Below are 69114 nucleotides of genomic sequence, written 5' to 3'. Positions count from 1 at the left end.
CTCCCTTACCGGTGCATACCACCAATCTTTGTTGGACAGATTGTGCCAATTGGATCTTTCTATCCAGGCCAAATTATGAGAATACGATTTGCCGTCTATTGATGAAGAATTGACACGCTTTGGCTAAATGGATCATAGTCTCATCCTCCATGATACCACAAAGCGAGCAAGATGAACTACCGGCCATCCCATGATGGTAATGCTTCAGTTTTATCAGTGAATTGAATTAGTGGGGGTGTGGCTTCTTCTGCCTTAGATGTTCAATTTATTCAAATTCTAACAACTATTTTTTTGTCTACTGTCTTACCCTTAATATGGCTTTATGTTTGTTTAATTGTAGACAATACTTCAGTTCATATTTTGGTCAATGAACTGGGAAGATACTTGTAAATCAATGAACCTTGCTGAGCTGCATGAACTGCTCTCCGGTTCATCCAATCCTTGTTTACAGTGGCTACAATCTCAACATTTGTAGGGTCAGATGCTGTTAAAAACAAGATCAGATGATACACCAGTTTGGAAGACAATCTGTGGGGTGGTGGAATCAGTGAGTGCTTCAACAAAGGTCTCAGTGGGTAATGGCCAGTCAGTTCAATTCTGGAGAGATCACTGGACTGAAGCAGGTTGCTTTCATACATCTTTCCGAATGCTCGCCACCTTTCCCACAAACATCAATTGCCCAGTATCTTCCCAGTTCATAAACAATATGTGGGCCATTGATTTACGCACAGTCCAATTCAGTATCCAGACAAGCTCAGCTTGAACTTCAATTCCTTATGGACACCTTAGCTGATCACCAACTTCAACATGAGAGACCAGATGAGAGGGCCTTCATCCTTACCTCCGCAGGAACCACAACAGCCGCGGCTTATAATCTGCACACATATCAGTATCACGGCACACTATAGAAACTGGCAGTCTTTATCTTTCTTTTTTTTTTATCAAGGGCTGCATGGCCCCCATTTCCATTACCAGAAATGACAATCAGAGTTCTTACAAATAAAAGGAAGAAGAGGTTAAAAAAAAAAGAGACAGCAAGAGAGAGGGCTAGGCATAGAGGGTCTGGGACAGACAGAGTGAACAGGCAATTACTGAAACAGACCACACCCTCAAAATCTATTCTATGAACCCTGAGCCAACCAAAACAAAACTACCCAAGTTGACAGATTACATTTTTGTGCCCAGATTGAAACAAAAGCAACCAGCGTCTGGTATGATCTTCAGTCCTCCAGTCTTCTGATTCCCGTCCCCCAGCCAAACTTGGGACAAACCAATCCCAAATACTTGCATAATTTTCATGTGGCTAGTCTTTAGTGACAGACTAAACACTAATGGAAACAGAGTCCACAAACAACGGTCATCGGACCCTCACTGCAGTTTCTGCCTGGGCAACTGAACCTGCAGATCTATACAAGCAAGCAACAATCAGCAAAAATATCCTACAATATGTTGACACCTTCAACCTGGCAGAAACATCTCAGGATCACCTTCAACCTGGCTTGTCTGTATGCTTTGCCGCCTGCTCCCACAATCTGTGGAAGGTGCGCAATAATATGGCTTTTCGACATGCAAATCTCAACATATTGAACCTTCTTCATATAAAAAAAACTCAGCACAAGTGCTGCTGGTAAGATACATGAGACCAAGTGGAGCATATCCCTTTACAATGTAAAACCACTGCTGGTACTAGATGTGGTAAGAGGATAATCATCTGGATAGGATCCACCAGAATTTTTCTCATTCTGTTTCAAGAACCAGCACTTCCACAGGACCTCAGTTTGCAGTTCAGTTTTGAAGGAATCATTATCTCTTGTTGCATTGGGGCCAACAAAGTTGTTGTAGATTCTTGAATATGCTACATGTTTTCCTTTTGTGCAGTCTTTAGTAAATGTAAATATAATGTAAGATGAACTTGCATTGTCAATATACATCCTGGTATCTGACATAATTTAAGGGAACTGCAGCTCTGTTCTGCAGCTAGCATGTTGGTTCTGTAATTCGATGCAAGAAAAATGCCAGGGTGCCGGTGGCACTCATGTTATAGGTGACATCGCTAGTGCAAATAAAAGGATATGGTCTGAATGTTTGTTCTATATTATCTGAAATCGTATCATATATTCATATGTCATCCATTGAGGTCGAAATGCCTGTGATGAGTGATGATGAGCCTTTTTGTTGGATGTATCACTGCAGTCAATAATTCAGTAGCAACGGTGCATGTTTTATAAGCATTGCTCATGGTGAATCTGAAAAATGCTCTTTTGGAGCATGTTGTCAATTTGTGAAGGATTACATCTATGCTGTGTCCTGAAGGGATCACATCATGTTGGTCGCTTATATCCATACAGTGTAGGAGAACAAAACCTGAGTTTCAGACTTTCAGTATAAACTAATGTACTCTGTTCTGAATTTGAATGACAGAGCTTTATTGAATGTGCACCACTCATTGTACATGGATGTTACTTACATTGAATTCATACCAATCAACAGCAATCTCAACTAATAAATCACATGTTACATTTAATTCAACTAATGAACTAATAAATACAGGTAATTCCAGGACAGATTCACAAAACTCCTAAACTTCTAGCCGCTGCACAGACTGCAGTACTGCACTACAGAGGAATAAGAACTGATCTCTTGCTAAGAGGACAATGTCAGCGTTGATCACTTGCTCTCTGCAGGGCGCTAGTCTGCTGGCATATCGGAAAACAGCTCGTCCATGTCGAAATCGAGGCAGTCATCCGTGGCGAAGTCAATGTAGCTAAGCACTTCATCAATGCTCTCTGGGAACTCTAGATCAGACAACACAATCGGCACCTCGCTGTCCATGACGCCCAAAGGTGAGGAGTTACTCTGCTTGTTAAGCACTGGAGCTGCGCCACCACCACCACCGGCACCGGCTTCCTCTGTCTGCGACAAGAACAGGTCAGGCATGTCCGACACACGCAGAGATCGCTGTAGCTCATCGTCATCGATTCTCCCGGGAAGATCAGCAAATAGCAGTGACGAATCGGCCATCACGTCGTAGGAGTTCTGGCCCTGCAGTGGTGGCACTAGAGCATCAGTAGGAGGAGCGGGCTGTGGTTGCGGGCAGCGCTCCTCGTCGAGCAGAGCGATCTCTTCTCTCTCTGCACCACCGGTGGCATCGGCTTCCTCTGCTGGCAGCGCGATCAGGTCGGAAAGTCCATGGAACACCCGCCAATAATCGTCGTCGATCACGCCGGAGGAGCCCTGCTCGGACAGCTCGGTGCCCTCGGTTTGCGACACAGACAGGTCATCGTCATCGATTCTGTCGGGAAGATCAGAAAACAGCAGTGACGAAATGGCCATCAGGTTGTAGGAGTTCTGCTTCACCAGAGCAGCAGTACGGGAAGCGGGCTGTGGTGGCGACCAGCGCTCCTCGTCGACTGCACCAGCAGTGGCATCAGCTTCTTCTGCTGGGGGAACGATCTGATCGGGAAGACAATGTGACACCAGCGAAGGTTCCCCGTCGATCACGCCATAGGAGCCCTGGTCGGTGCCGTCGGCTGCAGGAAGAGCCACGCCGCGCCGGGGAGCCGCGCGTTCTTGATCGCCGCCGTCTTCATCATCGTGGGAGTCCAGACACTGCGGCTCCCTCTTGCGCTTCTGAACCTGACGCGGTACAGCCGGAGCGGCGACGAGGCGAGGTCAGCCGACGACGTGACGGCGTACTCGTGCATAACCCAGCCCGAGCTGCCCTGTTCACCCTGGCGAAGAAGCTCAGCACATACTTGCGCCACGTGATCTCCAGGCCGCCGCCGCCGCTGCCGTCGACGCCGCCTCCACCGTCGCCTGGGACGACCAGCCGCTCGCCATCCACGGCCATCCGCTGCCCCTGCCAGAACCCTCCGCCCTCCACGGTTCGCTTCTGTCGCTTTCCCTTGCCATTCTTGGCGCGTGCCCCCGCGAAGAAGAAGGCCTCGTCGCCTCGGGTGTGATCCGCAAGAGGCGTCCATGGCGGCACGCTCAGGGGATCGGCATCCACGATGACGCCGTCGAGCGGGAGGGGCTTCTGCTGGATGCGACGGAGGAGGTAGCGGGAGACGAGCTCGTCGTCGCTGGGGTCGAACCTGAGGCCGGGAGGGAGCCCATCCGCGCCCGCCATCGTCGCCTGGAACTCCCGATCGCGCGCCGCGCCGCGCCGCCGCCTGGGGATTTCTAGGGTTTTGGGGGAAATCTTGGTCGAGAGGAGAGGAGAGGAGGATGCGCGCGTGGGATGTTTCCAGTAAGGTGGGATTTGAATTTATTGGGGGCGCTGACGTCAGCGTGAGACAGCGTCTGTCTCACGCGCGCTGCCGCGCGAGCAGCGGGCTTCTTTTTTGGGGATACTTTTGGGGATACTTGTTAGGAATTTGATTTAAACTGGTGCTGGTCATACGCCTTCTTATTTTTGAAGGAATTATTTGTAAAAGAAGAAAATTGATGGGCAAGTGCTGTTAAGTTTGAAGACAATCAAACTGAAGGGGCAATGTCCTTTTTTTTTTTTAATTCGGATGTTACTTATAGAGTAAATCTATTTATCAACAAGTGCCAATATCTTGAATTGCAGTCTCTGACCAATAACAGCTGCTGTATCAATGCTGATTGGGACCGAAGAAATTAATCAGGGAGGTAAATATGCAGAAATTGCGGAAAAGAAAAGAAACTGATCTTCAACTTGCAAATGCTTTCACTCACTGAAGTTTTGCAAAGCTGACTGCATGCCTTGAGATATTGATAGAGGGTCGCTATGTTATGGAGAAGATGTTAAGAGCATTTTGTCCATACTGAAGGTGCCTCTCTGATGCATGCCAATTCCTGAATCTTTGAAGGATTGTATCCATGATTACTAAACAGGACACTATTAGAGTTGCTTACAGTATTTTCAAACAGGACCCTGTTGTGCTACCGGGACACAATTGTTTTGTTTACTTCAGAGGACAGTAATAAAATGAGATAATCTATTATATGCCACTGACTTTATCACACGTCTACGATTTGCCACTGACTTTATCACGTTCTACAATATGCCATTGACTTTTGTTTAACTTCTACGATTTACCATCGCCGTCCGGATAGTCTTCGTTAGTACGGTACAAATTTGTCAAAATGACCAAAAATACCCCTGGGACAAAAACTTTCAAAATTTGGATAAAAATTCTGAAATGTCAGATTTTAAGTTTTTGGCCAAATTTTGGATGCTTACAAGCTTATGTTAATAATATGATATTTTGATAATTTTATCCAAATTTTGGAAATTTTTGTTCTAGGGGTATTTTGGTCATTTGAACAAAAATGAACAGTGCGAACGGAGGCTAACCGGACGACGATGGTAAATCGTAAAAGTTAAGCAAAGGTCGATGGCATATTGTAGAATGTGACAAAGTCAGTGATAAATTATAGACGTGTGACAAAGTCAGTGGCATATAATGGATTCTCTCTAATAAAATAGAAGGGAACAGACATACTGATATTGATGATTTTAGCAGATTCACATGGATCCAGATATCTCTTCAAGAATAGGTCTGATGTTGAGCATTGAGTGTACGTTCATTCAATTTCAGTTTCAAACATATGTTCAGAGATTTCTAAATAGTAAAATCTGCTCAATTCAGACTGATGGTTCGATGTTGACCTGAAGATTGCACAAATTCTTTCTGAAACTTGCACAGATTCACATCGTGTGTCAGTGTGTGTTGCCCATATACACATTGCATAGACTAGGCTAACTCTTCTAGCACATCTCTTCCTGTTCGCTTTTCGGATGAGGCCTTGCTAACTGCAACTTACCTTATCAGCAACGACTCCATCTTCAGACAACCAACCTGCACGTAAACCTGTATTGTGTGAGGAGCAGACAAAGACTGCAGAATAATGTGCGTTATCCGCTAAGAAGCCATGGATACAGTGTGGACTATGATGTGTTGACGAGGGAAACTGTTTTAATCATACAAGTTGGATATGTCACTTAAATGGTTATAAAATATTTGAAAAAAATTGGAAAGGTGTATTAACATATGATATAACACTCCACAAACATACAAGTTCAAATTCAACTTCTACATCTCGTAACGAAAAAAACAAATTGAACCGCAGCTAGTTAACGTATATTCATAGTCAAATTTGTTTTTTTCGTTGCGAGATGTAGAAGTTGAATTTTTACTTGCATGTTTGTGGAGTGATATATCACATATTAATACATCTTCTTAATTTTTTTTTAATTTTTTTTATAACCATTTGAGTGACATGCAAACAACGAGAGGATATCCCCTGGAGGCATCAAAATCCTCTTCCTGTTGACGACACCTTTAGTCCGGTTGTCAGACCTGCTACAGTGACTAATATTATCGCCAGCAGTAGTTTTGCATGGCTGATCTTTAGCCAAAATTTATGCTATAGTTTCTTCTTTTCTGCTGTGTGACCTTTGTGAAGATGTATATATGCAATAACCACCTGGTTTCATTGGTCCTGCTCACTCAACACACCTATGGAAACTAGATGAGTTGTATGGAAATAAACTGGATACTAAGTTGCAGGAGTTGGGCTTTACACAAACCAAAACTGAAACTTCTCTCTTTATCTTCCATCAATATGCTGTCACCACTTATATCCTTGTGACCTTGTCTATGTGAATCATATTGTTATTGTTACTTCATCTACAGAATATGCCCAGTTTCTGAAAAAAAATATGCAGAATCTGACACTGCACTAATTCAGCAAATTACAGCCATGTTTGGCTGTTTGCACTCAAGGCTACAGGGAAGCTGTCATATATTCTGGGCTTTGAAACAAATACGCAAACCTGGAGGTGGTGTGAACTGTGAACTTGACCCAAAAGAAGTATATACTCCTATACCAAATTATGAATGATCTGCTACAGAGGATTGGTATGCAATTTGCCAAACTGATTGCATTGCAGCTCCTATCATCATATGTCATGTTCAGACAAGTTATTAGCTAAGTATTGTGGACTTTGTGGTTTCAGACATTCAGGATCTGAGATATTAAAATACTCAGAATTACTCAGTTAATAAAAGTATTTCAGTGTTTACAAGTTACTGTACTGGTCGGCTACATAACTGATCTTGCTGATCTCTAAAGATTATAGCTTGTGCTAGGCTTACTATTCAGAGAAGGCAGCCTGTTCAAACGCTGACTGGGCTGGTATTTCTGATCACAGATTAACTCTTTGGCTTATTTTTTTTTTTACGAAACGCAGATTAATCAATGGACATGTAGTGCGCCTATGCCTTGGAACCAACTTGATTTCCTGCTGCTATAAAAAGAACCAACAGTCTCTCGATTAAATACAGTCTGAATACAAAGCTGTGGCCAAAGGATTCAGAAGAGCTGGCTCGGTATGGAAGTAAATTATGGCACAATCTTTTTATGAAATGAAACTCTGGGCACCATCAGTATTGTTGGGCATATTTCTTTTTGCATTCTTCTCCTGCAAAGTCTATTGTAAGTATCAGCAAAATATCAGCAAATGACTTTCTTTAAATTGTAATGTCAATGTTGATCTCGACCTCCATGAGGCTGCTTCGCTGCTACACGCCATGGTGATAAAAGCGTCCTTTCCAAAAATTTATTTCTCTAGTTGAGCCGAAACATGTTAAAAATAATACTGACCTTCGTTTCAAATTAGTTGTTGTTTTAATCTTGTCCTAAGTCAAATATTTGTACTTTTGACCATTAATTTCTAGAATTTGACATTACAACGCAATGGGCCGGACCGGCTCTTGCCAAGTTACAAGGAAGGGACTGCAGGGGCAAACAAAAAGGAAAAGATAAAACTAAAGCTGTTGCTCCTAGACAGAGGGAAAGATGCGAAAAGGAACCCCCTATCCTCCCAACAAATCCCCAAACAAAGCGGCACTAGCTAAAGACCAAAGATGGTCCTCTTGGAGGATGGACCCCAACACCACCTAGACCAGCGAAAGGGAAGAATCGAAAACCCTGACGTTCCACTCCTTCCAAAGCTGTCAGGATAGGAACAGAAAGTCGAAGCCCTTGTGAAGGTGCTCAGGCAAGTAGACCCTAGCATATGACCACCAGCCCTGAAGAGTGTCGCCACGGGAAGGAGCGAGCCCAGGCCAGGTAGACTTGGTGAGCGAACACACAATCGAGAAGGATGTGGTTCGGCGTTTCAAGTTTCTGCGCGCAAAAGGGGCAGGCCGAGTGGCTGTCAATGCCACGCTTCTGCAGAAGGTCTGCCATCCAGCAGCGTTGCTGGAATGCAAGCCAAAGTAACAACTTGCACTTGGCAGGGCCCTCAGCCTGCCACAGCAGTTCGGCGCAAGGAAAGGGGAGTTGCGCAGCAATAAAGCATGATAGGGCGAGCGGGCTGAGTAGCACTGGTTGCCCGTCCAACACCATACAAGACAGTCTCCAGTTCCCGGAGAGAGCTAGGTAGGAAGCACCCACATCCCAGACCATCAAGAATTGGGAGATGACAAGGACAATGAGGGCGCCACGGATGTCCCTTACCCAGTAGTTGTCGGCAAGGGTGGAGGCCACCGTGTGTAATCCCCTGAGACGTAGGGCACCGGAAGGAGATTCGGAGCCATGGAGTCTAGAAGTTTATATGGTCAAACATCATAAAATTTATGCTTTTAGATGCATCATGAAAAATATTTTCATAGGAGTAATATGTAATTTGCATGTCATAACAATGTATGAATTTCAAAATTGATTGTGAAAGATAGATATATTCAACTTTGGACATATGTAGAATCACAAGTAATTTGAACTGGATGGAGTAGTTGTAGTGTTTTAGCACATTACCACCAAAACAAAGTGTCATGTGGCCAGGGGACACACACAAAAACAAACAAACAAACATTTTTTTAAGTGTGTTATGGCAAATGACACAACACTATGATGTCTTATATCAAATTTTACCAGAATAAAATGATACTAGAATATAGATCTAACATAAAAACCGATAACATAACTGTAACTAAGAATTTGAGGGGGGGGGGGGGGGGGGGGGGGGGGAATGCTGTAGGAAACACGAAAAGCATGTCTAGTACGATAACATTAAGATAACTCGAAAATGGGTATGCTACACGCACAAAGATATATAATCTTATAACCCCTAATCCGTCATGGCTCCCACATAAACCGTATTCGTATTCGCTCCTGCTTGCAGTTTGGCCTTTCTGTCCTGCTGATAAAGCTTCACCAGATGCTCAGGAGTGCGGCAGATGCGCGACCAGTGCCCCCTGCACCCGCACCTGTAGCAAAGCTGCCCTGCATTCTTGTTCTTCTGGTGATGATCACCCGGCACGTTCTTGTTGAACTGGGGGTTCCCATTCGTGTTGAGCTGGGGGTTTCCATTGCCCTGCTCCTTGTTGCCCTTGCCAATCACCTTGCTCATGTTGCTAATATTGGTATTAGCAACGTTGTTGTTCTTGTTGCCTTGGCCTCGTCCGCCTCGCCTGTTTGCACCACCTTTCCGCTGCCCTTGCTGCTGGTTGCCGGCCGGATTTGGAGCAGCGCCGGCCGCTACGGGTTGCGGGCCGGTGCGACCGCCGCCGGAGTTTTGGTTGCTGTTCGTCGTCGTCGTCGTCGTCGTCGTCATGGCTGATGATTCACACTGGTTCGATGCAACCAATGGTGTGGAAACCGGTGTAGGGGCAGAGTGGGTGTTCGCCATGAGCTGCTGATTGTTCTGATCCGTCAGCGGGTCACCGGAGTTGGGGGGTTTGGCCATGCCGCACGGCGGCGGCGGCGGCGACAGGGGATTGCGGGCGTTGGCGCCGTCGTCAGCCATGAACAGATGATGCTGCTCCTGCTTCGTTTGCGGCAGGTTAGTGGCGGTCGGTGGTCGAAGTCGAACCCACTGCCGCTGCCGCTGCCGCCGGAGAACGGCTGGGTTGGTGGCGTTCGCCGCGTGCTGCAGAGGCGGCGCGTTCGCGGGTTTTGCAGCTGTCACGGGCTGCTGCTTCTGTTGCTCCGGGAGCAAGTGTTCTCCGGCGTTTGGTGCGTTGGCCATCAACTGCTTCTGCTGAGGAAGCAGGTCACCGGCGGCGGCGTCCGTGGGTTTGGCCACGGGCGGCGGCTGCTGCTGCTCCTGGAACGGGTGTTCTCCGGCGTTTCTTGCGTTGGCCGTGAAGTGCGGCTTCTGGGGCGGCAGGTCACCGGCGTTCATGGGATTAGCCACGCCCACGCGCTGCAGCCGCTGCCACGGCGGCCGCTTCTGGAGCTGGCCATCGCCCGCGTGTGGCGCGCTAGCTGTGAACTGCTGCCGCGATGGGTTCGTTACATTAGCCTCTCCCACGCGCGCCTGTGATGGCGGCGGCGGCGAGGAGCCTACGATCTGCGGCGTTGGCGAGGGGAACACGCCCACGCGCTGCTGTGGCGGCGAGGAGGAGGAGCCCGCGACCACCGGTGGCGACAAGGGGCACGTGAGATTAGCGTGCACGCGCTGCTGCCGCCATTGCAGCGGCAGGCGATCTCCGGTGTTCGGTGCGGCGGCCTTCCGCAAGTCACCCGTGTCCCGGGGTTTACCCATGTGCTGCTGCGGCCGGAAAGCGGCCGAGTGGCCGGCGTTCATGGCGTTAGCGGCGTGTTGCCGTAGCACAGGGTGGCTGCCGTTCGGGGCGCCGGCCGTGTGCTGCTGCTGGAGCACAGGGCAACTAGGGATCGGGGGTGACTGCGCTGTACCACTACCGTTTCGCGGGCACAAACCTTGGCCGCCGCCACCGCCGGCGCGCTTGCAGACGTCGGTTAGTCTCGGGGCGTCCATGCTCGCGCATGCCGCCGCCGTAAGACCCGTGGCGCCGGCCGGAGGAGATGGACTCACCTCCACGGGTTCCTCCTTGACCTGCACCTTTGACGGAGACGCCATCTTCGCCGCCGCCATCCCGCCGGGTCGAACGAACCCATCTTGCCCGACACCGGCACGCTCGCCGGCGGTATTCGACGCGCATGCCGCCGCCTCCACAGGCTCCTCCTTGACCTGCACCGTAGACGGAGGGGCCATCACCTCGTCCTCTCCCTGTTCCTGGACGTCCTCCATCTCGACGTCCTCGTCGTGGCTCGCGGCGGCGGCGGCGGGGGGCGCGGGGCGGGAAGCCTGGAGGGCCTGCAGCTGGCTGAAGCGGGCGTGGATGGAGGACTGGAGGGAGGAGAGGTGGGAGTCGAGGTCGGACCAGCGGAAGGGGAGGGGGATGGGCGAGTGGAGGACGAGGCTGTCGTAGGCCACGCGGAGGCGCTGCTTCTTGCCGTGCAGCGTCGCGATGGCGGCCTCCACCTGCGCCGTCGTCATCGCCGTCGGAGGGGGTTCAGGAAGGCACAGGGGCGTTGCCGTGGCGGTGGCGGTGGCGGCGGCGGCGAGCTGTTGCATAATCTCCATCGCGATCGATTCTTGCTGCGGCCGGTGGGAAGCCGACGCGGTTTATATATACGCACGCGGCCGCGAACAGTCCGAGGCGGATAGGATCAGGATTAGGGCACAATTCATCACGATTAGAATTGGAGTCGTTTGTGGTGGATTAGATTTGATTTGAAGGATCAGCTGCCTTGACTGGGCCTAGGCCTTTCTGGGCCGCTTCCCACGATTGGTCTGGCAGGCTACATTTCAGCCCGGATTTTGGATTGGAAAAAGTACATCACATTTCGTCATGGCGACTGCGTCTTTGATGCGGTGGGGAGGAGGGTCGGCGTGGCCGGCGGCTGGCGGGGGAGGAGCGCGGCGGAGAGGAGGTACATGCGACAGACGGCGTTGCCGATAGCTGCCGTCGCGCGGATGGCCGCGGCGGTCGTCTACCTTCCCTCCTCCTCCGTGTGCCGTGCGGCACCATTGCCGTGATCACGTGTCGTCATCGGGGTGAGGCGGCGACGCACGGTGGTGCGGGCAGCACGGCGGAGGGGAGGGCCGGCGCGGCCAACGGTTTGGCGGGGGAGGAGCGCGGCAGAGATGAGGGCCGATGCGGCGGCGGTGGCATCATCGATGCGGTGGGGAAGATGTCAGCGCGGCCGATGAGGAAGGAGCGCCGGAGATTGGCGTCGGCTTGATTGAGGTCGAGACTCCACACCTTAGCCGCCGGCGTCGGGTCGATGTCACCGCCAGATCGAGGTCGGTGTCGCCGCCGGAGGAGATGCCTCGACCAACGCAGTCGAATCCCCATAGCAGAAGCGCAGCCCCACCATTTCTGGTCAAGGGGGTGTTCACCTATGAGCAACTTACGGCGGCGATAGGAAACTTCGCGGAGCCATCCGAAACCTCTTTGTCGCGTCCCCAGTGTGCTCCACTTCCCGGCCGCGTGCCACATCCTCCTCAAGGGCCGCCCCACTTCGCCGACTTTCGCCCCAGGGCCGCCTCCATCGCCTTCCTCGCCCTCGGCCCTCTTTATCCTCTACGATGGCTTTTCCTTCGTCGGCCTCGTATCAGAGACAATCCGAAGCATGGTGGTGGGCGGGAGGCGCAAGATCGTGGACATGCTATGCCGCTGCCCTACCTTGCCGGCCACCGGCCGCGCCGCTCCCTGTTGCACGTCGTTTTCCCTTCAATCCCTGGTGGTCCTCTCTCCCTCGGTCAAAACACGCAAGCAACAAAGGAGAAAAGAGAAAAAAAGAGAAGAAAGAAAAGAAAAAGGGGGGGGGGAAGAGGAGAGGCTGACATGTGGGGTCCACGTGGGTCTGATGTTTACTCAGCTGCCACGTCGGAACCGGAGTTAAAACTACCTAAAGTGATTCGGTTTTGTAAGATTAGGGATGCCATATATTAGTTTTGTATTTGGAGGACGATTTTATAATCCGATGACAACATAAGGGACCTTCGATATACTTTTTCCCTTTGGATTAGCTCGGTTGGACCTGGCCCGTGGAATATTTAATTTGCTAAATTCTTGATATTTTGCAAATGAATTTTGACCACATTTACCTATACACATGCACATCCTACCCCTATGAACACATATAAAAGACCGTACTGTCATATTTTAAGATTAAGGAAGTCACCATCGGTGAGCACCTCCGACAAATTGTGCTAGAATATTTTAAGATTGACGAAATCACTATAGGTGCCTCCCTAACTACACTAGCTACTACTAGAAAAATAATTACCCGTAAATATAAGCACCCATATCAGGTGAAATGGTTTTCATCACAAGAAACCTAACCGGTTAAGCTAGCATAGTCTATTTGTAACATTAGCTTTTAGACTACTACTCCATGAATTAAAGTTGTATCCATGATTTGTTCAGTTGTCTACAGCTACCAATCAGGAACTCTAACCTAGCATAGTTGATTTTTGAGTAAATTGCACCAACGGTTTTTAAACTTGTAAGTGGGTTTCACCTAGTTCCATGAACTTACAAATCACGCATTGAGATCTTTTAACTTGATTTATTGTATCATTCAAGTCCAAAGACTTATTTGACCATGGTCTTGCCCACGTGGCATGCCATGTGGACAATGACATAGCAAAATTTTCCCTTTTCACCTTTTTTTCCTTCCCCTCCTTTATCTTCTTCCTCCTTCGTTCCCCTTCCTTTCTCATCTGCTCTACTGATGGCGACGGCGACCATTTGCCTCCAGCACACAACCACCGTCACCCGTTAGCCAGTGTCAGCACAAGAGGGCACACCACCTCCTGTTGCCGCAGCCGGGTCCGCCACTGAGACCGCTCGTGACAGCGGCCTTGCTCATCGGGAGCCAGTGGCGGGAGGAGCTCACCGGCCTACCGGAGAGGAGGGGAAGAGAGGATCCCCAGCTGCTTGAGGAGCCTCCTGAGCTCAGCCTCCTCCCAAGCCCCACCCTTCCGCTTGTCATCGTCGTGGGGGATCGCAGCCGACGAGGCCATGGCGCGGCCGTCCCCATCGATCCGCTATCTCCGCAGAGGAACACGGCTGCATTCCTATTCGCTCACATCACCAATCTCGGCCAGTGTCAGCAGCTTGGGATGCCCACGGCCTCCTCGATGGCCTCCATGGTGCGGGAAGAGGGGAGAGGAAGCCGGCGGTGAGGATCTCGAGGCCACGCTGCCGCTCCACCTCAAGAGGCTAGCCCGCCACGGCTCCATCTCGTCCTCATCGCTAGCCCCACACCTCGAACGAGCGCTGATGCCACTTGAGTAGATTTGAAGTGGGGGCCATCGGATTTGAAGAAGCAACGGCGATGGCAGCCTCCTTGACCACCGACACAGTCTCGTCAACAACGATGGGAGAGAGCAGGGAGCTCGCGGTTGTCATTGTCAGCTCCAGCCTCGAGCCTTCACTCCGCCGTCGGGCCAACCCCGCCACCGGTGGTGGCTAGCGCCATCTCTCTCGCTGCTGCTTGCCTGCCATCGCCGCTGATATATCCAGTGGTGGAGGAGTGGAGGAAGAAGAGAAAAGAATGGGGAAAGGGGATATTTTGCCGAGTCATCGTCCACGTGGCATGACACGCATGGGCAAGACCACGGTCAAACGAGGTTTTGGACCGGAATGATACAATAAACTAAGTTAGAGGATCTCAATGCGCGATTTTTAAGTTCATGGACCTAGGTGAAACATGCTTACAAGTTTAAGGACCGTTAGTGCAATTTACTCTTGATTTTTCTTCTATTATTTTCAAAGGTTAATTGGATCTATGGCATTATAAAATTGCAGGTTTGGAAAAATACCATTACTATTCATAAAATTGAATGCATGTCATTACAATTTAACATACCTTTGAGATGTACCATTGCTTACCCCTTCGTTGAAATTTCCATTTTCTGACTAAATTGCCCTCATCTTCTTCCTACATCATCTTCTTCTCCTTTCTCTCTCTCTCCTATCACCACGTTGTCTCGCACGGCATCAGGGCGTGTGACGGCAGTGCAGGCAATGTGCATCGCACCATCGTTGGCCACGGTGAACTCAACCTCCTCACCGGAGGGTGTTGGGTGGAGGGCGGCAGGCTAGGATCCAAAAGAGAGACGCGCGGGGAGAACGTGAAAGAGAAGCAATGACTGGAGTGAGTTGAGGTTCCTCGGCTCGAGCTGAACTCCAGGGCACCAGCAACGGGGCTGGTCTTCGAAGGGGATGTGCACCACGAGTCCACGATGACTCCGTCCCCTGGTCTCTCGATGACATTCCATCGGCTCCGTGCTAGTCAATGTTGTCGTCGCCCTCCATGGTTGCTCCTCCCATGGGATGACTCATCTTTAATGTCACCGTCGCCAGGGCACCATCTCCCACGGGTTCCTTCCCCGTTGTCATCCACCTCTGCCTCTCCACGGATCCCGTTGCCCTCCATCGGCCCTCATCACTCGAATCCTAGGCTACCTCGAAGACCGAATGTCGGGTCCCAAAACTAATGACTTGGATCCGAGTGAGATTAATGTATCAATCCCTGGATCAGTAAATATTGATACATACAATATAGCTGGTTCTTCATTGCATACGTTAAAGTTTACAATACTAAGGGTTTTACAATAATAGGTACTCACATAATTAAACATAAGTAAGACTATTACACAGCGGAAGTTTTTATACATTCTGACTAGGGAGGTATAACCTCTCGGGATTTTCTAAGTTATCAGGGTCATCATAGTAATAATCATAGGGGTCCTCCTCTTGACCCAAATCTGAAAAAGGGGTTATAAGAGAAGGGTGAGTATTCACAATACCCAGCAAGTTACCATGGAAACATGTTATGCATTGGTATAGAGTAGAGTTCTTTGCAAAAGGCAATAATAAACAATCTGGAAGTATTAAAGCAAGAGTTTGTAAATACGTAGACTTTAGGTTTCTAACCAGGGTACCATATGAGTCCCGGTACTCAATTCCGCGAGTACAGCTATTCGAATAGTTTCATAAATATTCTACTGCAGCAGATGTACGTTTTACCCGCAGTCCACGACTTGCCAATATTCATTAGCTTAGTCATGGCCCAGTATTAGGTTATTAACAATTGTGGTACCTGTTCCATGAACTTATATCCTCATACGCTCTGAATGTGACGTTAACAGCAGCAAGAGGAGTTCTGGCGTTCCCGGGGTATTTAAGGGGAATTGATCATATGACACCACGTCATCTCGATCAGGGTTTAGAATTAACATTATACTTATAATTATACTCGAGTATCACAAACCATTTACATGTACATGGTAATGGTGAAATTTTCCCTTCACAGCTATAGTTGCCTCCTGCTCGAGGACTTAAAAATAAAAATAAGAACCACTATATAGAGGTACCGCATTGCTAAATAACATAATAACTAGGTCTGTCCCCATTCTAGAAACTGCGGTCATACCCGTTCGTTTGACATAAGTACCTGGTAGTAACTATATCGATCGAGATAGTACTATCCACCCAGAAATCATCCAATTCTAACGTATTGTCCCAATCTAAGTGTAAGATATTTTAACTAGATTGTAAGCAAAATAAGCAATACTAAATTATCTGGGTTTCTATAATTAAATTATGCATATAAAATAGAGTGTTGAATAGAAGAGCTATAAATAAATAATTTGTAAAATACAGGCTTAAATGATCAAAAGGTAAATAGTAACTTGACTTGCTTGATGTCTTGAGATTGGCTAGTATTATCTAGTGTGCCAGAAGAATCCTCAACACCGGCTGAAATGATCAAAAGGTAAATAGTAACTTGACTTGCTTGATGTCTTGAGATTGGCTGGTATTATCTAGTGTGCCAGAAGAATCCTCAACACCTAGGGTTAGACATATAAAATTCAAATTCAAAATGGATTCAAATAAAATCCAAAAATAGGAAAAATAAAATAAAATAGAAAAATAGCAAAAGTGTCTCAAAAGATAAAGAATGATTTTAGAAGAATTTTGGTCCAAGTTTCATTGGAATTGGATCTATATTTTAAAAGATATGGGCTTCTAAAGTTTGAAAATCAAACTAAATATGAAATGGCACTGTGAACGGGTCCCACCTGTCAGTCTCTCTCTCTTCTCTTCTTCAACCTCCAGCCGTTCCCCAAATACAGCCGGTTGCGCTAGGGTTAGGGATTTCGGCGGCGATAGAGGGGGAAAGGGGTTGCGGCCGAGGAGGGGAGGTAGCTAGGGTTCTCCGGTGACAGCGAGCAGCGGTGGAGGGGTTATTTTGATGAGTGGGTGGGCTAGCGGCTAGGGCGGCGGTGACATAGATAGGCCGTGAAGGTGATCGGGGCGATAAGAGTTAGGCATAGCTCAAGGAGGGTTCCTAGAGCATCTAAGGGGTACTTAGAAGGGTTTAGGTAGCTTGCCGACCTTCGACAAGGTGTGGAAGGCATCTGCCGACGAGCGCCTCCATTGGCGGCGGTCGAGCTCACGTTGGCAGCCAAGAGGGAAGTATGACAGTGCAAACCGATTGCAAAATGGACTCTAGGGAGTATGTAGATGGTTAAAACGGAAGAACTCACCGAGATCGGTTGAAACAACGGATTACGGTCGAAAAAACTTCTTGGCGGCGAAGAATAGAGCAGAGCAGGGGCGGCGGTGCTCGGCTCAGTGCGACGAGGTGAAACTCGACGCAAAGCTTTGGTTAGGGTTTAGTATGCTAGAACATGATTGAATATAGGTGTTCTATGAATTAGTTAGGGTGGAGGGTGGATGGAGGGGCATGAAGTCGATCGCGCACAAGGTGTTCACCGACGAGCGGAAGTAGTTGATGGTATGGATTGGCAAAGTAGAGCTTCGGGGTTGTGGGGTTATGGTTGATGATGATCGATGATGGACAAGAAAGGGATTGGGGTTCTATTTATAGGGCCAGGGGAAGCGGATGAGCTCGGGCGCCATCAACGCCATTGATGAGCTCAGAAATTAGGCATGGCAGGGGTGGCTGTGAGAGGGAGGGCAAGATTAATTTGAGTGGCGGGAGGCCATGTTCGAATTCTTACTGGCGAAGGATTGACTTGACCGCGGGTGAAAACGGCTGGCGACGTGTTGGCGCCAATCCGAGCTCGACGCGCGGCGGCGGCGAGGGTTAAAACGGTCGGCACGGCGATGGTTGGTTTGAATTGTGATAGGGGAAGCCGTCGTTTATCTTCAATCTAACCGTGCGGCAAGACTTGGCGCGATTCACCCCGGGTAGAAGCAAACTCGGACTCGGCGGCGGCTTTGGACGGGCGTGCACGGCGTCGAGCGGCGGTAACTTGCGGCGGAGGTCGTCCTAGCTTCGTCTTCATCACGATTGGTGCGGCGGCGGTGGTCTGAGGGCGTCGAACGGCTAGCGGCGCGCCAAGGCGGTCAGGCACGCGCGAACGGCCCCGAAGCCGACGCGCGGCGGCTCGGCATGCGGCGAAGTCGGATGCCAGGGTAGCGCAATCAAAGGAGAGGAGAAGGCAAAGTGAACCATGGTTTTTGAGTGGGTTGTGGTCCCCAAGGACCAAATCTAGACTTTGCAAAGGATTGTTGGAAATTTTGAATATTTCTCCTAGAAGAGAATGAATTTAATCATAAGTTTGGAAGGGTTTCACTAGGGTTTTAGAGTATAGCAAACTCTCACTAATACAAGGGTAAACTAAAGAAATAATCTAAAGTTTGAAATTTGAGAAAATTTGCTCAAATTCACCAAGGTCTAGGATAAGGGGAATTAATTAGGGTAAGTTAGAAGTAATACTTGAACCAAAATAAAGATCAAAAGAAATTCAAATAAACTTTTAAATTTTACTAATCTAGTCAAAAGCCAGCATGATGCTGTCAAATTTTAGTTTAAAATTTAAGGATGTTACACCGAATCTATGGGGCTCATCGATGGGGAACTCGAGCGAGAGAAATGTTTCCATCTCCGTCCCCCAATGGTGCTCGTCGGTGGAGAGGATAGGGCAACCATTCCAGTGGAAGAGAGAGGAGGGGTGAGATGAAAAGAGAAATGGGTAGGAGGAAGAAAAGAGGGGAGGAAGAAGACGATGTCAATTTGATTTGAAAAATTTAGAAATTACGGTGAAGGGGAAATCGATGGTATATCTCGAAGACCTGTTAAATTATAATGGCATTGTATAATTTTGTAAATAGTATTGATTTTTTTTAAACCTGTAAATTTATGATTATGATGACACAATTAACCGTAATTTCTAAACCAAATAATCGCCTATGATTGGGCGCCTATCTTTCCTTACCTCGGACGCATAGCCGGTTTGGCCTTTTTTTTTTTTTTACCCCTGCTCCCCAACGGCTAGTTTGGACGCGCTGTCCAGTGTCCACGCTAGAAGAGGCAGCCCCCACTGACGCGGCAATCATCTAACCGTCCATCCCGTGATCGAGCGCATCCCCCCCTCCCCCCCCCCCCCCCCCCCCCACCCCCCACCCCCCCGCGCATCCGGTTTCAAATTATTTTGAATCCCAACGGGCAAACCAATCATCGCATCTGCATCCTACTACAAGCCACCGCGCGGCCGCCTCCTCGCCGTCGTCTCCTCTCCTCTCACTTGTCTCCTTCCTCTTCTTCGATCTCTCTCTCTCCCCTCAACCATCTCGATTTCGATCTCGCCGTGAAGCAGCAGTAGCAGCAGAGGAGCAATGGAGATGCTGAGGCGGAACCTGAAGCGGCAGGCGTCGCGGTCACTCTCCGCCTTCGCCGTGTCCTCGCCGCGGGCAGGCGCTGTCGCCGCCGCCGACGCCGACCAGGAGAACCTCCACCCAAACCTGGCCGCCGCCTCGCCGCCGATGTCCCCCGCCGCCAAGAACTCCTCGGCGGCGCCGGGCGCGTCGCCGCGGTCGTCGAAGCCCGTCCCGACCAGCGCTGCTCCTCCCTCGAAGGCCGCCGCCGAGGGGGAGCAGGCTTCTGCGCCCGCCGAAGAGGCACCCGCGGTGAAGGTAAAGTTCGCCGGCTCGCCGGAAATCCCTTTCCTACCAAGTTGTGAGCCTCTCCTGATGCGCGAGAGGTCGTGTGCAGGTGGTGGTCCGGGTGCGGCCGACGGTGAGCCGGCCGGTGGACGGCAAGGATCTGTTCTTCGTCCGCAAGACCTCCCCCTGCTCCGTCGCCGTCGGCGACCGGTCGTTCGCCGTCGATGGCTTCCTCGACGACAGAGCCTCTCAGGTTTGCATTATTCCCATTCCTCCAATTCCAGGTGCTCTTGAACGAATCCTGTGATGAATCTTGGTGTTCCCTGGCAGGCGGATGCTTTCGATCTGATTGGCGTGCCCATGATCGAGAGCGCCCTCGCTGGATTCAACTCCTCCCTCGTGTGCTACGGCCAGGTACCTCCTCTGATTCATCCTTCCTGTTCAGTTTGGAGTTATGTTTTTTTTTTTCTTCTTTCTGCGTTACTGCTTCTGAAACTTTGCTTTTGTGTGTTGGAATTGTGGTTAGAGCGGCACAGGGAAGACGTACACCATGTTCGGTGCCCTCGCGGCCATGGTTGACAGCAGCTCAGACCACGCCGACAGGGGCGTCGTTCCTCGCGTCTTCCAGAACCTCTTCGCTCAAATCCAAGGCGTAAGGCATTTTCTGCCGTCTGGTTTTGTAGAAATTTGATTAAACCTGTGATTTCCTTGTGGTCTCAATGCTGTTCTTTCCTGGTGCAGAGGCAAGAGAGCTCACCGGAGAAGCAGACAAGCTACCAATGCCGGTGCTCATTTCTTGAGGTGAGTAGTGACTCATCTGCTCGTTCTCAATTGAACTGAAAAATGCATCTATAGATGCGTGTTTTTGTTTTCTCTGAAGTTCAGCTTTTAAACTATGTTTCCAGATCTGACATGGTGCAAATTTTGCTCTATGCTTTCCAGGTACATAATGAGCAGATTAATGACCTGTTGGATCCATCTCAGCGTAACCTTCAGGTATATTCTAATCTTGAGCAAGAAACTAACTCTGCATTTGGCGTATGCTTATGGATTGCAGTAAACTTATCCAACTCCGTTATTTTAGATAAGAGAGAATGCTGGCAATGGTATCCATGTTGAGAACTTGACCGATGAGTATGTGTCAACGGTTGAGGACGTCAATCAGATCTTGATGAAGGTATGATCAAAATGACTTCCACCTCACTGCATTATCTGTCTACTTGTAGACTGTGATGCTTTACAGATTTGTTCAGGAAGTTGCTGCACTAATTTGCAGATTTCTGTCAGAAAACATAGCTAGGGATTTGTAGCTTGAAGTCAGCATTATGTGAAAAAATGTTGGAAGTTATTTACAGCTATTTACATGATTGTTTCGTTAAGATCCAAAACATTTTGCTTAGCTGGTGCTAACTTATGGGCACTGGTCAAGTTGTTCCGAAAATCATCTTTATTCTTTTATGGCACGGAGTTATCCAATAAAACCAACCCAAGAAATTGCTTCTACTATACTTCAAATCAGTGGGACAATTTTGATCTATGTTGCTTCACATCAGCAGCAGAAAGAAATTGTCCATTCTATTTTGCTTTTAAAATTAGGGCTTCTTTGCTTTTCATTTCACCTCTGCATAGATGAGTATCACAACCAGGACTTCTGCTTGAGCTTGTTTAGATCGCATATATTAGTACTTGTATCATGCTCACTCAAAACTATTTGTTTCATGTTGTACTTCTAACAACTGAACCCCACTACCTTCTCCTCCAGAATTATTGATTGCTTGTCTGAGCTTGCTTTTCTTTACAGGGCCTTTCAAACAGAAAAGTTGGTACCACGAGTATGAACTTGAAGAGTTCACGTTCTCATGTGATATTCAGTTGTGTCATTGAAGCATGGAGCAAGGTAAATTAAACCTCTCTTATTTCTTCTGTTATTTGGAGACCTCATAGCCAGCTATATTTAACTTCTATTATTGCAATAATAATGTCAGTATTATAGCATTTAGAAAATCAGTCTGCTCTTTGGTCTATTCTATTCTGTTTTTTAAGTTCACTAATTGATCAGCAAATATACATGTTGTCATTATATTGGGAATTTACTTTGTTCAACCAAATTACAGGGTTTCTCAAATGGCTTCAGCAGCTCACGGACCAGCAGAATTACCTTTGTTGATCTTGCTGGTCCTGATAATGATGAACTTGATGGTGGCAACAAGCACTGTACAAGAGAAGAAAGATATGTTAAGAAGTCCTTGTCAAAGCTTGGGTATGTAAATTTATAAGATGGCTTGTTTGGCAGGAATTTTGATGTCTCATGAAAATTCATCAGTAAAATTTCTTCAATGTTTCTTTTTCATGTTCACCGATTTCTCCCTCATAATCTGTTTGCATATAGTGATAATTGCTTTCTTTGGAGAAATATATTATAAACATATAGTGATAAGAATAAAAACATGTAGTAAAGCAGAAGACTGACTTACATTGTTACTTCAGGAAACTCGTCAATATTCTATCAGAAGCACCAGAGACCCAGAAAGATGACTCTCCCCACAAGCAATCCTGTTTGACGCATGTGCTGAAGGATACACTAGGTGGAAATTCAAGGGTTACATTCTTGTGTTCCATTTCTTCAGAACACAGGTATTTTCTGTTCATTACCTTATGTACTTCACTATGCCATTTACATTCTCTTAAGTTGACATAGAGTCCTGTGACTGGCAAATGCAGGTGCAGAACTACAACTTTAAGCACGCTACGGTTCGGTGAGAGAGCGAAGCTCATGTCAAACAAGGCTGTAGTAAATGAGATATCAGAAGATGATGTTAATGGTTTGAGCGATCAAATACGTCAGTTGAAGGTATTTCCTCAGCAGCAGATAAAAGTGGCAACAATTTACAGACACTTGCTAATTGTTCTATCACTTGCAGGACGAGCTCATACGAACAAAATCTGGAGACACTGAACCCTGCAAGAATGGGTATTTCAGTGCACAGAATGCCCGTGAAAGCCTGCATAATTTGCGAGTCAGTCTCAATCGCTCTCTAATCTTGCCTCACATAGAAGTTGATTCAGAGGAAGAGATGGATGTGGGTGAAGAGGATGTACAAGAACTGCGTGACCAAATAAGAAAGCTTCATTCCTCATCTGAAGACACTTTCGATGACTTCATGGATGCAGAGAGTGGTGATGACACTCCTTGCTCTAAGGGGAATCCAAAAACAAGTGAGGAAGATGATCAGCCTGTAATAGATGATTGTGAAGACCCGATTCAGGAAGAGCATGAAGTGTTGTCCAGTACAAAAGTTGATCAAGACCTTGTGTCTGACAGGAAATCTTTTCTATCAGTTAGTGCCTCCCCGCACCTGTCACCAATGCAAGACCCTACGTTATGTTCTTCTCCAAAGATTCACAACAAGGCTAGAAAAAGCATTACCTCACCAGGGCTGTCACCAAGCAAACTTAGTGTATCTGATTGTCCCGGTGATGAAGTGTCCAGAAAAAGTGCAGTTCGTTCTTCTTTACAGTCAAGCAAGCTTAGCCCAACTGATTCACTGGCTGCAAGTCTCCAACGGGGCTTGCACATTATGGAGTACCATGAACAGAACCAAGGCCCAAGAAAATCATTTGTTGGCCTTTCATTTGATCATTTTGCACTGAACCCCCGTCAATCAGTTGCAAAAGTCAGTTCAGGAGTTCTGGCATCACCAGAGAGGAAAGGAGCAACATCTTCTGCTCTTTGTTCATCCTGCAAAAAAGCGATCGACACTGATGGGAACCAAAAAGATAATATAAATGCAGAAAAGCAGATTGTAATAGCCACCAGTGTGGTACCAGAAGTTAAGGTATATTACGTGATGGCAAACTTCTACCCATATTCTTGTTTTTCCATGTACTAAAACATTTTCTTCATCCAGGACGACATCACCGCATCAACAATTGCTTCAAAGAGAGAGACTGAACTTGAAGCTTTATGTGAAGAACAGGCCGATAAGATCAAGGAGCTGAGCAATTTGGTACGAAGCATGGTGAACTAAGGAATAGTATGCTTCAGGCATGATACCATTTCCTGACATTTTCAATGTTACATTGCAGGTTGACCAATATAAGAAGGGTTCAGAAGATGCTCAAAATTCAGATGGTACGGAACCTACAAAAGAACTAGTGGATGAAGCCAAGGTTGGTGAACAACATGGTGAGCTGAATGTGAATGACAGGGAAGAACTTCTTAGTGAAATTCAGAGGTTGAAGGATCAACTGAAACAACAAGCAGGTGAATCCACAAATGTCAGCCTTCTGGAACATTTGAGGAATGGCAGCACAGACCAAGAATATGAGCTAGACAGAGAAAGGGAGAAATGGATGGAGTCTGAAAGCAAATGGATATGCCTAACTGAAGAGCTGAGAGTTGATCTTGAATCAAATCGGATGCTTGCAGAGAAAACAGAGATGGAGCTTAGCAATGAAAAGAAGTGCACTGCAGAACTGGATGATGCCCTCCAACGAGCCATCTACGGCCACGCCAGGATAATTGAACATTACGCCGAGCTCCAGGAGATGTACAATGATCTTCTTGAGAGGCACCGCCGTGTGATGGAAGGTATCTCAGAGGTGAAGAGGGCAGCTGCCAAGGCAGGCAGGAAGGGCTGCGGGACGGCTTTCGCTGCTGCCCTTGCAGCAGAGCTGTCCACAGTGAGGATTGACCGTGAAAAGGAAAGAGCGCAGCTGAAAGAGCAGAACAGAAGGCTCCGCATTCAGCTTCGCGACACAGCTGAAGCTGTCCATGCTGCTGGAGAACTTCTTGTAAGATTGAGAGAGGCAGAGGAGGCATCCACACAAGAAAAGGTTTGTTCAGAGACACAGATAACAATTCAATTTGCTTGCTTAAACTATGTTCTGCTGAACACTACAAGTACACAGATAACAATTTGATTTGCTCGCTTTGGATTTGCAGGAGAGGAGTGCAGCGATGCAGCAGGAGAACGACAAGCTCAAGAAGCAGCTGGAGAAGATGAAGAAGAAGCACGAGATGGAGATGGAGACGATGAAGCACTTCCTTGCGGACAGCCGGCTGCCGGAGTCAGCACTGGGGGGATTCTACCGGCAGGAGAGCGAGGATGTACCGGAGTACAACAACCATGCCACTTCTACATGCGACGATGATCAATCTTGGCGTGCTGCGTTTACATCTGCATATGAATGAGTCTGAATGATTGCTTCGCTCGAGGATCTGTCAATTGAGCCTGGTTGACAATCAGGAAACGCGCTTTTCTTTGGTCTATTTCTTATGTTTGTTCAGGTACACCAATACGAATATATGATTGTTATTCAAATGCCCTTCTGGTTGGGTAATATTTGAACCAATAACTGTTGTATGAGAATTGTACTTTTTTTGTCATTTGTATCTCATTGAGTTTGCATACCTGTTGATTCTCTTATGGTTGCATACGTTGTGTGTTGTGCCCTGTGAGATAACAAACACTTGTGTAGCAGGTTAAGGATTATATTGTAGAAAGTGCTGAGCAAGAGAAGAAATAAAACTTCTTGAGAACCAATATGAGATTTGAATTCACTGAGTAACTGAAACTTTGATTGCATCATCCTTGATGTTCATCAGATATTCAGACTGAAATTCAACTGTACAAGTTTATTTCAAGAACTCCCTCTGTTTTTTGTATTTGACGTTTGCTAATTCAATTTAAAATGGTAGGGGGTACTACAATGATCAACTAAACGGACTAAGTTTGCTCCAAGATTTCTTGAGAAAAACCTGAATCGTCAACTTGTGGCCTATGAAGTTGCCTGCTGCTTCAACTGTGGTGATATGCAGTAATTTCTTTCAGCAAGAGGTACATTGTAGAACTGTGCCAGGTACTCCAAAGCTTCATGATTCCCATTGCAAACCTTCCAAAGAGATGCTACTTCTCCCGGAGCAACGGTTCCCCACTCCTCGCAGTCATTCAGAAAGTCCAATAGTTTGGAGTAGTAAGAATCATAATTGAGGAGCAAGAATGGGACTGGAAGCGTGGAACCGATCCGCTCCAGTTGAATTAGCGCCATCATCTCGAAAAGCTCATCCAGCGTCCCTATCCCACCAGGTAATGCAATGATGGCAGTTCTATCGGTAGGGCAGTTCCGCACCGCGGCATCAACTAACCCATGCTTCCTTGCAGAGAAGAACCTGAAATCCAGGAAAATAGCCCAAATTGATTCCCATGCATGATGCATCGATGACACACACTCAAATCAATCTGAAGTTAAGCGACCGCGATCCAGCTACCTGCAGGTGAGATATGACTCTGATGGCAGGTAAGGATGAAAATTGGAGGTTGTCCATTCACCCGCCTCCTTGCCAATCTTGAAGCCACCGACCGGTTTGCCCGCCTCAAGAGCGCCTTGGGTGGCAGCATCCATGAAACCTGGACCGGCTCCGGACCATGTGGTGCAGTCCAGCAGCCTAGCTATCTGTTGTAATGTGATGAAAGTTCAGCATCACTTAGACATACAGATGGTCATAGCAATCGCGCAAAATCTAGTGCAGCGTGATGTTTATCTACCAGTTTGTTGACCAATTTACATTAGTGTGTTTCTGGCGAAAAGGCCGTGAAAATATGCATGAATAAGATAGATGTAACACAAGCTTAATGTGTGAGCTGAAAAGATTAGGGTGGTGTAACTTGCAAGAGACAGTAAAGGAAGAGGAACAGCTAGCAAAGTGCTTGCCTCCCTTGAGAGCTCGGCGGCATGGAGGTAATGGGGATGGGTGGGCGGCACCCTGGAGGAGCCGAGGTAGACGGCGCCACGGCCGAGGCGGCGCACGAGATCGAAGCACCTCGCTATCTCCTCCCTCACCTGCACGGGACCAACCAATCAATCAATCGCCAAACCAAGGAGAAAGAAAGGACGGTGACCTCATGGGGACTGCTCCTCTCCGTCTCCATGGCCGCCGCTGCCCCAGCCTCCTCATGCTCATGCTCTCCTAGCTGCTGCTGCTGCCGCGGAGAATTTGCGGCGGCGGCGGCGGCGGCCACGGCTCTCTCCCTGGGGGGCCGGGCTCCGCTGCTCCTACAGACGAGCCGCGGGGCCGCCGGCCATGGCGGATGCAGGGGCGAGAGGGAAGGAGAGCGGCCGTCGCTGGGCGTTAACGAGGAGCGCGCCAGCCCTAGCCCGGACACGAGTCCGGCTACCACCGAACTCGGCGCCGCAGCCGCCATGGCCCCTTGAAGAAACCGTACGCCTGATCCCCAACGCTGGCAACTTTGCCTCCCTTTGCTTGGCTGTTGGTACTGCCAACATCTAGTGAAAAGTGAGCAATTGTAACCAATGCTACAGAGCTACTAGCATCCATTGCCAGTTTGCCACACAGCTAAGCATCTTCCTCTTGCAACCGTCAACTGGATCCACTGCCACAGAGGTATACGATCCTTCATTCTTCCTAGTTGCAACCGAATTCCAATATTTCCCATCAAGAGTACTTAGTTAGCATCCTTCGTTCTTACAAGTTGCAACCAAATTCCATTATTTCCCAATTCCCATCAAGACTAGGATCAGTAGGATCATACTACTGTGCTACTTCCTCCATCCCAAAATATAAAAAACTGAACAAAATAAAACATTTCCTAATACTACGAATTTGGACATGCTACCTTGTTATAGCCAGGATTTTTTTGAAACACATTTGTTTATACACATGCCCCAGGTTATAACTGATAATATTATTTTGGAACATCTTCCACATAATGTGCATAGGAGACGAAATCATGGGGGAAATGCACATTGCACAATCCATCTGAACATTCGGTTCAAAATTCTGATTAAGCTACTTCGAATTTTCGATGCACTAGTTTCCGAAGTAACACCGGATAGTAGTGCCAAAAAAAAAAAGTTGCAAACAATACAATGCCATACTGCGTCCAAAACTTTTCCGCAACAGGCATGCTGTTTATGCAGAACCACTAGAAAGAAAATTTGCCCCAATAAAATTGGCAGGGCGATCTTATATTCTTATTCTACTTCATGTTGAGGAATATGTTGTTCAACTTGTATCTCCCAATTCTTTGATGAATTGATCCTTCAGATAGCTGTTTGATCCTGCCATTCTTTGTGCCATCAGATCAAACTCCCCACCACTCCTACAAGCCAGAATGGAACAAACAATTAATAATAGATACTCACGCTGCCTGATTCTACTATGACATTGACTAAACAGTGTAACTTACGGATCAAAAACAAAACCACCAGCTTCCCGAAGAATCAGAGCTCCAGCGGCCACATCCCTAGAGTGAAGAATTGACAATAAAATATGTTTAGATAGTTTATATTTTTCATAAGACACTGCATTTGTAGTAATTAAATTAATCATACCAGGGGCCACCAAATCCAATCTCATAACACAAATCAAGCCTACCACAGGCAACTCCACACATGTTCAAGGCCAACGAGCCACACATCCGTATAGATCTAATCTGAAATAATGAAAATATACCATTTTAGTGCACCGATCTGTTGAACTATAATTGTATGTCATGAAAATATTGGTGTATAACTTATAAGGCTTACCTTGAATAGTAACTTGTTGATTCTGTTTGTTGTATCATCCAGAGTGGCCTTATCTCTTTTGGTTCCAACCTGCTCAATTGGCACAAGGTTATTGATCAAATATTTTCACTAATATTATGATGTAAAACTTTTATATGAAAATGATTCAAGAAATAGAAACTAGAACTCTCATTTCCATTGTAAGTAAAATCAAGTTTCAGAATCAATGAAGTTTGTCACTGATGATTGATCAAGTACGAAAGAGGCTCACAAGAAACTAATTGCATCCAGTGTAGCATGTGTTATACATTCATATTGATATATCAATATGAATTGGACAGCCCCAGGAAAAAAAAGAATATCACACTCCAACAGGAAGCCCGAAATGGGCAACTTAGCCAATGTTTAAGAATCAATTAATATGTTACCATAAATATTTCAACTATTGTTTTAAGAGATAATGTGGTATTCCACAAAATCCAGTTGACATGATTAGATTAGTATTTAATCGATAAGGTTATGGTCATCTCAACCAACATAATTACTTGAGTGTGGAATATTGAATTAAATCAAGTTGGAATGGATCACAAATCCCAAAAACATTGAGTCACATGGAGTTAACTTTTGGTTAGATTGTGTCCAAACTCTTTAAAGTTCAGAAAATAATAATATTTTCAAGAATTTCTTTCGGGTCTGTATGCAGGTGTGGGGGTTCCAAATATCTAGATGAAATCTCCATGCTAGTTCAAAAGAGTGTATGCATGGTCATGTACATGCTGTCAGTATTTGCATCAGTAAAGAATAAGCTATACATCTGCTAGAAAAGTAGTTGTGAAATATCACCATTCAACAAGCAAAGTGCACGTTAACACGATCAAACATTGTTCGATGATGTTTTCTAGGAAAGACAGTAGCGGCCAAATCTTAAGCTATTCAGAAGACGGCTTATACTGATTAGTGAAATGAAGCAACAAAATAATTTAGAACAACATGGTTGAGATGAAATCCTATTGATTTTTCTACGCATATGCATCATCAATACAAATTAAATTTCTTTACATGTAATAAAATTGACTCTTGATGGTATCACTTACCTCTGTTACCAGAAGAGCCTTCACCAGCTCGTTTTGAGATGAAGCTGCTCAGCAGAGAAGGAAACTGTCTAAGTTCAATATGTTGCTTCTATTGAATGTCAACACATCAGGACCCAATTAACCAAAATATAGCACTTACTTTTGATTGGAGAACCATTGAGGAAGGCACCTTTTCCACGAACAGCTGTGAAAAGCTAAATGAAAAGGTAACATGAAATTAGACTACAAAACTAAGTCGGCATATGAACAATAAGAATATAAATCCTATAGAGACAAATAAGCTGTGATTTTTACATATTGGTACATAGAAGGAAATAGCCTATGTCCTTTAATCCAATTGCGATGTAAATGCTTCACATGTCACTTTTACCTCATTCATGATGGGGTTGTACACAACTCCAACAGTAGGAATTTTCCCGACGGTGAGACCGATCGAGACGCAAACAAAAGGGAAGCTGCAATGTGATTGACATACCCAATGTTCATTAAAAAAAAAGAAAGAAGGTGGTATAATGGGGATAGAAACAGAAGCTAATAATTACCCATGGACGAAATTGGTGGTGCCATCGAGGGGGTCGACGATCCAGGTCGGGTCGTCGGTGAGGTCCGCGGTGGCGCCGAGCGCCGCGGACGTCTCCTCGCCGATGAACTTGTGGTCCGGGTAGTGCTTCCGGAGGTGGTTGAAGATGAGGTCCTCGCAGGCCTTGTCCGTCTCCGTCACCAAATCCACCTGCAGTTGCAATGCAGCCACGGTCACCAAGAAACCCCAAATTCCAATCCAGGGCAAACCAAACTCCATCAGCTATGGGGAAAAGGAATGCGATGAGATCGGTGGAACCGTGGAAGAAGGAAGAGAGACCTGGCCCTTGTGCTCCACGTTCTTGGTCTGGTAGAAGCCCTTGCGGATGATCTGCGGAGAAGCACCAGGAAATCAAGAACGGACAAGGAAAAAGAAAAACACGAGGAATCGTGCACAGGGAGGAGGGGGCAAGGGAGGAATCGAGTGGTTCAGGAGAGGGCATACCTCGCCGGCGTTCTTGGCGGCGTCCACCGCGACGGCGAGGAACTGCTCCTCCGCCATACGCGCTCACTCCCAATCTATCCCCCGCCGCGGCGATTAGAGAGAGGAAATTGGTTGGTCCTTCGCCAACGCTCCACCTTTCGGTTGTGTAGAGAAGAAAATTGAGCTTGGGGTATTTCTGGAAGAGAAAGCTCTTTCCAGCCTATTTTTCAGTTCTCTTGGAATCAAAATCTGGAAAGGAATAGACGATTATGCCCTCATCATAGTTCCAACAAAAACCGATAAAATTTGAACAAAATCTTATCTAAAGTTTTAGTTTGATTTTTTTACTTGACCGATAAACCAAACGGTTTATGTTTTCAATCCAGTGTAATCCAGACCGAATTTCATCAAAATTATAAATATTGTTCCCCGCTTCCTCTCTCTCTTGCCACCTTCCCATTGTCACGACTGGCCTCATCGGTTGGCTCCTTGGACTGTAGCATGAGATGATAGAAAAGCTTACGCTAATAAGCATCAGCCTGGTTGTGCTGATATGCAACAGCATATGCCAACCGATGGTGGCCCACACCTTTTTCAATGAGTCTCTATTCCGTGCCTACACCGATAACTTAGAAGTTCCTTGCTTGTATTGATGTGTGCACTAATCCATTCTTGTTGCATCGTCGGTTTAGCGTAGTCTCATTGCTTGCCCATATAGGGCATGAAGCCAAGGTTGAAAGAGTCGCAATTAAGAAAGCTCTACTGCAGGCAGTGGCAACAGACGATGAAGGATATAATGGCATCTATTCCTTTCTGGATTTTCATTAAATAATAGAAAATAGCAGTCGCATGATAAAAACAAGTTATACGCCCATGATTGATGTGAACTAGGTGGTGTCTCGAGTTAAAAACATAAATTCTTTTGCATTTGAAATATCGGTGATAGAGCTGGTGATGATGACAATGTCGAGAATAAGAGTGGTCAATTTATGCTGAGTTCGTTTATCAGTGTTCCCAACCCATCTCCCTCATTTTCCGCACGCATGCTTTTCAAACTGTTAAATGATGTGTTTTTTTGCAAAACAAAATTTCTATATGAAAGTTGCTTAAAGAAAATCATATTGATCCATTTTTTTTAAAAAAGCTAATACTTAAATTAATTACGCGTTAATGGACTGCTCCGTTTTCCGTGCGGAGGACATGTGTTCCCAACTATACGAAACGAACACAACATTAGTGATGTGTAGACTACGATAGCATATATGGGTAATTTTAGTCATGTGTAGGCTCGAGACTCACCATCATCGTTTATCTTAAATTTTATCTTAAGTTAGAGATTTTTGGTACACCAAAGAAAGTTTTTATTTTGGTACTGAACCGGTAATTCCTGGAGTTCACCATCTAAAACATTTCTGGAAACTAAAACTGCCAAAAAGAAAGAAAAAAGAAAAGGAGAAAAGGTTTGGCGCTGCGCTTTATTTCACGGATTGTGCTTTGCATAGGTATCTTCTTGCGAATCTTCCCTCAAAGCAGGAATCCTTCTACACACCTGACACTAGGCATATTCTCTTGTTCCTTCAGTACTCCCTCCATTCCATGATGTTACTTTACCAGTTTAACTTTAGAATGGGCATCGCATGCGGTTCTCTTCTACTTGCTCCATCGATAAATCATCGCTTTTCTCAAGACATCCACAATGGTATGGATATGGCACAAACTAAATCTATGCTGAAGAGATGCCATTTGGTATTTTGGGCGACATTGTGAAAATAAGCAAGATGGATGAGATACAGATTAATTATCATGCGAAGTTCAGTACAGTCAACCTCCTATCCTATTATTACTATTTTTGTGGACCCAAGTTTCAAAACTCCATGCAAAAAACTATGGTAGATTTGCACATGGATGAATAAAATTAGTCTTCTATCATTGTACATCAGCTGAAAGAACGGACATATAAAAACACATAACTGAGGTTTCATTTCCATAAGCCACAGAAGAAGAGACCAGAACAGGGCCAGTCAAGACGAAATTGATCCACTCCTGAGCTAATTATCTGTTCAGTCTCACAGCGATCTGTTTCCAATCTATAAAAGTCGAATGACAGTATCTCCATTGGCCATACTGCACCAGTTTGAAGTGCACGATGTTCCTATCACAAGCATCGTTTGGATATATCTCTTCACTATCTTTGCGATAAGCACGGGCTATCACGGTTAAGGGTTAACACCCCAAGTCATCAGCTCTGGTATTCTGATGCACTCAAGTACTCCCCGTTCTCCTCAAAGTACTCAACCAAGCGTTTCAAGAATTTGTCGTTGCTTACGGTCTCTACATCGCACACTAGGCAGCACTGCCTTCTGGCTCGTGTTACAGCAACATTCATTCGTCTATGATCACTTAAGAATCCGACCTGAAATTTGCAAATAGATAAGGTTTCCTTAGTATCCAGGTAATATAATTGTGAATTCTTATTTCAGTAGTTCAATCAGACAGTCCTTTTATTTTAAAAATGATATTTCGTCCTTATGTCAATAATGAGATATTTTGCATGGCATGCACATATATCTACAGATCGTTCACATCATATCGATACTGATTCGCTCTATTCTATTAAACATTTTTCTAAAATAAGTTGAAGTCTCCCCAGATGCTAATTTGATGGATCAACTGTGCAGCAGCATTCAAATCCTCATCCATGTATAATATTCATGTTTGTAAAGCTGAATATTTTACATAGGATATCCACTCACCAAGGAGGATCATGGAAGGGAGCTTACCTCTTTCTTTGAGTTGGATCTGACCATTGAAATGATGATGGCTTCTTTCTCCCTACCCTGGAACCCATCAACTGTCGATATCTCCAAGTCCTTCAGTTTAGTATCTTTGTTTCTCATCATCTTCAGACAGGTTACCTACGGGATTACACCATTCAATGAGTCAGTCCTATAAACTTCAACATCATGAAGGAGCCAACCCATAAGTCCTATAAACGTTTATTTTGTTTTGTTTTATTAAGCTCATCACTGTATATTGATTTGATAATATTCAGAGCATATAGGAGCAAACCTGTGCAGCATAAGGTGTAATTATTCCAATATCAGATGCACGGACACCACTCTCAACAAGCAGCTTGGCATGAGCAATGGATACTGCAGCCTCACCCTCATTCATAGTGCTCTCCTCATCTTTTACTTCTTCCATGTCACACCTAAATGATTACTTGAGACTGTTAGAAGTGTATCTAACAAACATTGATGTTGGTCATCACATCATTTCTTTTAAAAAAACAGATATCTTTTATTCATCAGTCAAATGATGGCTACAAATTTGAAGTATTACTTCTGCCCAATTATTGTCTTCAAGTATGAGATAACCCTTTGAAGTGAATTCGGTAGTCCTATCTTTTATAGAGGAAGCCAACACTCTTTTATAGAGGAAGCCAACACTATTGAGTGAGGGAAATATAGAGGAAGCCGACACTCTTTTATAGAGGAAGCCAACACTATTGAGTGAGGGAAAGAAAGCAACGAGGGAAGCAAAATTGCCAAGGTTCAAGTTCAACCCATAAATGACTAAAAGAATGAACACATTGAATAGGCCAAGCATTGGAGAATACTAACCCAGTAGTGTCAATTAGTATGATAGTCGGCTCTGTGGAAGAAGATCTTTTCACTTCTTCAATGTCATAGAGCATATGATCAGCAACACTAGAATGAGCTTTGATCTAAGTACAAGAAACAAAGAAATAACAACATGAGAAAAGTTATGAGCTTTGATCTAAGTACAAGAAACAAAGAAATAACAACATGAGGAAAGTTATGGACTAAAGAGAGAGGCTGAAAACAAGTTACTAATAGGTGGCTAGTGAAAACAAGTTACTAATAGGTGGCTAGTGTAAAAACACCAATGGGAAGTGCACCTTGTTATTATAAAGTTCTTTAGATGACCAATTCATTATGAGCTCATGCATTCTGTACTGGATAGTGAGCATGGATGTAATTTGATCTCCATAAGCTTCAGTAAGGCGTTCAAAGAGTGTCTTTCCCATCCCCTTCTTCTCAGCCTCAGCACTTTGGATAGTCGGAGGAAGTTGAAGATGGTCTCCAGCAAGCACACATCTTGGACCCTGCATACAAAAACAAAAGAACTGAGGAGCCCTATGACAGATCTCAATAAGTACAGTATGATGACCATTTAACCGACGCGCTGTGCATGCTGAATCATGACAAACACAAGCAATCAAATAGGTGATGAAATTGTTCACTGGCATAATCAGAGAAGCCAACTTGTGGAGTGTGAAGGAGCCCCACAGGGGTCATGAGAACTTGTTAGAGTTTACATACATCCATACAAGATTGATAGAATGAATTCAAGTACGTGTAACCACCTATTGAAATTAAGGTTAGCTATCTTCCAAGGAAATCATTTAGTTTTCCCAACTTCTCTCATAATCCTTCCTTTTGCTCTAAAATGGACACCTAATGCAGCATCTCGTTCTCATTATACAGCACTTTTAAAATTGAACCCGTGTGATCATGCTCAACTGCTGGCTTGGTTAAGACATATTTTAAGCTTAAAGTTAAAGGTGGGAGTTTGTGAAACAGTACATGCTATCTTTATTGTGCTACTCAAAAAAGCATAAATAATACGAGAACCTTTGATGACTGTTTACAGCAATCATCATTCTCAAAACATGCAGCAACATGAAAAAAAAAACTAGTCATAAGTTAGTATTAACCTTCAATAAGGCTATCCAACATGCCATCTCAAGTGCCTGAGCAGCTTCATCAATAATGACCAAATCAAATGTAATACCATCTAGCTTTTTGGAAGATGCACCAGTCAAAGTCGACAGTACAACATCTGCATTTTTTATCACATCAGCAACAGCAAGCTGTTGTCGTTTTCTCTCTTCTTTGGCAAGGGTTCTGAGCTCTTTCCTGATGTCCCTTTTTGTATTCTTATCCTTAGCTTTCAGCAATTTGCTATTAAGCACCTAAAAGATGAAAAGAGAACAAATCAAGAAACATTTAACTACAATGGAAAACATTATTGAAATTGCAGTTTCATTACTATCATCTAAACATGACAGCTTCTAATTAGATGGTTCCTGAAATGCCAAAATAATATGCCATGTAAAGCAGGGTCTTGCCATTTAATAATAGGAACCTAAGAATTATGTAGTAAATTATTACCTTCATTTCTTTGCGAATATCTCCTGCTAAGCTGCTGTTATCTGCTCGCAATACCTGGTTCATTAGAAATAGTAAGCAGATTAAGTACAGTTAAGTTATGTGAATGCATGAATGGATCATAGATAATACAGGTGGAACTGTAATTCATAAGAAAATCTATCCCATTTTAACTTGGGCATAAAGAGAATGTCATGCAGATGTTACAGATGTCACATAAGGCGTAGGCGGGTACACTTTAACAAGGTATTTGAATAAATATAACAGTTGAAAATTGAAAGAGACAAAGCAACTCTGATGAAATAATTATGGAACATAACCTTCATGAATATTTATCCTAATAATCCTCAGTAGAGGAGAAAAGGTGAAGCACTCAGAGTAAGCTATACCTGTGCGTCAAGAGCACTGTCCAACACTTGGGGTAGTAATCGAGCAGGATGGCCTAACCTCACCAATTTGGTTCTAGAAAAATGTCAATAACAACATGTCACATTAACCAATATCACATCTTTTATTTTGACAGGATAGGGAGAATTTTCTCAGTTATTATTGGTTGAATGAGGTAAATGGTCAACATTACCAAGATAGATGGGGGAATAGAAAGTTCGAGTTAAAAAGGTATTTCAAAATTTTGTTAGCAACCTATATCGGGAGAGTCGCTCAACAATGTTATCCACGGCGATGTTAGAAGCAGCACAAGCAAGAATCTTTGATCCACGTTTCACCTCCTGCAATATTATCTCAATGATAGTTGTTGTCTTCCCAGTGCCAGGAGGTCCATGAAGCAAGAAAACATCCCTTGACCTGAGGGCCTTCGAGATAGCATCTTTCTGCAGAACAAAGATATGGGCCCCACAAAAAGGAAATTTATTTCATTTGAATACATATTGAAACTGGTATTTGAAGGCGATACAAAAAAGAACATAACAAGTAGATATACATGGTAAAGACAAAAGGCATCAATTGTAATTTTTTTATTTTTATTAAACAATCAATTTCTAGCAAAGAAAATAAAAAATGTGGAGGCCAAACACCAGTGCCAGCATAATTAGCTGTGGAGTTCACCGAAGCAAAAGCAACACCATTAACAGAAGTATTGCAAATATATGCTACTACTCAGGATGAGGTCTTCCAAAGCCAGTATTAGCAGGTGCAAGAATTATATGTAATCGATGACGGTGTTGACACATTTGGTTGTAAGTTGTAATGCCAAAAGTGATGGAATGTCCACAGTCTGAAACTGCAGGTGCTGGTGTTAGCGTTATTTGCCTAGTTCCATATGTTCTTTTATTTTCTTAAAATCATGAGTGTCTGCCATTCAATAAATTTCAGATCTTCCTCTGGTACTTAATAAGTTAAAAATACAAATTCTACTGATACTTGAAATAGTATCAGCAGAACAAAGTGATTGCACTGGAAAATTCTATTGTAGATCATACTGTTCTGATAAATTTCTCCAGGCCCCAAGTACTTATGGCTTCTCTTCTCCTTATTTAGATAAGAACTTAACTGAAACATAATTATGCAACAAGCCAAAAAAAAGCAGTTGAAAAAAATAAATCAAATTGTAACCTGTGACTCATCCAAATTCTTGTTAAATGGACTGAACTTCGCAACATCCTTGGAACTCATAGGTGGGTTTTCTCCAAACAAAACAGGAATAAGGTTTGCTGAAGGGCCTGTTTGAATGCCCTTACTAAGTTGAACTAGTGCATCCTTCATCCTGCGGTATGTCACCTAGAAGAGCATTAAGATGCAAAATTTAGGGTCCAATGAATTGTAAGGCAATGCTGGAGGACAAGGGGCAATAATGAAGATATATAGAAATACATACATGGAGATAAAAAAAAAGCAAAGAGGAATTATGATACAATTATACTATTATGGTTACTTGGAGGCTATAAAATTTCTAATCAGAAAGTTGTAAGAGAGAGCATGGAAAATATAGTAGAGAAGAAAACAGTAATGGAATGTCATTTGCAAATAGTAATGAAAACAGCATGGAAAATATACCTCATTTGCAAGCTTTTCAAGGCGGAGAGGGCTATTTAATCCATCTTCAGGAATGTCATCAAAGGCAACAGTAATGGAAGAATCCTGTTTGTTCAAATTACAGTCATCTCTCCTAATTCAGAAGCAAAGACTTTAAATAGTCAATAGCCCTTAGATGATAGTTAGGTACCTTCAAGCGATAAACTACACCTTGCCCAAGAGCAGCAGATCCAGCATCTGCCTTATTTGGCTTCAGAGCAACCACATCGTGTGTTCCAAACTAGAGAAGAAAAACATAAGTGGGCATTAGCAATGGTGAAGTAAAATACAAATTTCTTTGAATCAGTGTCCGGTAAATTAAGAAACATGCATGAGCTTTTCATGTATCAACTCCTGCCAATCTCAACAAAATCAATAATACACGTGATGCAATTCATAATGAACTTTACAAACGAATCTAATATTTCACTGAAACTATCAGTTAACAACAACATTACTTGTTCACAATTACTAAACAAATGGCAGAAATACTGCAAGTGTGAGTTTCGACGGCAATACCTGAAGCGACAATTGTTCTGAAACAAACCGCTCTCACATACCACAAATAAATTCCTAACCAGAATTTTATCACAGCGAGCAATAACAACAATACGACAGGAGGGCAAAGGTAACCTCACCTTGTGAGGTGGAAGCACGTCGCCCTTGTTGGGTTGTAACTCCAGGAGCGTCTTCCCCATCAGCCCCGTCTACTCTACGCACCAAGCAGGTCCAACAAGGCCAGAACAAGATTAGCACCACGCCTCGATGACACATTGGCACCGATGGGCAAGCAAGCAAGCAGCAAAATGGAAGCAAATCAACCTGGGCGTCGGTGCACTTGAGGTTGGCCATGACGCAACCCCTCCTCTCGAGGGTCTTCGAGCTCGTCGCCGACTCCGCCGATATCTCCGCCGCCTGCGCAACCACACCACAGACGCGTCACCACCCACCACCACCACCATCCGTTCCACCTTCCGAACCAAACAGCGAAAGAAAAGCGATGGGGGATCGGAGTACGGAACCTTCTCCAGGTCTATGAGAGGCGCCATGGACGAGACGAACTCCTGCAGCGACACCATCCTCCCCGTCCCGCTCTTCCCGGAGCTCCCGCCGCCGCCGCCGCCACTCCGCCCCGCCATGGCCGCTCTCCTCCTCTCACTCGTCTCGTCCACGGCGTAATCGCCTTGCGATTCGCCCAAGCAAAGCGCATTTCATGGGCCAGGCCCGCGTAGTCTAATCTAGGCCCATTTTAAAGCAGGTTTCGTGGGCCTAGTCCATGTGAGAAAGTGAGAATCCAGGGCTTTTTATTCCGTGACGTCGCGGCGGCGGCGGCGGCAGCGTCGCCTAACCCTAGCTAAACCCCCCTTCTCCCTTGCGCCTCCGCTTCGCGAGCCTCATCTCCTCGATCTCTTTCGATTCAGTGGAAAACCTAGGAGACCGGCGCGGCATGGCGGAGTCGGGCTCGTCGGGCCTGGAGGAGAAGCTGGCGGGTCTCTCCGCGGGCGGCGGCGAGGAGCCGCAGCAGCTCTCGAAGAAGTGCGCTTTCTCATCGCGCACGCAGCCGGCATTTCTTCTTATTGTTTTTTTTTCCTCCGTAGTGTGGCTTTTGTTTAATATGAGTTTTGTGGCGGGTGCAGTGCCAAGAAGAGGGAGGAGAAAAGGAAGAAGCAGGAGGAGGAGCGCCGGTTGAAGGAGGAAGAGAAGAAGAAGAAGGTGAAGCAGTTTGAACTTCTTAACCTTTGCCGATTTTTTTCCAGTGTTGTTTTTATGGAGCGAGTTTTGGATGCGTTCATTTGTAGATGATGCCAATGTGACAAGCAACACTCTTTGCTCTTGTTAGATACGGATATACCTCTGCAGCTAGGGTGTGAGAGAGAGTTTTCCATATCATGATTGCTAAGCTCTAAATATATATACACCCTTTTTTAAAAAAAATTTTGTAGGCCGCTGCAACAGCAGCTGCTAGTGGAGAGCCCCCGAAGGAATCTGCCGCCGACGATGAGGAAATGGATCCCACTGTATGTGATATTGATGCCCCTTTGGTGCTGCTGTGCTATTTGTTGTATTGAATTCTTTTGTTTAGGAAAATTCAGACATGTGTTTCTTGCTGCAGCAATATTATGAGAATCGCCTCAAGGCACTTGATTCACTCAAGGCCACGGGTGTAAACCCCTATCCCCATAAGTTCCTGGCTAATATTACCGTAGCCGATTATATTGAGAAATACAAGAGCATGAATGTTGGGGATAAGCTTGTTGACGTCACCGAGTGCCTAGCAGGTATTTTTCGTTCTCTTTGACTAGATATGATAGTGTAGTTGATTAGAGATACATTTGGGTGGGATTTGTATTTATTATTTTTTTATTAAAGGGAGGATCATGACCAAGAGAGCGCAATCTTCCAAGCTCTTATTTTATGATCTTTATGGTGGTGGTGAGAAAGTTCAAGTTTTTGCTGATGCCAGGTAAAACTTTGTCTGTTCAACTGTATTGCTTACCTTTTATGCCATTTAGCTGGTTTGTTCCCAGACACTTTCAGCATTTCACTAAAATCTCACTATGTGCAGATATGCCTGACTAAAATGCATCCTTTGGTTAATTTTCATATCAGTTAAATCTATTTTTTAATGTTGGTGAATTTCATAAAGTTTGTATCAGTTAAATATATTTTTCAACATTGGTGAATTTCATAAAGTTTATTGCCAAAGAATTCTCACTGCAACTTTATAAACATATGCTAGGCCATGGATTATGATGAATGTCATAGATTTAGAGCAAGGTTTCTGTAGCTTATTATCTTCCTGCAAATGTGTCAATAGTACGCCGGGTGCTACTCATGCTTGGCATAGCTGGCTACTTATGTGTGGTCTGTATTGGCAATAATCACATTATGCACAAAACCCCCCTTCTTTTACATAGTTGGGTTTTCTTCTTGTTTTGTACATGTTAATGCTTAGAATTTTTCTTCTTGTTATTTTTGCATGCTTTCCCAACTTGGATAATATGCTTCATGATTATGCACATAACAGTATGTATGCTTGTACATAGTAAAAGTGTAAAATACACGAGGTTGCATACAATCCATATCTCATAAAGTCTGGGGGCTTGCTGACTTGCAATTTTCTATTAGTTATAATGTTTAAACAAACAAAAAGGTGCATTCTTTTTTGTTATTTTGACTAACTGTTCTGTGGCTATCGTTGTTATCTAGTGGCTATCATTTCGCTCATGTTTAAGTACTACGCCGGTTACTGCCTACTATTGTCAGTCTCATAAAAAGTAAACTAATGATTTAACTGATTTTACCTGATATAGGACCTCAGAGTTGGAAGATAATGAATTCATTAAGTTTCACTCTACTCTGAAACGAGGTGATATTGTTGGTGTATGTGGTTATCCAGGTTTGTAAGCATCTATTCAAGTTCATTTTGAAATTATTACATAGTCAGATGTTCCAACATCAAAATTAAGTAGGTACTTATATTCTTTCAGTTGGAATGCCAATAGGACATTTTGAGTACATGGATCCTTATCTGATTGAGTTTGTAATTTTATTTAATAAATAACTTAAAACTTTATATGTAGCTTATGCCCATACTTGATTGTACAGTTTGTTTGTTTTAAAACAATTAGGAGTATAAATAGTTTGATGGTTACTGGAAATTCTTATATTGTTTTACTGTGTCTGATAATGACGACTTCTCAATTTTGATGAATACCAGGAAAGAGCAAGAGAGGGGAGCTCAGTATATTCCCAAAGAAAATTGTTGTGCTCTCCCCATGCCTTCATATGATGCCTCGACAGGTGAGAATCAGATTTTTTTAGGAAGAGATGTTTCCAGATGATATACCTAATATCTCAGAGCAATTTACTTCATATTAATCTGAACTATTATATTTAAATCTGTACATACTAACATAGAGACCATAAAATAACTAGAGTTAAGTCTGATTTACCCCCATCCCCCCTCTCTCTCTCTAACTATAAAACCGGACATTTGACACCCCTAAAATTTTGGAACCGTACGAATTACCTTCCTAAACATAATCTAGGTGGTTTTGTCCTATGTGGCAGACAGGTGGCAATAATCTGACCTTGTGGCAACCCAGTCAGCAAAACAATCAATTGTTTTTAGGAAAAAATATGTTAGCCCACATTGTCATCCACCTAGTTGTCTTCTTCCGCCCATTCTCCCATTTCTCACATTAGGCATGGGCTGCAAACTGCCAGATCCTTTGCCTCGTTAGTCTCAGTGCTCCTTGCTTCGGAGGAAGTCCATGGACAAGCGCCTCAAAGCAGTGCTCCGGCCTGCTTGAGACGGCCGAGCTTGAGTGCTCGACGGGACATAGCAGCGCTGGCACCGCCTCGCCTCCATCAGTGCGCCCGTGCAACAGTTCGTGGTGGTTGTGGGGAGCATATGTTTGCCCCTGCCGGAGTATGCCACCATGGCAGCTGCACAGCAGCAGGTGCAGCTAGCCGCCACTGCCAGGGAGCTGAAGCACCAGCAAGGACGGAGACACTCTGGCTCCGAAGGCCGCGGAGCGGGGACGCCGGCGACGGCAGCTTGTCCTCCCCGGCCGTCTCATGGTCGTCACAGACCACCTCCGCTTCATTACATGTGCGAATGAGAGAGCAGCTTTGATTTCTTGGAGTTTTTTTTTTAAAAGAGTGATTTTTCAGAACTATCTAGCTTGATTACATGTACGTATGACAACAACCGTCTTGTGGATCTTGAGGGCTGCAGGTGAGCTAGTGCTTACACAGGCTTGAGTAGAGATTGGAACAGAAAGGTTAGAGGAAGAAGTGCATGCCACTGATTGCTGGGTCCCATGGAGAGGGAGAAGCATGTTGCTGATGATGCACCTCCTCCCTCATATTGGACTGTCATGTGTGATAGCTTTAGATCGAAACCACCTAAAAAAGAGCCCCAGGGGGGTTAAGTATCCGGATTGAATAGTTTAGGGGTGTCCAATATCTGGTTTCGTAGTTAAGGGGGGTAAGTCGTACTTCTGTGATAGTTGAGGGGGTAAATCGGACTTGACCCAAATAATTATGACTGAAACTAAAGACATTTTGCGTAGCGATGCCTTCTCTTTTTCTGGGTGTCACATACACACATTAGCAGCACAAGAAAGCACAACAGCCATTATTCTGGTTTGCAGACCCCAGACAGGTCATTTGATTAAACCCACAAATGCACCTCATATTTGCCTAGCTTCTTTTCTCAAGTGCAATGCAATACAGACACTCACTCACACCTGTTTATGCATTTGTTACGTGCTACGCATTCTAGGACTAGTAGAGGCATAGATAAATGCATAATTTGTCCATCACCTCATGGAGTATGGGCGTGTCCTGCACTTGCATGTGTGTAGTATATAGTGAGCCATGCTTGCTTGACTTGATGATGCTAGGATTGAACGTTGGCATTTTGCATGCACGATTGAACTGCAAAACACCCAACTGCTGAGTCCAGCATACCAAGCTTCTGAGATATCAAAATATTTCGTGTACACCCAACCATTGACCCTTTGCTTTCCTTCCAAGTTCTTATGCTAATTATATTTGTTGAAATGTAGTCTACATGATCATTTACATGTATTGTATACATCTTTACAGAAGAGTGAGGGAAGTGCTGTTCCCACTCCATGGGCTCCAGGAATGGGTAGGAACATCGAAAAGTATGTTTTGAGGGACCAGGTTTGTTCATTCTCCGTATAATTATTGATTGACCTCTCTTGTCTATGTAAATGCTAATTACTGTGAGTTCTTTGTCAGCAAGTAAATACATTGTCGGTAGTGTGATTAATCATAATTAACAAATATCTAGGCGGGTTTTAAGGTTCTGGATGTGCGTATGTAATCCGCTTTGTTGTATGCACAACAAAATCATTTAAATTTAGATTGAGGCAGCTATGCAATTTAGTGCAAAGTTAGATTCAGGTGGATGAACTAATCATGGGATCAGATTCTATCTGAACAAGTGGATAGGTGGTGCATGTCTAGTCCACTAAAAGAGATTTGCAATGTTCTTAAAATTAGTGAACTCATTTGCTGACATGAATGCCATATTTGGCATGCTAATAGAAATCTGTCCAATTTTATTGACTATCTCATGCATTCATTCTATTTAAAAATCTGCATTTCTAATTTACATGAGCAAATCATAAATTTGGTGCAGGTTGCTTTAAGTAGCTTGATCACTCAGTGACTATCAATTATATATCTGTCTTGTTGCCTTTGGTGCTTAGTAGCGATTTGATTATCAATTGTTTGTCTTGTGATATCAGGAAACTCGATATCGTCAACGATATCTTGATCTCATGGTAAACCATGAAGTGAGGCATATTTTCAAGACAAGATCAAAAGTTGTCTCTTTTATTCGGAAATTTCTTGATGGTCTTGACTTTTTAGAGGTGGGCCTGTGCAATCTATTCTGTTATTCTTCTTTTGTATATTCTTCCAGTCCTTCGAATCTGAATATTCTATGTCTTTTCTAGGTGGAGACTCCAATGATGAACATGATTGCAGGTGGAGCAGCTGCAAGGCCTTTTGTCACACATCATAATGAGTTAAACATGAGGCTTTATATGCGTATTGCTCCTGAGCTCTATCTGAAGGAATTGGTTGTTGGGGGGCTGGATCGTGTTTATGAAATTGGGAAGCAGTTCAGGAATGAAGGAATTGACCTGACGCACAATCCTGAATTCACAACATGTGAATTTTATATGGCATATGCAGATTACAATGACTTGATGGAGCTTACTGAAACCATGTTATCTGGTGATTATCTCTTGATGTCTCTGAAACATCTTTGTTTTTCTTTTTATTTTAGGAAGTAATAGTATCTTCATGTCAATTTTGTATGCAACTGCAAAATGACCTAAATGCATTTTCCTTGTTCCGTAGGCAATTCATGATTTGCTATTGTTCTGTCATATCATTTTTTTGCCGTCCTATCTTGTTTTTACTGAAATCAACATGAAGCAGCCTGTTCATTTTATCTAATGATCTGATTTTATGGTTGACAGGTATGGTTAAGGAGTTGACAGGTGGCTACAAGATTAAATATCATGCTAACGGAGTTGAGAAACCACCAATAGAGATTGATTTCACACCTCCCTTCAGGTAGAGACATTGGGATGTATTTGGATTACATGTATTGCTCTATATGCACTTTTAACTGGTAATGTTCAGTTGCTACAATGTTACTTTGCCTTTACCTTGCTGCAGAAAGATAGACATGATTAAAGATTTAGAGGCTATGGCTAAACTCAATATACCTAAAGATCTCTCAAGTGATGAAGCAAACAAGTATTTGATAGATGCCTGTGCCAAATATGATGTCAAATGCCCACCTCCCCAGACTACAACACGGTTGCTTGATAAGGTTGTTTCTTTACCCACTACACATTCTTTTTACACTGTATTTTGATATGATTTTCGTTAGGTGATTTTGCTATCTTATAATATCTTATTTACATATATGATAAGCTAGCCACTTTGATATGAAGAAGAATGTCCGGTGTAATCCTTTTTGTTGCTTCCATAATGTACAGTACATTTCTGAACATTTTCACATTAGCTCACAAACAAATAAAAGATCTGGGGTATATTGCAAAATCCAACCTGAAGCTATTTGCTTAAATTTTAATATACCTTTTGCTTTTGTTTCCCTTTTGGTATTCCTTAGCCAAATTAATAAGGTATATGCTCTGCTCTAACAGCTAGTTGGCCATTTCTTGGAGGAGACATGTGTGAATCCCACGTTTATTATCAACCATCCAGAGATAATGAGTCCATTGGCAAAGTGGCATAGGTCTCGACCTGGATTGACTGAGAGGTTTGAGCTCTTTGTTAACAAGCATGAGGTATATACTAAGTCTTCATTGATACTTTCATACTTGTCCTCCTTTCTGTTTCCTTACAGTGTTATGAAATCCATTTTTTAGGTGTGCAATGCATATACAGAGTTAAATGATCCTGTTGTTCAGAGGCAACGGTTTGAGGAACAACTAAAGGTACTTGTTAGATTTTGTGAACATTTGCAAATCGTATATTTTTCTTTGGTACCAGCCTGCTCCCAAGCTTCGAGTTATTTTTGGTATTTTGGAACATCTAAATAGCTTTGCATAGTATATAATTGTTGGAAACCAACCTACTCCCATATGTGGTATATTTTGGTCCATCATTTTAACCAGCGTACTCATTATGCTTGGGAGTTTTGGATCCATCATATATATACACACACTTGTGTTTGCATTGTTAAAAGTAGTGGTAAGTCATTGGAAGGGTGGGATATGAAGTGTCAAACAGACAAACAGAGTATGGACCCTTACACCAGTGGCAGATTTATTGTTGCATGGTGTTTCCCTAGCTTCCTATGTGGCTTGCTGAAAAACTGTACATGTTCTTATGTATATTATCTGCCAGGATCGTCAATCTGGTGATGATGAAGCTATGGCATTGGATGAAACATTCTGCACAGCCCTTGAGTATGGCCTACCACCGACTGGTGGTTGGGGATTGGGAATTGATCGCCTTACAATGTTGCTGACTGATTCTCAGAATATCAAGGTCTAATTATTTCTTCATTTGTACTTTTGTTCCTGGCATTTTTTATTTGGTCTTTATTCAGTTGAGGTATTTAAAATGCTCTTTTGATGCAAATTCAGGAAGTTCTTCTATTCCCGGCTATGAAGCCTCAAGATTAGATATGTCCACAAAGCAGGAACCTGTCAGAAGGGTACGTCCATATACTTCTATATCACAAAGTAATTCTTTATGTTTTTTGCCCTTTTAAGCATTTATGAATTTTCATATTGTACATGTTCTCTAAAATGTTAAATATCCAGGACAAAATAATAAAAACCATGCACTTTTTTAGGGCTAGTAGCAATGTAGCATTATGTGTATAACAGAACTTTGTAAAGCTCAGGGTTTCATGCGCTTATTCAATCAGCACTGATTCAATTGTGTCGAACTATGGTCATAAATGAATGAAATGTGCCTCCCTATTTTCAACATACCATTATGTCAATGTTTGGTTGGGGGTTGTGTCGAACTATGGTCATAAATGAATGAAATGTGCCTCACTATTTCAACATACCATTATGTCAATGTTTGGTTGGGAGAAACTATATTTGCATTGGACATGATTTAGGATGCAAGTTTGTCTATTGAATGGTATGTGAAACATTTCACAGTATCTCGTTCCAAAAGAACAAGTACTGTAAATTTTTTTTGTCATGCATCTGTAGATTTTGGAAGGAAAAGACTGGAATATCCCTCAACTGTAGAATTTTGCCCGCCCTTTGTCAAATACCATTGTGCTAACTGTACTTCTATGCTGCAGATTAAAGCAGACTGAATGCTGACTGAAAGGATTTCAATTGGCCCTCGAGATGGAGGATTTGAAGGAAACTTGTAATTTTGTTTTAATTGTGCATGTGAGGTTTCCATGTCCTATTGTACTTTATTTTTGGAGAACATTGGTGGTCAGTTAAGCAAACAGTTAATCTCGCTGCAAAGATATCAAGCGTAACTTATAAGATGACTTAAGTTTGTGCAATTTCTGTGGCCTTACTTGAAAATGATAGCGCGTTATTTGCGGTCTTGAATTTTGATTGATTTTGGAATGGGTGGAGCTGGAAAGATGATGCTACGTTGTTGGAATTTTGACGCACAATTCCCTGTTCAGTAAATTAATGTTTATTTCTGCAAAACCAATTGATTTGGTTGGAGAACATTGGTTGGCCGACTGAAGAATGTCGAACGTCTGCTCCGGTCAGGGAATGTGCAAATTAATCGATGTGATGCTGATAGCAGCGACCTGTAGTATTGCAGCCTCTCATCTTTTTCTTATGCTCTTTTTCTTATGCTTATCAGCTAAACTTTGAATTTTTAATCTTAAATTTGGAGTTGATTTTGAGGTTGTTTTTATCGAAGTTTATTTTTTAAGCCTTTGCTTTTAGACATTATGAACACATATATAAAAGTTTTATTAATATATATATATATATATTATTACAAATATGTTGTTTGGCTTATTTCCCAAATAAGTGGAACGTTTGGGGCTGTTGATCTTGCCAGCTTCTCACGTAGTACACTACAACATATCACGCGCCAATAAAAGGCTTATTAAGGAGAATGAGAAATCATATTGGATAAAAGACCCCTTTTTAAAAGATTCGTGTATTTATTCAATATAGATGTATCCATGAGTCGTTGGGTTCATTACTGTAAGATAAACTAGTTTGATACTCCGCGCATTGTTACAGGATTTTATGGTGATGATAAACAACTTTGCAAATATATGCTTACAAACAGAATTGAAAATTGGAAATATCAAAAGTAGACATTCAAAAATAATAAAGTGTAAAGTTGGCATTTGAGTAGTAGATGGTCAAGGGACATAGCAGTGGCTTAAACCACTCACATACCATGTATAAAATGCTAATTGAAGAGGTTCTATTAAAGAGAATGAAGTTAGTATATAACACTGTGGGAGCTTGTAGCAGTTGCACCTTTAAGAGATGTGAATACCACAAATATACTATGTATAAAAGATCTGTTAAGAAGAATAAAGTTAGGTATATAGCCCTGTTTAAGAGAGTTTCTATCAGCTATAGCTTCTTCAAGAATCTACATCTCCTCAAACCATCCAGATTTTTATTCGAAACTTGAGAATATGTCGAGCCTCAACAAGACATTAATTTGTTTTTGCTAATTTCGAAAAAGAACCCCACAAAATTCTGAACAAAAACATTTGAAATGAACCTCAAGATCTCATTCCAAACTTGCTTGAGATGCTCGAAATATGTAAAATTTGAGTGAGATCTCATGAAATTGTGAACGCCTGATGGGATGTTGGAGAGATAGACGAGTGCTTGGGTACGTGGACAGGGAGGGGAAAAAAAGAGAGGAATAGTTGGTACTTCATATGGATGCGCACATCCTCACCCTTGTTGAGGTGGAGTTCACTTCTATGTACAATTGCAATTAAGCTCTATATCCTTTCCAATTAAAGATGTCCAATTCCAATATTCTTAATCTAAATGTTCTACCTTTTGTTGAGTGGAACATAGATGCTTCATCGGCAGAGAACAAATGCTAATCTTCGTATGTCCAACTAGCAATCTTTTGTAATAGCACCTCTACATGGTTGTTGTAATTTATGTCAGCGATGATATACTGATCTCCACTATTACAATATTCTAGTATATATGCAAATCAGGATCAGTCTTAATCAGAGTGTTCTAATTAATTAATACTAGGCCTTTTCGAGTTAAGTGACCACCCTATAAAAGGCCCTCAAACCAACCAATTATTTTACTAACACATTTGGTTTAGCCATAAAAAGTGTTAACAGTACAAATGCTTAGGGCACCCGCAATGGTTATCTATAGGCTCTCTACAAGAGATCCATGTCAGCATATTTTTCTACTTGGAAGAGATTAAATGAAGAGAGAGAGCAAAGCTATTTACTAACCTAGAGATAGTCTATAGAGAAAAACGAGGCAATGGATTAGAGAGCTATAGATACCCATGTAGACATACCATTGAAGTGGTTTACTATTAATTTAGTATATTGCTGAGATGTACATGTTTTATAGATAGCAACTTACTTTACCATTACGGGTGCTCTTAGAATAGGTTATTAATCATAACAAATTATTCGTGCACATTGATTACCCCAAAGGCTATAATTGTTAATACAGGGAAGGACTTGCACTTGCTTTTCTGGGCGTGGGGACAGGAGAAAGGTGCCAACTGCCAAGTGTAGTGGCCGGAGAAGTGGAGATCTCATTTGTCGGTGCAGAACTTGTGGTGCAAGCTCCATCCGTAGCTAGGGCCATAGAAAAAGCGTTCTTGTCCATAATTCGATCCCAGTGGCCTCTCTGACACGCAGCACATTGCGGATTCGCGGTTGGCTCTTTCCTTCACGGTTACGAAGGCTGTCTCATCTCCTCGTGGAAAAACATTATTCAGCGTGTGTTTTTTGGTCCTATTATTGATCGATCATGCAGCTCGCATCACGGTCCATCAAGCTTTGATGCCTCACTGTCCATCAAGCTTGTTGTTGTCCATGCCGGATTGCCGGTCGATCGTACGGGTCTTGCTAGTTGCATGCATGTGAACCTAACACATTCATCCCGCATAGAGAACAAGATAACTTTTGGCTGCGTTCTTTGCTGGGAACTCCCAACTCCCCACTATCGTTTTCCGCACGCACGTTTTTCAAACTTTTTTTTTTAAAAAAAGTTTCTATACGAAAGTTGCTTAAAAAATCATATTGATCTTTTTTTAAAAAAAATAGCTAATATTTAATTAATCACGTGTTAATGTGAACATCGTTTTGCGTGCCAAAGAGGAGGGGTTCCTAGCCCCTCCTCCCGAACACAGCCTAATTACTCCTTCCTTCCCATAAAGATATTATTTTTTGGGTTTTTATCTAACGTTTGGCCATCCATCTTATTTTAAAAAATTATATATTTTTTTAAAAAATAATCAGCATATACTTCCTCCGTCTCATGAAAAGCAAAACTAGAACATGATGTGACATACTTTCTCTATTTCAAAATATAAGATATAACTACCCTTAACCTAAAAATCAAGAAATAATTATTATCACCTCATCGTTTAGATTACCTAATAAATAGAACGCATGCACCTAATAAAATTAGAGATCTTGATGGTGGAGGATTTAAATAATAATATTTTAGTGGAAAATGTGTGCTAGTTAATGACATGCATGCATGTCTTATATTATGAAAACAATTTTTAAAAGTAGTTGTGCCTTATATTATAGAATGCAAGGAGTATTCTAGTGGTAGGATGTGTCACATCCTGTTCAAGGTTTGTTTTTTTTTTAAACGGAGAGGGTAACTAGTTATGTATAAGTTAAAAATAAAAATGAATCAATATGATTTTTCAAAGCACCTTTTCTATAGACCTTTTTTTAAAAAACATATTATTCCACCTCTTAGCAATTGGGAAAACACGCACACAAAACAAGAGAGTAGAAGAGTATTCTGAACACAGCCTTAGAGTAAGTTTAATAGTATAGCCCGCTATTAGCTCTAATTCATCTATAGCCAATGTAATAGCCAATTCATACAATAGTTACTTACTATACTATTAATATATGGTCCCACCTGTCATACACACACTGCGTCTTGGAGTCCGTGCTGCAACTGGCTACAAATCTGTAGCCCACTGCCTTCTCTCTCATCTTTTATCTCATTAAAATAGTTGTAGCTGGCTAATAGTATGCTATTGTACTTGCTCTTATAAGTTCGTTTCCACTACAAGCAGTGGATAAAGTTTTGGATTTTCGTGGTACGCTTTTCAAACTGCTAAACAGTATGTTTTGTGTAAAAATTTTCTATATGAAAGTTGTTCTAAAATATCAGATTAATCTATTTTTCAAGTTTATAATAATTAAAACTCAATTAATTATATGTTATTACCACCTCGTTTTACGTGAAACACTTAATTTTTATCTTCGTCTTCATCTTCATAAGATTCAAACACCACCATACTAGTTGAAATGGAGCACTTTTTATATATTAGTAAACGGGATTGTACAGTAGGACGCAAATCGTCTGTCCATTAAACAACAGGGCCGAGAAGAAGATGGGGCCGGACGGCCGGTCCGGGGAAGTCGCCCGTCACAATCCGAAAAGCGCAAGGAGGAAAACGTGAGCAAGCGAAACCGAACAACCAACCAAGCAAGCCAAGCACGCACGCCCGCACGCTGACGCGGCGCCGTGTCGTGACGCGCCCCCCGGAATTAGCACCAGCCGCGCGCGGGGGCGCCACGACCGGATCAGTTCCCCCATCCGCGGGGGCCGGGCCCAGATCACGCCGCGCGCGCACGCACGCGCGCGCGCCGTGACCTGACCTGACCTGGCCCCGCACGCCACGGCCACGGTGGGCGGATATGCCGCGCGCACGGCCGCGGCACCGCCCGGATATGCCGTTTTCCCCTCTGTCGCCCGCGAGCAGATCACGCGGGAGCGCGGCAGCCAACCCGAAAAGGCCCGGGAATATGCCCACGGCGGTGGTGGCTATCGATAAACGAGGATGGAGAAAGGACTTTCTGCCACCGACCGCTGCTTTTTAGTACGCGATCTCGAACTCGAGATCCCTTTTGCAATCTCGTCGAAAACGGCTTTCGGTTTCACATACACCCAACTAGTCGTCCTACCTTGTTATAATCACTACTAATCAATGAACACACAGGGAGTTAATTAGTAGTAGTAGTAATAAACTAACAAACTACTAACACACAACTTGATGATTAGTAGCCGTTCTTAATCAGGCACGCGTATCTCGTGTGGCCAGGAGGAGGAAGAAGAGCAAAAATCGCAAATCCGGAAACTGGAGTAGCAGCATCAGCAGTAGCAGTACTAAACTTGTACTGCAACACATGGCAAGCATCCAGGGAGAGAGAAGAAGAAGATAGAGATAGGGACAGAGAGAGCCTGTACTGCACTGCACTGCTGCCTAGCCTATCTATCCATCCCCATCGCCACATGCCTCTGCTGCAGCTGCGGCCTGCGGCCAACTCGTAGTACTCCTATAAGGCAAGGCCTCGCTACCCCAACCGTCCCCTTTCGCCTCCGCGTTTCATCTCCTCGCCTCGTCTCGCCTCGCCTCGCCTCGCCTATTGGCCGCCCGCTCCCCGCATCCTCCCATCTCGCCGCGTTATCGCCTTCCGCCTCCTCCTCCGCCGCCGCCGCCTACGCTTCTCTTGTTGTGCTGGTTGCATGCGCCGCGGCGCAGGGGCTGACGGAGAGGGGTGCGCGTGGAATTGAGAGGAGTGGCGGATGGAGGCGGTGGAGGAGCAGGTGGCGCCGGAGCAGGTCATCAGCACGAGGGGAGGCTCGGTGCTCGGGAAGAAGACCATCCTCAAGAGCGACCACTTCCCCGGCTGCCAGAACAAGCGCCTCTCGCCGCAAATCGACGGCGCGCCCAATTATCGCCAGGTGCGTTGCTCCTCGTTCCTAATCTAGTAATAATCTGGATGGTTTCCGGATCAGTCCGCCGCGCGCCGCGAATTCCTTGGTTTCCCTGGCCCCCCCATTCCATGCGTTCGCGACGGGAATCTGCAGCAATTTTTGGCTCCAATCTTCACTACCACGGAAGAAACCTGCCTTGCCTGTTTATGTCTCTTACATGTTTTGTGCGCTGATTGTCTGCTTTATCGGTAACCTTGTGCAGCATGACCGATTCTTATGTGCGCATCCTATGATAATTTTGGTGTTCTTTCCGGAAGTGCCTTTACTTGTTTTCAGAATAGTAAATGTAAATCTCAAAATAAATTAGTACAAGAATGTTAACACTTAATGCTATGCAAATTGCATTTGGATTTCTTGATGATTTTTGTTGATCGCACTGATGAACATGAGCATTAACACTTCCAATGCATATCTATCTGGGCTGTTTCTGCTAAGGCATCATAGTCTTCGATGATAGAAGATATAACATTTAAAGAAAAACAATGTGAAGGCCGCATGGAACTTTGTATGAACTAAACAATCCATCTGACGTGTTTATTATAAACTCTTGAATGAATAGTCCTACAAAATGTGTTCTCCAATTTGTAATTTTCTTGTGTCCTTTTTATCCAGTAAAGATTCAGCAACAGCCTGGGTTCTCAATCATCTATAATTTTCTGTCATTTACTCACTGTTGCCAACTGTTTTTCAGGCGGGTTCTTTACGAGTTCATGGTGTTGCAATGCCGACAATGAAGGGAATTGTAAATGTGTTAAATCACATTGGAGCACAAAAGAAAGGAAAACAAACCCAGGTTCTATGGCATAGTCTTCGCGAGGAGCCGGTAAGAACACTGGTCACTGATAGAAAATTAAGCATCTCTAGCATAAGAACATTAAATTATGCTCACCACTTCAAAACTACAAAAGGTTGGAAGCTTGGAATGAACAATGGATTTTGAACTGTCTAGAACATCCGTTTCCAATTCTCAGTAGGTAGGCATAAATAAATAAAAAAACATAGAGAAGAGGGTGTGTATTTTTCTTAAAAAAATATATGAAAAGGTTTCTAAGTAATATGTACTTATGGAAATTACATAACTTGACATGCATGCCTTAACAGTATGTAAATTTCAAATTTCAAGTGAGTTCTGGACCAGTTTGCTTAGCTTGCAGTAAGTGTCCTTTGAACAGGTTACACCCTTTCCTTGTTACAACAAATACTACTTCTCCCTATAATAGGATAGAGTAGTACCTTATATCTTTTTTATTTTATGTTTGACAAAAAAGGAACTTAGTAAGTTGTAATTTCCACCAATGTTGTACAGGTTATCTACATCAATGGTCGCCCTTTTGTTCTGCGAGATGTTGAAAGGCCCTTCTCAAACCTTGAATATACGGTATTCTTTGATGTTTGTCTTGAATTTTTCTAGTCATGCCTAGAGTGTGTATGCAGTATGTCTCTATGTTTCTTGTTTTTGTATGAGAAGTCCACGAAGGTGTTAAACCAAAAATATTTTGTCTTGCTAAACATCCACAGCAGAAGTTATGATACAGATGTCCTGAGACCCAGGAAAATATATAGCTCTGTTTCTTAAAGGAATGATGATGCATTAGTGCTATTGCAGACTTGGAATGCTTTTCCTGTTAAATCTCATTTTGATTTGGGTAATTCTAGATATGTTTTCAAGGCTATAGAAACATGAACCATATTGAGAAGGCCTATCCCTTCAAAACAACTTTGATTCCACATGAAGTTACTATTGTTTTATTATCATTTTATTTTTCCATTTTAACTTTTTTTTTTGGTATATGTACTACTACTGTAGGGAATTAACCGGGAAAGAGTGGAACAGATGGAGTTTCGCCTGAAAGAAGATATTCTTCAGGAAGCTTCACGGTACGTCGGCTGCCAATATTGTTTTCTACCCGTATTTACTCTTAAGAGGTTTGTTTGTTTGTTTTACCTGAATATTTGATGGAGCAGATATGGTAATAAGATCCTCGTCACTGATGAGCTGCCAAATGGTCAGATGGTGGACCAGTGGGAGTCAGTGGTAACTGATACAGTCAAGACCCCTCTTGAGGTAAGAATAGATTCAAGGTTTGGTTATATTGTTTTATTATTTTTAGTCCCTTTGAGAATTTGTTTCCTTTGTATAGGTATATGAGGAGTTGCAGCATCAAGGATACCTTGTAGATTATGAGCGTGTTCCTATTACTGATGAAAAGGCCCCAAAAGAAGGAGATTTTGACAATCTGGTTAGTTCTGTATGCTTTTTTTGAACTGTTAGTTCTGCATGTTACTGTTGTTTCCCTATGTGCGAGCTTTTATGTTTAGTTGGAAAAGGTTTAAACTAATTTGCACAGTTGATAGGATCCACATTTACCAGGGTTCAATCATCTATAGACTCCTTGTGATTAATATGGTATACTGAAATTTGGTTCATATGATAGTTGCATAACATTGAACTCCACTGTTTCTAACAGGTACGCCGAATCTCTCAAGTTGATATAGAAACTGAAATCATATTTAATTGTCAAATGGGGAGGGGAAGGACAACCACTGGTATGGTTATAGCAACATTGATTTATCTGAACCGAATAGGATCATCAGGTAAGTACAGACTGTAATTTGATTGGTGATATTGTTGCTTCTTCTACCTATATGTACAATTGATTGATAAACAGAATTCTCCATTCAGACTGTTGCCTATTTTGAACCATCATGTGGTGATTTTGTATTTACTGAGTACAACTCTACTAAATGCACATCATAGATATCTTTTGCATTATATTCTTACATTTTGTGCCTGTAGGTTCGTGTTTGAATTTTCTTATATTGAGTTGTGCCGGGTGCTATTGGCTGCAGGTATCCCTAGGACAAGTTCAATCGGGAAAGTCTTCCATTCTGGAAATGATGTAGATGACTATATGCCTAGCTCAGAAGAAGCTATCCTCAGAGGAGAATATTCTGTCATTAGGAGCTTGGTACGAGTTCTGGAGGTAATATCCTGGATCTGTTAATTCATATCCCTTTTACATTAGACACTTAGTGTGGTCATTTTGTGATTGCATCTGTTCAGGGTGGTGTTGAAGGAAAAAGGCAAGTTGACAAAGTTATTGATAAATGTGACACGATGCAGGTATACCATTTTATGCTCTTCATGATACTAACTTAATACAGCTATATTAATATATTTGTTGTTATGACTTGTTGTGACTATGGCAGAACTTAAGAGAGGCTATTGCTACATACCGCAATAGTATTCTTCGACAACCTGATGAGATGAAACGGGAGGCATCACTTTCCTTCTTTGTTGAGTACTTGGAACGTTATTACTTCCTCATATGCTTTGCTGTCTATGTTCATTCAGTGTGCTCTGCTCAACAATCAAACTTTTCAGAAGAAGTTAGTTTTTCTGATTGGATGAGAGCAAGGCCTGAACTGTACAGCATTCTTCGAAGGTGAGCCGTGGCACCTTACTATAAAAATAGTACCATGTACAGCTTGTAAGAGTGTATGCAGGCTAAACATGGTTCTGTTTTTTATACATGAGATGAGCTCTTAAAAATTAACATGTCCATTTTGTTTTATATCACTATACTATTCACAAGTAAGGTGGAATTCTTATATTCAGTGTACCAATATGTACTTACTTTCCTTGTAACACATTCTGGACTTTCATTTTATATCTTGTTTTAGATAAGATCTCAATGCTTCTTCAATATTTTGTTTGGACTAATTACTAGGGTACACAGGCATTAATACTAGGCAGCCTTTGTGTCCAAGAAATATTAGTCACTGACATTTCTTGAATCAGGTCATCCTGGTGTCAAAACCATGGATTGAAAAAGTAGTCGTTGGCTATTTCATGGAGCTAGGCTCATTGCCTATTCCTTTTCCCTTCTCTAATATCTTTCTCAAAGTATTGTGTGTGTTTTTGTAATCTTCGATAAGCATTACCATCATGGTTTTATCCAAATTAATTTGAACTCACCTCTTTATGGCTTGGAGAACTGGAAGTAAATAGTAAAAGATGAGCTAATCTTTTAGCTCTTGATCAACATGCAAGTTGGAACAAACAATTTTACTTAAACAACAATGGTAGTTTTATTATCGAGTCTATATGGCATTGAAAATATGAATATTGACATGACTAACTTTTTGAAAATTGGTTAATTCATTACAAATTCAACTTTATGAAGAGATAATTTAAGCATGGATAAAAAGGTCATACTTTGCACACTTTCGATTTTAACAGTTGTCTTGATGAGTGTACTATGCTCTCTTTCTGAGTCATCATCATAACTTCTGCCGTATCTCATCCAAGTTATATGATATGATATGATTGATATATGAAAATCACTACAGTAACCAGAGACCATGTTTATCTTTGCTTCTCACACTTGTATTTATTGAGCTCTTCATAACAGCAAGAGCTGTCACAAGGCCTCAACCTTAATTTGACAACCCATTCCTTGCACCACATGAGAAATCACAACATTGGTGAAGTTTGTGGTTCAGGAGTTAGTCTATAGCATGCACAGGATTACCACATTAAAAGAAAACAAAATCCAGGAGTAATTTGTGAAATTTATATTGGAGATCAATAAGTGCTATGGATTTATAGCTCAATATTACAGCGTATTTACTGTGTGTATTTGAAGAATTACCGCGTTTGTTTTAATTAAATGTAATCAGTCAATTTACTGTGCGAACCCTAATATTAAAATGGTTTTTTGTATACATGACACTAGAGAAGTGCTCTCATCTTCGTTCTTTGATGTGTTCCCATATCTGTCCTTCAAAAATAAGGGAGGAAATGAAGGATAAAACAGATCCCTTCTCCAACTAACTTAGGCATTTTGCATTTTACCATTCATCGCAAGGATCTTCTAGGCATGAATATACCATATAGATATTAGGAAATGGATTTTATGCACATAGTGCATATGCACCTATTTAACTGTAAACTGAAATCTTACTTAAAGTTTAAAAGGTCATTGTTTTCATAGAGGACAAGGTGGTGTGGCTACATGTACTGGCTTCTATAGCTTTGTTTCATATGGTTGTTGCTTCACGGAAACCTGCTTTAGCCACTATAGCGTGTAGCAGCACATGAGTACAAAGGCATTTCATGATTCCATATGAGCCATGCATTGCATGTGGAGTCCTGATGCAAATTTCATGTTATAATCATACAATGTCAAAGGGTAAAGAGCAGAACGGTTATATTACTCTATTTCCACCATACACTCTGCATGCTTTTAAAACACTGGAAAGTGTGTATGATGATGCATATTCAAGGACACCGTATAAAATTATCCATTTTAGTAAGAGCATCAGTAACTTTTTGTCTTTTGGCATAACCAGTAAACTCATATTTTTACATTTTGATAATTTCAGGCTGTTGAGGAGAGATCCAATGGGCGCTCTTGGTTATTCAAGTTCGAAACCCTCTCTTGCAAAAATTGTTGAATATGCTGATGGACGCCCTCATGAGATGGATATTGTTGCTGCCATGAGAAATGGAGAAGTTCTTGGACGCCAAACTGTGTTAAAAAGTGACCACTGCCCAGGTTGTCACAACCTTCATTTACCCGAAAGAGTGGAGGGTGCACCTAATTTTAGGGAAATTCCTGAATTTCCGGTTTATGGTGTTGCAAACCCTACTGTTGATGGCATTCGAGCTGTTATTCAGCGTATTAGTACAAGCAAGGGAGGGCGACCAATTCTGTGGCATAATATGAGAGAAGAACCAGTTATTTATATAAATGGGAAGCCATTTGTACTACGTGAAGTGGAAAGACCATACAAGAATATGCTGGAGTACACGGTATGCATCATGTCTGGTTGCTTTGACAGATTTGTAACATAGTGGATGCTCAAGATTATTTGCTCTAACCCTAGGTTAATTTTGCACCTGATCTAACATAGACTTGTAATTTTTTTCCTTCCTGATGTATCAGAGTGCACCAATGGGAAAACTCTCATAAGTTATTTTGAATATTAATATCCATAGCTAAGCTAACTATATTTGTTTCTTTTAACTACTTAACTTTTAATCTGAAGTAACTGTCCAAAGGACTTGTTCTAATTCTGGTTTTATGAAAACTTTAGTTCTTTGTTCAGTTTTTGGAATTTGTATACTTGTCTACTATTGTGTTTCGTTGTGCTTAATAAACTAATACTTGAAGCATGTGCTCTGTTGAGCTTATTCCCAAAACTGTTCTGTTGGTCTAAATGATACACAATGCACCAACACCAGGGAATTGATCGTGATAGGGTGGAACGAATGGAAGCTCGTTTGAAGGAGGATATTTTACGGGAAGCGGAACGCTATAGTGGGGCCATAATGGTTATTCATGAAACTGACAATGGTGAGATATTTGATGCATGGGAAAACGTAAATAATGAAGCTGTCCTGACTCCATTGGAGGTGTACAAACTTCTGGAGTCTGAAGGTCTTCCAATCAAGTATGCTCGAGTGCCAATCACTGATGGCAAAGCCCCCAAAAGTTCAGATTTTGACACAATAACCTTAAATGTGGCAGCTGCTCACAAGGATACTTCATTTGTTTTTAATTGCCAGGTACTGCACTTCATTTGTTTTATTAGTCCGGAATTCTATGTTAGGCAACTCTTGAATTATATGAAAGGCTACAAAGGTTGAGTTTAACTTACTGATTTCTGTAGATGGGCAGGGGAAGAACAACTACAGGTACTGTGATTGCTTGTCTGCTGAGATTGCGAATTGATCATGGCAGACCTATTAGATTGCCAGCTTGTGAATATAACCATGAAGATCCAAATGAATTGGGTTACTCAAGTGGAGAAGAAACAACGGATCACAATGGTCACCTTAATTCAAGTTCACCAAGACCTCATACTGTGACAGAACAACATCCTAGATTTGGAATTGATGACATACTTGTTTTGCGGAAGATTACAAGATTATTTGACAACGGAATCGAGTGTAGACAAACTTTGGATAATGTTATTGACAAATGCTCAGCTTTACAGAATATTCGCCAGGCTGTTTTGCAGTACACAAAAGTAATTAACCAACAGCATGTGGAGCAAAGAGTTAAGAGGGTTGCATTAAATCGTGGTGCTGAATATTTGGAGAGGTACTTGAAATTAGTTGCATTCTCAGCATATCTTTGGAGTGAAGCATTTGATGGTTTCTGCGGGCAAGGAGAGGCAAAGATGTCATTTAAAGCATGGATACACCAGAGGCCAGAGATCCAAAGCATGAAATGGAGCATACGGTTACGACCTGGGCGCTTTTTCACTGTTAATGTAAATATCCTCATCTCTTCTAACCAAAAATATCATTTTTGCACCTTTGAGGAAATGGCACCATTAGTTATAATTTACTATTTGTAGGATGAATCCAAAGCATCTTTTCAGCCTTCACAAGGTGACGTAATGATGGAAGCCATTGTCAAAGCTCGTAATGGTTCTGTTTTGGGAAAGGGATCAATACTCAAAATGTACTTCTTTCCTGGACAGAAAAGGTCAAGCACTATTAACTTCTGTGGTGCACCACAAGTTTTCAAGGTATTTTTATTTGTAACAAAAATTTGCATTTAATAGTTGCCTATTCAATGCATATGCATTTTTTAATCTAGTTATTCATTTTATTGATCAATTCTGCCAATTAAACTCTGCCATTCGAACTTTCTGACCCATCATAGGTAATTGGTAGTAGCGAACAAATATTTCTGTCTACACTCCATGGTGCAGTTATTTCTGCAAAAACATAATTGAGTCATCAATATTTCTGCCTCAGTAACAAACAGGATTTCCAAATTTTGGAGCTTTGATGTTGTGCCTCCTGCTTAACACTAACAGTGGCAAAGATATTTTTAGTATGTTTTGATGGAGCATCAGCTTTGGTGGAAGCATGCTATTGCAATAGTTTATTTGTTTGTTTGGCCTTCTTTATGATCTTCTATCATTCGACCATTTGATTTGCAATTTAGTTTACAGACTTGCAAAATGCCCATTCTAGTACATGAACTTATGTAGTCCATGCGAATAAAGCCAAGCTGCACACCATGGTTAATTTTGTGGAGTTGGACAGTGATTAGGATGCCATGCAGATGTATAAATGAGGAAGAGTCATAGGAACATACATGTTCAATCAACCGTATGATAATGCATGATGGTTGTACAATAAAATAGTACATTGTATAGAAATAATTGAAGAATGTATGGATAGGAATAGATGAAGGACAAAAAAGCCAAAAACAAGGAGTTATTTGATATAACATGTAACACACGGTCCTTACATGTGCACGTGGGCCATGACATGGCGCCCTAATCATCATCCATTTCATCAAGATTAGCTACGGTATGCCGTTTTGGCCTTGGTTAGTTGGTTTGCATGCACTACACTTCTTACACCAAAATGAACACTTTACAAGTTTGTGTACTTACCCCCACCTCACAAATTCAGATATCGCCAGCGTAATTTACTCATGTTATATCTTATATGACACATGACTTTAGTAGAGCTTTCATGTCTTAGTGATGTAGACAAAAGATTAGTTTGGTAGCACCTGCACTTCAAAGTCCAAATTCTGGGAATTTTCGCTCTTCATGCTTCCAGTGTTTAAGTGTTAATTTATGGACAATATCGTTCTTGTTCCATTACTTTTCACCGAATCCTCCCAGCTGTAAAGGTCAGCTTACCATCCCAATCATGGGTGATGTATGAGTTGTACAATTCCATTTCTAGATGACTCTAGAGTCTAGAGCCAAAGTGCAAACTTTTGTTTGCGAAAAGGAACGGGATAAAGAATTTTGCCCTGGTGGTTTTTACAGCATCATGCTCGTCGTAATCTGTCCCTCCTGCACCACCTTGCCTTTGCACCATCCAATTCCAAAGCCACAGCATGGGTCAGGCCAGGATCATGCGATTTGCTTGCATTCTTCTATGTCCATCCCTATTGGCTACTGTTTGCTAAATGAACTTGCATCAAGCTAGTGCCTATGCAATGCTCCCACTAGAATGTGAGGCTGATCCTAGTTAACATCATGCAACACCACAGTTGAACTGCTATAACTGTCATGGCTCATTTCAATGGTTCTTGTGATGAAGTAAGAAAATCACTTCTAATCAAATAAATGCTACCAATTCCAACCTAATCCCACTGAGATTTGTTTTTATTATCCAGTTTCAAAGAAATACTTGTGAACAGATGGCTATTACATCATCTCAATAAAGAGCGATGATGTTAGCCAAAAGATTGGTAATGTTTGCATTTCAAGATGTTTGATGTCAGAGCCACATCATGAAATTCTGGATTAAACATTCATTTCATTTACGTGCAGTGGGTGTGAAAACCTATACTATTTCTCACTTCTGTGTGCTACTTATACTAGTTGTAAAGAAAATTAGTAGTTGCATTTCTTCTGGCAACAGAGGTAGTGCATGTACTAAATGGAAGTTTCACTTTTAGAAAACTGATTTTATAATAAAGGATTACTTAGTCACGTACCTTATTATATTTTTTAATGTTCCTTTCAGGTTGATGGATACCCTGTGTATAGCATGGCGACACCAACTGTTGATGGAGCAAAAGAAGTTCTGTCATATTTGGGCTCTAAAGATACTGGGAGAAGCATTCCTCAAAAGGTGGTTGTCACGGATCTTAGGGAGGAAGTGGTTGTTTACATCAAGGGAACACCTTTTGTTTTGAGAGAACTAGATCAGCCTGTTGATACTCTTAAGCATGTTGGCATAAGTGGGCCAATGGTGAGTTTCCTCCAATAATGTAAATATTATTTTCATGGCAAACCTTAAATGATCTTCTATGCAGGTTGAAAACATAGAGGCAAGACTAAAGGAGGATATACTCTCTGAAGTTAAACAACAAGGTGGTCGGCTACTTCTGCACCAAGAAGAATTTAACTCGTCAACTGGCCAAAGTAGTGTTGTAGGTTTTTGGGAACATATAGGTACGGAGGATGTGATGACACCGGCTGAAGTATATAGTGTACTGAGAAATCAGGGGTACTGTATCGACTACAAAAGAATACCTCTCACCAGGGAAAGAGAAGCATTAGCCTCTGATGTAGATGCAATACAATCGTCGGTTGATGAGTATGTGCCCTAATCCACAACTTGATATAGCTTGACAAATTGTGTTACTCAGTTGCAGGCTATAAGAATAATTTGCTTCTCTACAGGAATGCTAGGTACTACCTCTTTATTTCACACACAGGATATGGTGGTGTTGCTTATGCAATGGCCATTACATGCCTGGGACTGGGAGCAGATGAAAAGTTCATCATGGAACAAACAGCAGAAACACACTTCATATCAACTTCTCTTACAAAAAGTGTGTCTATCAAAACATCAGCTGATATAGCTCTCAAGCAAGGTGACTACCGTGACATATTAAACCTTACAAGGGTACTGGTACATGGCCCAAAATGCAAAGAAGAGGTTGACACTGTTATTGACAGGTATTGTGCAGGCTTTTACTTCATTCAGGCATTTATGTAAATTAATCAATGAATCATAGTTATGAACTAACGGGGAACTTATATTAGTTTAGTCATAGATGTTACTCGTGTGATTATTGCTATGCATATTCTGAAAACCAATCTCTCATGAAGGTGTGTTGGTGCTGGGCATTTGCGGGAGGACATTATGCATTACAGAAAGGCACTGCAAGATTGTTCACTTGATGATGATGAGACATGGTCATATCTAATGGATATGGGCACTAAAGCTTTGAGGTAATTTTCATATAGGATTTTCTCGATTACACTGCTTTCTCTTCATGCTTAGAAAAGCCACAGTAGTTTAAATGTGCACGCCCCTTGCATTTACATTTGTATTGAGTAATTGACTATGCAAATTTGTTAATGGATAGAGTTTGTCCTGCTTCGGCAATTTATTCGGAGTGCACACTCCATTTCATGAGAATCTTCTATGCATCATGCAAAGTACTTACTGTATTTACTGCAATTTTCATAGTTCGTATGTAGATAGCATAACAGTTATATGAACAATCACGCATAAAAAATTGATCACGATACTTTATTCATATGCAGTTTGAATGCATTAGAGAACTCATATTCAGGGATTGAAAAAGGAATCTCGACTTGGCTGATCAAAAACCACCACTTTCTTTAAATGTATTTCTTCAACACTAAGCACTCTGCATGCGTGCAGTGGATGTCTACAAATATAGCATAGTTTCTAAAATTTAAAAACTAGAAAACAAATTGCACAAGTATTCATATTTAGATCAAAATAGTGTTAGTTTTTGGGCACCCAAGATATAGTCACTTCAGGAGGTTGCTCGGTTTAGTTAAATGCTAAACAGTTGCTTGATCAAAAAGAATGACACTGCACAAAATTAAGGGGAAAGCACTTGTCCTGTGGAATGTAACAAAAAATCTAAGAGACATTTTCTTTGAAGAAATATGTTGGGTTTTTCTGAGCTGAATAAATACAAGCTATATGTATAGCATTGTGTTTGGGTGTAGCAGTATCCTAGACGGTCGGTCCTACATGTTTACAGTATCCTATAGGCTGTGTCCTAGGAGTATATGTTTCCAGTTCCAGATGGTCAATCTCTTCCCAATATGTTTCCAAATTATTAATATTATGATTTCAACTGTTTAACTGCAGGCGGTACTTCTTCCTGATCACCTTCCGATCCTACCTCTACTGTTCATCTTTGCGTGAGCCAACATTTGCATCATGGATGGAGGCCAGGCCTGAACTTGGCCATCTCTGCGATAATCTAAAACTGGATAAATAGATATATGAGTTATCTCTCCATTGGATCATTGAACAGCTTGCTAGTTCGTGGACTTGAGGAAGATAGGGCTGAAATAATTTCTTAGGAAGGAGGAAACATAAGAACCGGCAGAAAGGAGTAGTTCGTAGGACATTTTACCAGACTTGTTGGCGCCAATTGGCACCAGCAAGGATGTATATATAATTCCGAGGTTAAATTGTAGAGGAACATAGCTGAGGTTACTAGTTTTGTTTTTCTCCGTTTATTTTGCAATAAATGTTATGTAATTTGTTTATATATATGCATATCCTTGTTCTGTCTGCTTCTTTATCAGTAACTCAAAACTGTTGCCACATACGGATATTGTAATACGAGCTGTATTATGCAAGTGTACAGTACATTGTAAAAAATATATATAGGAAAAGTTTCGAAAAGAATATACTCCTATATGGGTGAACCGTCATCCGCACACTAGCATAAATTTAAAAATTGGAATAATATACATCCAGATAACTAAGCGTGATATATTCCTAGATTTTTCTTTTGCACGAGCAAATCTATACTTTCTATATAGTTGTAACCTAATAGGTCTAAAATTTAAGATGTAAACATGCTACCTCATCATCCACAAGCAATAATTCTACTTCATCATCTACTAGCAATAATTATAAACAAAGCTCATGCATGCAACATCATCTACAATTCATCGAATTCTACAAATCAATATTTAAGCATATCAAATAATCACCTTTCATATCATTTTCACAATATTTTCAACATAAATATGAATGATTTTTATAATACTTAACATATATTTATCCATATAATCAAAGCGCGAGATATCATATTTCATCTGTAATCTCCTATCGGTCTTAAATTTATTTCTCTTTGAACATAGTTTGTGAAAGGGTCAATTAGGCCTAGAGAGGGGGTGAATAGGCTAATTTAAAACTTTATACGGAAGCTAAAACTGAGTTAGGGTCGGAAAGTCTGATCCACAGTCAGACTATCCGAAAATATCAGATAGTCTGATGTTGGATCAGACTGTCTGATCCACTAAAGAGTCACAACAAGCAGATCTAGCACACAAACAAGAGTATAGCGCAAACAGCGACTAGATCTATAGCAGCACAATTAAGCAAAGCTAAAGAGAAGATGAAGAGATATCACCAACAATGAAGTTCACGGAGTTGTTCCCGGAGTTCAAATCCTTGAGGGGATATTACTCTCCGTTGAGGAGCTCACTAAGAGCCAGGTCTTTACTAACCCTTTCCTCAAGAGGTTTTACTAAGCACTCCTTCTTCCACTAAGGGGTATCTCTTTCCTTGCGGAGGCGAGATCCGGCCTTCACAAACTTCTCCCAGCCAACCACACGTAGATCGGTGGCTCGGGAGTGACACCTAGCCGTCTAGGAGTCCTCAACCTCCAAGAATAACAAACACCACACAACTCTTGGTCAAACCCTAGTGCTCAAGACCGAGTGAAACACACACTAGGCCCTCAAACACCAAATCCACAACCACCAAGATCCACCACACAAAGAACGAGGAGGGATTTGAGTGAGGGAGAAAGAGCTCAAAGATCCAAAGCACATTAGCACCAAGCTCAACCCCAAAGTGAATGTGAATGAATGAGTTGGGTAACCCTAGAAAAGGGTTAGGTGGGGGGTATTTATAGATCCCCAAAATGTGGCCGTTGGGAAGGGAATCTTTTCATGGAAAGTCCGAGGTGACATCGGATAGTCCAATGTTTTTGACCCCCAAGCAAGCCAAAGACAGAGAACGAAAATTCTGGAGAATTTCGGACAATCCGATCGATCGGATAGTCCGATGTCATATCGGATATTCCGTTATTTTTGAATCATGAATTTCATCCTCTCACAGAGACTCAAGTTCCATTGAGTTTCGGAGTCTCTGGGTCATCGGATACTCCGATCACATCGGATAGTCTGATTTGAAATTCACTCAAGAGGAATAAAAAGCAATTCAAAACAGAGAGTGAAGTTCTGAGAAATTTCAGATAGTCCGACCTTATATCGGATAGTCCGATATTTTATGACTAACACTAAGACCAAAGACAGAGGGCAAAGTTCTGTGAAATTTCGGATAGTCTGAGCATCGGATAGTCTGATCAAGATCGGATAGTCTGACAGGGATAAAACAGGAACACTTCAAAGAAAGGATTTTGAGCACTAGTGTTCTACCAATTATATGCATGTGGTATCCCTCTTAATAGTACGGCATCCCAATACTCAAGAACACATGATACACAAGGTTTAGAGAGGTGATTATCACAAAAATTGCCACAAAGCTTTCTATGCTTAAGTTCCACTCCTTTTTCATCCTTGCATACATCTCAACAAAAAGCATTAGTTATCCTCTAATTGTGTTGTCATTAACACCAAAACAAATGAGGGGTCCTAGATGCACTTTCAGTTTGGCAAACTAATATCCGTTTCACTCTTAGCTCGATTATTGAGTAAAGTGCATTGGAGGTCCATAAACTTCTGTGGGTGTGTCACCTAGGTCCTAGAACCCTCAAAATACATTTTTGTGTCCCTTAACTTATCTGATGTGTCATATAGGTCCAAACGGGCTCCAACCCGCTCCGTGTACTGACGTGGCATGCCATGGTGGTAACGTGGCATGCCATGGTGGTGCCTACGTGTCAGTAGAAACCATATATCAGTCACATATAGAAAAAAATTAAGAACATATTTTTTCTCCTCTCCTTTTTCATTTATTTTTCAAAATTAAAAACATTATTTTCTCCTCTCTCTCTCTCTCTCTCACTCTCTCCTCTCTTTTTAAATTTTATTTTTTCTATGTGACTGACATGTGGATTGCACTGACACGTAAGTGTCACCATGGCATGCCATGTCATCTTACGAAGTGGGTTAGAGCTCGTTTGGACCTATATGGCACCTAAGACAAGTTGAGGGACTCAAAAATAGGGACCTAAGTGACATACCTGCTCAAGTTTAGTGACTATCCATGCACTTCACTCTAAAAATTACTTAGTAATTTCCACAGCAAAATATGGAGAATCACCTAGTAAGAAATACGGGGTTGTTAAGATCAATGTCATTTCAAACTGTACCATTCTTGGCAAATTTGTCAGAGGTGTGCTTTCATTTAATTTTTTTATCGAACTTTGTTAAATAAATATATAAGAAATCCTGCCAAAAACTGTAATAATGCGCTACTGCTTATACTGGTACAATATTCAGTTTCCAAAAATCAGTACTCCTAGTTAACGGGGAAGAAGTATGTGAGTTTAAATACAAATTTGAATTTCAAATATTAAATTCAAGTTTAGAATCATTCTAAGCAGGACTAGTAGCTATGGTAAAATCCAAATCCGGCAACAGAGGCCCCGTTCTTGTGAGCTAACTGATGGTTGGCATACCGCCACACTTCCCAAATTCCTAGCTTTACAGTTTTCACAAAAACTTTTTTCATCGAAGTTTATTATGGGACATTTTTCAACTTTTTAATATTTAATTTATTTATTTGTGCCCTCAAATAATATTTAATTTCATCCATTGTCCACCCTAACTAGGAGCCATATCTTTACGATGTTTGAGAATAGCACCTATTGTCAAGGAAAATGCCTGTCATACTAAAAGAGGAGAAAATGTGTAAATGTGGTACGTCTATAGTCATTCTAATGGCCTGATGGTGAAAAAGGGAGGAGTTATGAAACAAGACCAATGAGGCAACTAATGACCCAGTGCAATACGGGCTCAATTTGTAGCCATTTTGGTGAAATTAATGTGTCATTTAGGGGGTTGCTGCTAACTTAGCAGGTGGTCTTTGTTTCCAAGGCAAAAGAATGGCTGTGTTGTTTGGCTGGGCCTTGGAGCTATTCTTTTAGCTTGCTCGAGAGCCGGGTGGTTAGTTTTATAGTCGGGTTTGTGGTTGTGGCCGTTTTTTTAGTTGTGTTCATTGTCGAGCTTGTGGCACATATGGTTGTTATAATTTAATAAGAGTGTATCTTGTTTTGTACTCGGGGTTATACCCTCTCTTATTTTAATATAATGATAAACGGATCTTTTGGGTATTCAAGAAAAAAAAAAGGTACGTCTAATACATGCTCGTCAACTGTCTACAAATACGCAATCCAGCTCACGTACTGTTATCTAGGAAGACTTCTGAATAGGCCTGTGAACACGTTGTAGGCTTGTAACTATGTATAGAAATGGACTTGGACTCAAAATCAACCCATGCGTCACGTGCCATAATAATTTTGAAACTCAAATCAACCCATGTACCAGCCTAGCTAGGCGTGTTTTTCATCTCAGCAAACCGTATTTTTTAACCCACATTTGTTTAAATTTTCATGTAAATGTTAGAACCAAATTGAAATGGGCTGTTTGTGCAAGCGTGGTCTAGAATCGTCTTTTTAGGAAAAGTTAATATATACCAAGTTTTCATACGTAAATCGTTTTACACTAAAAATTAAAGCCGAGCCCGATTTGAATGTGTTCGAGTATGTTTGCACATTAGATTCGGATATAAATACATTCAGGAAATAAAATAGAGATTAAAATGCTAAAATAACAGAGCCAGTAAAAAACACTAATTAAATAGACAACGGTAAGGAATCATTTAGCAAACCTAGAGGAAATTAACAAAGAATTTTTTTTTATTTTTTTAATGGAACGAATTGACGAACAAAATTCTACCCACATTGTCCCTATTTGAAACAGCTCTAGCCAATATTATTGAAGTTGGATATTCTTAGATTTATAAATCTATATCTAGATTTG

The 69114-nt window shown here is 42.5% G+C and overlaps 7 protein-coding genes and 1 pseudogene across 8 annotated transcripts; 3 read left to right on the top strand and 5 right to left on the bottom strand.

Annotated features, from left to right (window-relative positions):
- Positions 1-2688: 2688 nt before the first annotated feature.
- On the bottom strand, positions 2689-4129 carry LOC127766040 (NAC domain-containing protein 22-like; annotated as a pseudogene).
- A 4974-nt stretch (positions 4130-9103) lies between these two features.
- Positions 9104-11365, bottom strand: LOC127765018 (COPII coat assembly protein sec16-like). The gene has a single exon (XM_052289817.1). It carries the CDS (start codon positions 11363-11365, stop codon positions 9104-9106), a length of 2262 nt encoding a protein of 753 aa, XP_052145777.1.
- A 7941-nt stretch (positions 11366-19306) lies between these two features.
- Positions 19307-25128, top strand: LOC127765910 (kinesin-like protein KIN-12C). The gene is made up of 15 exons (XM_052290880.1): positions 19307-19745; positions 19825-19968; positions 20046-20129; positions 20242-20367; positions 20457-20516; positions 20658-20711; positions 20800-20892; positions 21517-21612; positions 21830-21975; positions 22203-22349; positions 22437-22566; positions 22637-23551; positions 23624-23722; positions 23802-24551; positions 24661-25128. Exons 1-15 carry the CDS (start codon positions 19449-19451, stop codon positions 24907-24909), a joined length of 3390 nt encoding a protein of 1129 aa, XP_052146840.1. The 5' UTR covers positions 19307-19448; the 3' UTR covers positions 24910-25128.
- A 146-nt stretch (positions 25129-25274) lies between these two features.
- On the bottom strand, positions 25275-27360 carry LOC127765911 (probable cytokinin riboside 5'-monophosphate phosphoribohydrolase LOGL6). Its single transcript, XM_052290881.1, has 4 exons — positions 26618-27360; positions 26430-26558; positions 25987-26171; positions 25275-25887 (listed from the first exon to the last, which is right to left on the bottom strand). Exons 1-4 carry the CDS (start codon positions 26918-26920, stop codon positions 25497-25499), a joined length of 1008 nt encoding a protein of 335 aa, XP_052146841.1. The 5' UTR covers positions 26921-27360; the 3' UTR covers positions 25275-25496.
- Positions 27361-27467: 107 nt separating this feature from the next.
- LOC127765913 (inositol monophosphatase 3) lies at positions 27468-30537 on the bottom strand. Its single transcript, XM_052290882.1, has 10 exons — positions 30363-30537; positions 30198-30248; positions 29881-30068; positions 29709-29793; positions 29478-29532; positions 29339-29382; positions 28266-28334; positions 28071-28171; positions 27926-27982; positions 27468-27838 (listed from the first exon to the last, which is right to left on the bottom strand). Exons 1-10 carry the CDS (start codon positions 30417-30419, stop codon positions 27742-27744), a joined length of 804 nt encoding a protein of 267 aa, XP_052146842.1. The 5' UTR covers positions 30420-30537; the 3' UTR covers positions 27468-27741.
- Positions 30538-31879: 1342 nt separating this feature from the next.
- On the bottom strand, positions 31880-38782 carry LOC127766128 (uncharacterized). Of its 2 annotated transcripts, XM_052291192.1 has the most exons (15): positions 38590-38782; positions 38390-38482; positions 38206-38274; positions 37719-37808; positions 37550-37633; positions 37109-37273; positions 36179-36366; positions 35926-35998; positions 35540-35593; positions 35083-35340; positions 34264-34470; positions 33965-34068; positions 33411-33552; positions 33122-33256; positions 31880-32754 (listed from the first exon to the last, which is right to left on the bottom strand). In XM_052291192.1, the coding sequence occupies exons 1-15, from the start codon at positions 38704-38706 to the stop codon at positions 32581-32583; spliced, it is 1953 nt and encodes a 650-aa protein (XP_052147152.1). In that variant the 5' UTR covers positions 38707-38782; the 3' UTR covers positions 31880-32580. The 2 variants fall into 2 exon arrangements, with proteins under 2 accessions (XP_052147152.1, XP_052147153.1); XM_052291193.1 differs by lacking the exon at positions 38590-38782 and having other exon boundaries at positions 31884-32754; positions 38206-38279.
- A 111-nt stretch (positions 38783-38893) lies between these two features.
- On the top strand, positions 38894-47138 carry LOC127766129 (lysine--tRNA ligase). The gene is made up of 17 exons (XM_052291194.1): positions 38894-39103; positions 39205-39280; positions 39511-39585; positions 39681-39846; positions 39938-40031; positions 40882-40967; positions 41289-41371; positions 43187-43267; positions 43858-43983; positions 44068-44350; positions 44599-44695; positions 44801-44957; positions 45295-45438; positions 45520-45588; positions 46001-46144; positions 46243-46313; positions 46923-47138. The coding sequence occupies exons 1-16, from the start codon at positions 39015-39017 to the stop codon at positions 46279-46281; spliced, it is 1809 nt and encodes a 602-aa protein (XP_052147154.1). The 5' UTR covers positions 38894-39014; the 3' UTR covers positions 46282-46313; positions 46923-47138.
- Positions 47139-52096: 4958 nt separating this feature from the next.
- LOC127766563 (uncharacterized) lies at positions 52097-64687 on the top strand. Its single transcript, XM_052291643.1, has 19 exons — positions 52097-52560; positions 53285-53416; positions 53900-53971; positions 54401-54471; positions 54559-54658; positions 54735-54833; positions 55062-55188; positions 55444-55577; positions 55658-55717; positions 55804-56039; positions 57982-58411; positions 58844-59167; positions 59272-59877; positions 59965-60138; positions 62114-62341; positions 62406-62689; positions 62776-63054; positions 63208-63330; positions 64232-64687. The coding sequence occupies exons 1-19, from the start codon at positions 52402-52404 to the stop codon at positions 64362-64364; spliced, it is 3771 nt and encodes a 1256-aa protein (XP_052147603.1). The 5' UTR covers positions 52097-52401; the 3' UTR covers positions 64365-64687.
- The last annotated feature ends 4427 nt before the right edge of the window (positions 64688-69114 follow it).

This window comes from Oryza glaberrima, chromosome 3, assembly GCF_000147395.1.
Source record: "Oryza glaberrima chromosome 3, OglaRS2, whole genome shotgun sequence".
Classification (NCBI taxonomy): Eukaryota; Viridiplantae; Streptophyta; class Magnoliopsida; order Poales; family Poaceae; genus Oryza; species Oryza glaberrima.
Note: the sequence above shows the minus strand (reverse complement) of the source record. Positions and strands in the feature narration are given on the sequence as shown.

What these genes read in the sequence shown, in the direction of transcription:
- LOC127766129 (XM_052291194.1), top strand. Translation starts at nt 39,015, where the DNA reads ATGGCGGAGTCGGGCTCGTCGGGCCTGGAGGAGAAGCTGGCGGGTCTC. An exon ending in CCGCAGCAGCTCTCGAAGAA is followed by an intron (nt 39,104 to 39,204) that starts GTGCGCTTTCTC and finishes TGGCGGGTGCAG; the next exon opens with TGCCAAGAAGAGGGAGGAGA. An exon ending in TTCATATGATGCCTCGACAG is followed by an intron (nt 41,372 to 43,186) that starts GTGAGAATCAGA and finishes ACATCTTTACAG; the next exon opens with AAGAGTGAGGGAAGTGCTGT.
- LOC127765911 (XM_052290881.1), bottom strand. Translation starts at nt 26,920, where the DNA reads ATGGCGGCTGCGGCGCCGAGTTCGGTGGTAGCCGGACTCGTGTCCGGG. An exon ending in AGAGGAGCAGTCCCCATGAG is followed by an intron (nt 26,559 to 26,617) that starts GTCACCGTCCTT and finishes GGTCCCGTGCAG; the next exon opens with GTGAGGGAGGAGATAGCGAG. An exon ending in GAGTCATATCTCACCTGCAG is followed by an intron (nt 25,888 to 25,986) that starts GTAGCTGGATCG and finishes CCTGGATTTCAG; the next exon opens with GTTCTTCTCTGCAAGGAAGC.
- LOC127766563 (XM_052291643.1), top strand. Translation starts at nt 52,402, where the DNA reads ATGGAGGCGGTGGAGGAGCAGGTGGCGCCGGAGCAGGTCATCAGCACG. An exon ending in TCTCAAACCTTGAATATACG is followed by an intron (nt 53,972 to 54,400) that starts GTATTCTTTGAT and finishes CTACTACTGTAG; the next exon opens with GGAATTAACCGGGAAAGAGT. An exon ending in GCTTGGTACGAGTTCTGGAG is followed by an intron (nt 55,578 to 55,657) that starts GTAATATCCTGG and finishes GCATCTGTTCAG; the next exon opens with GGTGGTGTTGAAGGAAAAAG.
- LOC127766128 (XM_052291192.1), bottom strand. Translation starts at nt 38,706, where the DNA reads ATGGCGGGGCGGAGTGGCGGCGGCGGCGGCGGGAGCTCCGGGAAGAGC. An exon ending in ACGTGCTTCCACCTCACAAG is followed by an intron (nt 37,809 to 38,205) that starts GTGAGGTTACCT and finishes TTTCTTCTCTAG; the next exon opens with TTTGGAACACACGATGTGGT. An exon ending in ATATTCGCAAAGAAATGAAG is followed by an intron (nt 35,341 to 35,539) that starts GTAATAATTTAC and finishes TTCATCTTTTAG; the next exon opens with GTGCTTAATAGCAAATTGCT.
- LOC127765018 (XM_052289817.1), bottom strand. Translation starts at nt 11,365, where the DNA reads ATGGAGATTATGCAACAGCTCGCCGCCGCCGCCACCGCCACCGCCACG.
- LOC127765913 (XM_052290882.1), bottom strand. Translation starts at nt 30,419, where the DNA reads ATGGCGGAGGAGCAGTTCCTCGCCGTCGCGGTGGACGCCGCCAAGAAC. An exon ending in ACCACCAATTTCGTCCATGG is followed by an intron (nt 29,794 to 29,880) that starts GTAATTATTAGC and finishes ATCACATTGCAG; the next exon opens with CTTCCCTTTTGTTTGCGTCT. An exon ending in GGTGGTTTTGTTTTTGATCC is followed by an intron (nt 27,839 to 27,925) that starts GTAAGTTACACT and finishes TCTGGCTTGTAG; the next exon opens with GAGTGGTGGGGAGTTTGATC.
- LOC127765910 (XM_052290880.1), top strand. Translation starts at nt 19,449, where the DNA reads ATGGAGATGCTGAGGCGGAACCTGAAGCGGCAGGCGTCGCGGTCACTC. An exon ending in AAGAGGCACCCGCGGTGAAG is followed by an intron (nt 19,746 to 19,824) that starts GTAAAGTTCGCC and finishes GGTCGTGTGCAG; the next exon opens with GTGGTGGTCCGGGTGCGGCC. An exon ending in GCCGGTGCTCATTTCTTGAG is followed by an intron (nt 20,517 to 20,657) that starts GTGAGTAGTGAC and finishes TATGCTTTCCAG; the next exon opens with GTACATAATGAGCAGATTAA.